The 72,089-nt window shown below is 41.1% G+C and overlaps 1 protein-coding gene across 2 annotated transcripts; it reads right to left on the reverse strand.

Moving 5' to 3' along the window:
- Positions 1-31,810: 31,810 nt before the first annotated feature.
- Positions 31,811-58,799, reverse strand: ZBTB20 (zinc finger and BTB domain containing 20). 2 transcript variants are annotated; one of them, XM_042866441.1, is made up of 4 exons: positions 46,624-46,628; positions 43,743-43,745; positions 36,091-37,701; positions 31,811-32,305 (listed from the first exon to the last, which is right to left on the reverse strand). In XM_042866441.1, the coding sequence occupies exons 3-4, from the start codon at positions 37,679-37,681 to the stop codon at positions 31,887-31,889; spliced, it is 2,010 nt and encodes a 669-aa protein (XP_042722375.1). In that variant the 5' UTR covers positions 37,682-37,701; positions 43,743-43,745; positions 46,624-46,628; the 3' UTR covers positions 31,811-31,886. The 2 variants fall into 2 exon arrangements, with proteins under 2 accessions (XP_042722375.1, XP_042722376.1); XM_042866442.1 differs by lacking the exons at positions 43,743-43,745; positions 46,624-46,628 and adding an exon at positions 58,616-58,799.
- Positions 58,800-72,089: the final 13,290 nt, after the last annotated feature.

Genomic DNA, 72,089 nt, shown 5'->3' on the forward strand with positions numbered 1-72,089 from the left:
TTCCCTTTCATTGCTTTGTTTTCAGTCTCTTCCAGGCAGCTGACTCTGTCTCATTCATCAGGCTAATTGATGATGGCTGATGTAGTTTTATGGAAAACAGTACTTGCCTGAATAACTAGATTCTTCTTCATTTGCTTATTTCAATGAGCTGAGATGGGATGATGGTCAGCAAAAGTGCTGGTGTCATGCATGCCCTCAGTCATGGCCCACACTCAGTGCCAGCATGGTGAGATATTGCCATGGTATGTATAGCAAAGGGCTCAGATGGGATCTTTGTGTGGGCTTGTCAGCATTGTACCACTGCATGTGAAAGAGCTCCTAACTCATTGCCACATCCAGATTGCTGAAAGCACAAGGAAGGGGCAACACTAAATAGATGTCCATGAGCAGGACAGCTCACTGACTCGGAGAGAAGGGACCTCTGGACATCACTGAGTCTAACACTGTACAGCTGTGTTTCCACAAACACTTGTAATTCCTTGGGTTAATGATATGTAGGAATTTATAGAATCAAAGAATTATAGAGTATCCTCAGTTGGAAGGGACCCACAAGGATTGTAGAGCCCAACTCTCATCTCTACATGGGACTAAACAAAAATTTTAAAACCCTGTGTCTGAGAGCAGGGTCCAAACACACCATCAGCTTGGGGCCATGCCCACTACCCTGGGCAGCCTGTTCCATGCCACCACTCTTAGGAAAATTGGAAGAACTTTTCCCTCACCCCCAGCTGCCCCTCCGCTGACAGCTCCATGCCGTTCCCTCAGGCCCTGCCACTGTCACACAGAGCAGAGCTCAGCACTGTCCCTCTGCTCCCTGTGAGGAGCTACAGCCACCACCAGGCCTCCCCTCTGCTTTGGGCTGAGCACACCACGGGACCTCAGCCACCCCTAATACATCTTGCCTTCCAGAACCTTCACTACCTTCATATCCTTCCTTTGGATGCTTTTTAATAGCTTAATGTCCTTCTCTCACCACCAGTATAATGACTTGGTCTTCACACCTGTATGAGCGTCATCAAGAAACATAAATGCACGTTGCCACGAACTGTGGCTAATCTTACTTAAAAGGATAACAGATTCCAAAAACTGGATTGAGATCTAAGGCCACACAAGGCAACAACAACTGAGCATATCCAGTATATTTCAGGGGTTTTCTATTGAATACCATCACAGGGACAGGATGGGTTGCAGAAGCAGGACAGCAGTTGATCTCCATACGTATAATCTCAACAGTGCACAGAGCTTGATGAAAGCTCTGCTTTTTTTTGATCCTCTTCAATTAGAGAGATGAGTAATTTTACTCTATATTTTTCTGCTGCTTTTCTGATTGCATCTGAAGATGACAGAAGCCTGCAACAGACTGGAAGCTTAAGGATTTACAACAATTTGCATGGAATGGCTAAGGGGGGGGGGGGGGGGGGAAAGAGGCTTCTAGAGGCAATCTTGTCTAAAATTTTCCTGCTGCCCTAATGGAAGCTCTGGGTTAGATCACCCATCTCACAGCTATTCCTCTTTCTCCTTTTAAAGGAGACATAGCCAAAGGGATGCTGACAATGGTTCTGGAGCTAGCAAAGGCTCATTGAATAATCAATGAATATAAAGACATTACAATTATGAAATAAGCAAGAGAGTTTGGAATAGAAAATTATAATAACAAAAAGAGAACAAATAGAATGCTTACCACATCCTGGGCTTACTGCAAAACTCCAGAGGAAGGATCTCCAGAAGAGATCCTTTCCCACTGGTAGCCAGCTCTTAAATAGGTCTAGGAGAGGTAAAGCCAGACTCCACCCCCTTCCAGCAGCACAGGAGAATTGCCTTCAGCTGTGCTCCCAGGGCTGACTCATTGCTCACCTCAGGTGATCAATCAGAGGTTCAGGCCGTGTTTCAGCAGTTCCCATACACTCATGCTTGGTTGGTGAGCTGGAACTGGTGCAGCTGAGCAAACCTGGCAAAAAAACTCTCTCTGGCAACAGAGTGGGATTATGATGGCAAAGTCCACACCTTCCCTTTTGGGTTGTTGGATGTAAAATGTTCCTTAAAAGGGGCCAGGTAAACCAAGGGAAATAGTAGAAAAAAATTCTTGGTAAGTGAGAAGTTTTGAGAACAGCTACGTCCTGCTTTTGAAAAGGACAGAGACTCAGTTCTGAGGAGATGTGTAGGTCCTTTGCCTCCTTTGAAACCAAGCCACATTCAAGAAATGGAATTGTTTCCTTGGACCCACTTGAAGGCATTTCAAGAATCTGACCGGACCTCTAAAATCACTGGGCTATGTCTGACAGCTGTCTTGCATCCCATGGTATCTATTAGAAACATTAAGAATGTAGTATTTCTGAAAAACAAAAAAATCCCCACAAAAAAAAAAACCAAAAAAACCAAAAAAACCAAAAAACCCAACAAAACAACAACAGGCTATATTTAATGATATTTGACTACAATTTAGTATTTTGTTACCACATCAAAACCCACAGTTTCAATAGAAATGATTTGAACTTAGTGTGTTTTCATAGGGAAAAGGGAATTATTCATTTCAGTTTTGGCACATGGAGGCATTTTTACTTGTCAGAAAGTAGCCTGAAAAAATGTTGAAGTTGCTGTTTTTGAAGAAAGTTATGTTCCTTTTCTCCATGTCCTAAAACATGCAGATGTGAATATTCAGACGTGTATTTGTTAATTTCCTGATCTGGGAGTTTTGCTATAGCCTAAAGCATGAGCTGTAAATCCCCAGCTGTGGATACTACATGGCTATGCTAATGTTATATACTATTGCATATGAATGATTCTTATCTTGTGGCCATTTTATCAATCCGTTGACCTTTGTAGGGTCACTTCTGAACAAATTAAAATTGGGACTGCCTCTATGTCAGTCAGCCGGCAGTGAAGCTTACCCATCCTGTTGGTGGGTCAGGCAGTGCTGTCAGCCATTGATGGAGGCTCTAGAGGAATGTCACACTGTTGTGTCCTAGCGTTGTCGTATGGTGTGAGGTGTATGCCTTGGGAATCAAGATGCTTGGTCATACAGTCATCTTGTTGCACATCTGGGCTGGGCGGCTGACCAATTTCTGAGCCCAGGCAGAGCGGTTAGAGGTGCTCAGCAGGGAAGACTCCAGCCAGTCTGGTGACAGTCTTCACACAACTGCCTGGCTTCTTGGAGGTAAGAAGCCTGAAGGCTGGGGAAAGACTTGTAACGAGCAGTGATGGACCTTTTTTAGCCCATGAACCCCCAGGAGTGCTCCCTTCACCAGTCTTTCCTTAAGATTTCCTTCCTCAGAAAATCAGGAAGAGTCTTCAACCCGCACCAAGTTTGTGATTTTGAGTTCTCCTACATCTCCTGTTCCCTTTGGGTGCCTGAGGTTTATGCCACCAGGAAGGCAAGGAAACCTCTCAGAGCTGTGTGAAGGTGTGAAGGTATAAATGAATGTTTGCATGTGTGTGTGTATGTGTAATATGCCCCCATTTCCTTCCAGCTATTTAGTTAGACCATGCCATGTCTTTCCAAAAGCCCATTTCTAAACAGTTTCCCATTCCTAGTGACTGTAGGTGCAATTCTGAGGAAAAGCTTGTTCTAGAATGCACATTTCATGCTTATCTTGTGTATCTAAATGTGCTTAAAGCCCCCACAGAAGCCCCAGGAGACTCTCATTTCCTTCATGGGCCAAAGGTGAGGGTACAATTCCTCCATATCTGGAGACAAGTTTCCTGCAGGGTCTTCCTTCTGCTTGTCACTTAGTGCGTAATTCCTTCCAGAAAGACTCCCACACCCTGTTGGTCTGGTATCAAGATGCATCTCTGATCACATCTATTCCCCATCTCCTCTTCACTCTTCCATTAAGATCCCCACATCAACTCAGGAGACAGCATGACCTGCGGTAGGGTCATACTGAAGCATTGCTCAAATGTGACTCAAGCTCTAGTACCAATCCTTCCTGCTGTTTGGGGAAACAGTCAATTCAGTGTTCCTAAGAGTGTGTCTCCTGGTTTGAGGAGAAATTTTAACAACTTGGTTTGCCTTCTAAAAACAAACAAACAAAAGCACAAAACACATAGTGAAAGGCCTTTCCCATGGATGCTAGGGGACAGCAGCAGAGGAGGACCAACCTGCAGAAGAGGGCCTAGTGAACCTGAGTACCTTGTGGTGTGAAAGCCATGTCAGCAGCATAAACATTGCAATAAAAGAAGGATGACTTGACAAAGTGGGAGGCAGTGAAGTCTGGAAGGTGAATGTGTGATCCTGAGATCAGTCCTGTCATTGCCAGCATCACTTGGGTCTCTTGGGCTCCTCTGTTTCTCCCAGATCTGTAAAAAGTGAGCCAGTCTAGGAGAGGAGTTGTGGCAGAGGCATGAGAATGAGCTGCTTGTGGAAATCAGTGAAACTATTGTGGGGCTGGCTGAAAGGTAAACAGACCTTTATCTGGCACGCAGAATTTTGCAAGTGTTGACATGTATAGCCCATGACAAAATTCTACTCAGCTGGGCCTAGAGATGGCCCTAGTGTTTGCTGTGGGTCGATGTGGTGTGAGTGGAGGCATTGAAGCACTGATAAGAAATCTGTGCTGCTGCTTTGCCCTATTTCTCATGAGGCTTTTCCTAATTAGTTTTGCACTTCTGAATAGGTTTCTGCAAATGTTTCTGCTAGAGTTCATTGGAAAAAGACCAGCAAAACTAGTAGTGAGTGCCACCTTGTGAGGGAGGATGAGAAGCTAAGTGACCGTCACTCATCATGAGGGATCATCACTCATAATGAGGGACAGCAAGGTCCCTTGGGCAAGACCCAGGTAGGATCAATTGCAGCATCTTGTCATTCCAACCCACTTCAGGGTTGTCACTGCCAGTGGCACACAGGGAATGTGCTCACAAAGTTGTGGCTTGGGCCACTGGCAACACAGTGAGCTGCAGTGCCTAGAAGTGATCCCTCACCCTCAGTCCCTGAGAATGCAGATCTGGCATGAGGTCTGTGAGAGGGACTGAGGATGCTGCACTTTGTTTGCAGGCAATGTGGAGAGGACTTTGCTGAATAATAAGATGGCTTTGTTGTGCCACAGAAACCTTCCAGGCTTCAGCCTCCTACCTGAGGCTGCACAAGAGTGAACTGCTGCATGCCCACAGCCTGCCCATTTATCATACTCTCTCAGAGGGAGGTGTCAGGCATTAGATGTGAGGCAGATTTGGATCTCTGCTGATGGTAGGTGAGAAAGAGGATGCTAGTTCCATGCCAAAATACTCCTCTGAGCCTTTGTGGAGAGGCTTATCCATGGTGGGAGAATCCCTTCTTTTCTACCACACAGGCATTGGAGGAGTGTGGAGACAGTGATCCTTCATTGCATCATGGAAAATGGAGAAGATAATTGTTTCATATGCAGTGCATGCAGTAGAAAATGAGTTGACAAAATGGACCTAAATTTCACGAGGATGAAGTTAGGACAGGAGACCTTAGTCTCTCCTTGGAGCTCTCAATCTGCTCCATGTGGAAAGCTGGTAAATAGAACCAAGCCGTTTGCAGCAAAATTAGAGATTTTTCCAGGTCCCATATGGTTTTGGTTAAGAGAGAGCAGACTTCAGTGAGAAACAGTGCTCAGGAAGCGAGTAGGAACTTAGCTTATGTCTGCATTTCTAATTCTGGTTTGTACAGTAATTCTAATTCTCAGCCTCAGTTGCACATTGGCAATGCCCACACCCTGTTTTTAGATCATTCTAGGTGTAATTTGCAGAAACCTATTCTGTAGTCTTTAGGCATTGGTTCAAGAGTGAGTTCACAGTGAGCCTGGTGGCCCTTGCCTACCGAATGTGTTTAATCAAAGTCATCTTAATCATAGAATGGCCTGGGTTGAAAAGGATCTTAAAGATCATCTAGTTTCAACCCCCCTGCCATGGGCAGAGTTGCCAACCACTAGACCAGGCTGCCCAGAGTCCTAGAATATTGCATCTCATGGGTGAATTTGTACTGCAGGGAATGCTGTAGGAGCAGTATGAAAAGAATGACATCCGCTATGAAAACAGCAGGGCTCAATCGGCAATGCTGAACAGTAGGGCTGAATGGCACTGTTGACATCTTTTGTCATTTTTAAAATGTAATATTTAACAAAATTTGCATCACTTAAAAGTTTGTTTTGAAAGCTGCTGTATTGCAACACTGTTCCGTTCTATTCAACCACTTCTCTGTTGCATGCAGTGTCTGTATGATTTAGACCATTGTAAGTTTATTTCTGTACCAAAAATCTTTGGTGAACAGCATGAACCCATACATGCTTCGGGAGAGTAAGGGATTTTTATTTACTACTTTATACAGTCAAACAAAAGGACAGGACTGGTCATTGTGAATAAAAGCAAATACCTGGGAAAACCACTAAAGGCCCTTCAGAGTGAGTGCAGATCCCGCCAGCCCTAGGGAGAACTTCACTCTTTCTATGTCAATGAACAGGTAGAATCTGTTTCAGGCATTTGGGGTGGGCTGGAAAGTGATGGGTCTTGCTCTCCCAGCTCTAGTGCAAATCCCTTACAGTTACTGGAGTGGGAAGTCCTCCACCACACCCCAGAATGGCTCAGGTTGGCAGGGTCCATCTGGTCCAACCCAATGTTGGTTGCTTCAACCCAACCCAAGCAGGGCCACCAAGAGCAGGGTGCTCAGGAACCCATCCAAAACTCATTTAATCTATAGCAAACTCAAACAGCACACCGCAGCCTTCCAAGCACACGGCCCCAGCAGCCATTCCTGGTGATGGTCAGACTTAACAGCAATCACAACGGGATCCCCCAGAGAAAAACAAATGCACAAAGACACCTGTCACGTTCTTTTGTCTTTTTTTTTTTTTTTTTAATTATTCCTTCATATTCAAACTTCACAAACAGTGTGAACTTGTACAATACCTCAGAAAGTGAAACTTACAAAAAAAGTGCTGGTAACATTAAAAAAAAAAAAAACAAAAAAAAACAAACATCATTCTTAGCAACATCAATTACTCTTCCACACAAAACAGAAACCTTGTAAAATTTATTTTCGTATTTTTTTAAGGCGTAATACTTCCGTATAAAGTATATGCAAGAGATAAAACTTCACAGTATTCCAAAATGTCACAATAATAATAATAATAATATAGTATAATGAAGCGCTACAGTTAATTTTCTTTTTTTATTTTTTTTTTCCTGTTTTAAATAACAAATACAAGTCACAGGTAAATATACGTGAGAAAAATACGAGGCTAATATTAAATGGCAGGTAAGGATACTCTCACTGTAAGAAAAAACTGGCAGGATGTGTGTATTTATTCTATATTTTAAAGCACTTGATAGAAAAGGCGTATGCAAGGTATTTTTTTTTTAACAATTTTCTATTTGCTTGTTTTTGATAACTGACATACCATTTACAGAGTATAATGAGAGAAAAAAAAGGAACTTAACCCCTCAAAACTGTTGACCTGCTCTTCACATCATCACAAACCATGTTTCTCCAGAGACGTCTGTATTGCGGTGCACGTGTGGAGCGTAGCGGGCAGGCGAGCAGCAATGTGAGCGAATGGGGCTCAGTGGGGCCACATCCATGGGTCTCCATGCAGGCAAGGCCGCTGCTGAATGCAGGGAGTTGCTGGTGTGGAGACCCCGGGATGCAGCCTGGGGTGCGGCTTCCCATTCATTCCACTCTGACTGTTGGGAATTTTCCTCAAAAACGAAAGCGCCCCATTTGTTCCCCTCCACTGCTCACCAGTTTCGCCTTCCCCTTTTCTCCCTCCGTGAAACAGAGCGAAGACCGACCCAGAAATTTCCACCCAGGTCCCCGCTGATGCCACGAGGAAGCGGAAGGTGATGGCCGCATGCTCGGTCCCGTGCCACGTTGTGCAGAGAGGCCCCACACGCCCGCACATCTCCGCTGGCAGCCACCGCTCAGCCCGTGGGTAACAAAAAGACAGCAGATAGCATTAACACATCAGTAAGGTGCTCAAAGAAAAAAAGGTGGCTCCCACCCTTGCACTCTCGGCATGGGAAAGCCACGTAAGGTGCTTCAAAAAGGTTTTTTTTTTCTTTTTTTTTTTTTTTCCTTTTTTTTTTTTGTTTTTTTCAGTTTCAGACATTTTTAAAAAAAGGACTGATCGAGCATGTGGTACGTGAGAGCAAGGCCGAGAGTTTTGAGACTTCTGACATCCTCCATAAACAAAAGCTTCCTCAGGGCAGGATGCGTTTCACTTTGTTTGCTTTTTCTTTTGCAGGTGGATCAATTTAGATGCAATTTATTTTTTTTTTTTCTTTCATATAGAACAAAACAAAAAACAACATAACCAAACAACCCAATGTAAGAATTAGTGTAAAAGTCAAACTGTGTTATTGGGCTGAGTTTTTGTTTTTGTTTCTGTTGGTTTTGCCCATTCACTCAGTTAGCACCGTTCCTTTTTATTCCGGTTACAACCCAATTCCTCCTGTAATTATTGTATATACAGAAAGGACCAAGTAGTTGCTTTTGTTTTTTGTGATCTGTTTCAAGAGCCCAACATAATTCCTCTGCTGCTGCTGTGTTTGTGTAGCATCTGGTTTCATGAGCTTAAGGAGAAAGGTTATAGTCTGCTGATAGTTAAGGTTGACGTGTGTGCTCGTACGTATACACATTGTTCTATACATACACACTGCATGGAGTACATTTCAACTGGAGATAAGGTGAACTGGGTTCAAACACATATGCACTAGCTTCCCCTATGCATTTGAAACAGTCTGGAGCTTTGATTTGATTTTTTTTTTTTTTTTTAAAGTGCATTTAAAGCAAAATAACTGGCATTCACATGCCCCATGGAAAACACGATAGTGGTGGAAAGCTCAACTATGCGGAACTCCTTGACTCGACAACACCAAAAGCAAATGGGGCAGTGACAGGCCTCAGTGTAGGCAGCTATTCTTGGGCAGCACCATTGGCAAGGAGGGAAGGCAGGAGGTGGCAGAAGGGAAATTGCTTGAGAGCTTGAGTATTTGAATGTCTGACATAGCTGTGTCATTCGGTGATCACTGACCTCTGTCTTACAGATGCATACGTCTGACTCTCCCTAGCTCTGGCTGTCATCGATACTTTTTGTGTGTGTGTCCCAAGTGCCAGCATCTATTAGGAGTAAGGCACTGCTGAATTTACAGTTTTACAAAAGATGCAAAATAATGCAACCCTAACAATCCTGACTGCCCGCAATGCTCTCCTCCCTCCCTCTCTCTTTTCCTTTTTTGTTTTTTTTTTTTTGGAAATATTGCATGTAATGTAGTTTATACTAAGTGTATAGTGTGTCAAAAGGCCTTGGACGAATGTCTTAAGTCCATCAGCACCAAAGGTTGGTAGGATTACACTCCTCCTCTGAAGAGAGGAGACATTGTGCAGACCATTAATGAGATGCACCCATTGCTACCCTGCTACTCCTCATTGTCCCTAGAGCCTGACCTACAGAATAATTCCCAGTCCTTCATCCACAGCATCTTCATTTACTGGCTCCTTGATGGAAACGATGTAGGGATGTTTCTTTGCCATCACTCAGCAGCATGGGTAGATGGCCCTCCTGCTGGGTGGGTACTATCTGGGGCTGCTTTGCACTGATTCTTAAAACTAGAAAAAGCCTCCACAGTGCAGCAGGCAAATCTGCAGAGAGGGCAGGGGCAGCTGGCTCCATGTCTTTCCAACCAGGCCTTATGTGCACAAGAGCAGCTGTGGGTGGCAAGTCACTTTTTTCAGTGCTAAAGTGCTATTTCCTATCCATTTGGACCTGGGAATAAGCCATGCTCCAATAACAGGGTGGGGATTCTTGTCCATGAAAATACTGTAGCCTGTCCATCATAACATGCATGTGCTGTGGCAGCTGGGGTATCCTTCTTCTGCTAAAACACTGAAAAATGATCTATCAACTCCTTTCCCTGAGCCAGGATCTCACTGGCTCCTCTCACCTTTCACCAAACAATAGGGCTGCTTGTAAAGCAGAGAATGCAGAGAAAGTAAGAAAAGCAAGCAGACAGTGGGGATTACAGCAAAGAAAGCATGAGACCAGACAGTCTAGTACTTCACCGCTTGGCTGGTCAGTTGAGCCACCATCATTAAAATGGACTGAGGTTAAAGGAGTCTAAACAACTGAGGGCTGGGTTTTTAGAAAGTGACACAAACCTTGGGCAGGAATTGAGTTGCCTTTTTGTCTTGTAGTGGTTTAAAAGTCATCTTGATAAGGCCACAAACTGCATTGGTTTCCTCGATATAACTGCTTGTGAATGACATGAACCCCAATAGAGTGAGCGTTTCACTCAGCCAGGACAGGAACCAGAGTGAAAAGCCATCCCACGCCTGCTAGGACTTATTTGTAGGAGAGGGGACCATCAGAGGAGGTGGTGGCAGAGGGTGTCTCCTCTGCCACCCTCTGCCAGGGAAGACGTGCTATTTGTTGAAAGGGAAAGGAGTTAATAGCTCTCTCTGCTCCCCTTCTCCTCACCACCACCTCGATGTTTTGCTGGATGCCTGCAGACAAGCAGCACTCCTTAACAGCCTCCTTCTGCATCTTGCGTGTGTAAGGTGGGGAAGGGGAGAAGGTTGGCATAAGTACAAAACTGGAAAAAGAAGGCACATGATTTTACTCAGTCCTGACTGAACCCACATTTTGAAAGCAAGGGCAGTTTAGGCGGAGGGCAAAAAAAGTGCTCAGTGGAGCAGACGCTCACTGAGAAGAAATCTCAGGGCAAAGGAAGAGGGACAATAAAAAGGAAAGGCAGGAGAAATGAAGGCCACATTCAGCTTTCTGTCTGCTTGACAGTCTCAAGATTTGGCTGCATTATTGTCCAGGAAGGAAGAGTCTGGTTGGTCTAGTATATAGCCCAGTTACATATCTCCAGTTTTTTGTTACGGCTGTTGGTGTCTTCCTCCTTCCCTTTTCTCTGGTCCCATGAGTGCCTGGAGCACTGCCCTTCAGTCTTATTAGGAATATCCTTCCAAACTGTGCGCACCACACACCTCCCCGGCTGCCTTCAGCCTCTACTTCTCCTCAGATCCAGGAGCACTGATCATACCGAGCAGCAATCCCCGCTGCTCATGCCCACTGATGGGGTGCCAAAAAAGCTTGTTGGCTACTGTAAGGGCAAACTATCCCCAAGGTTTTGGTTGGCTTGGGTTGGTGAAGCTGTCCCAAAAGCCGCTGTTTTGAGGACGGGCAAGCTAGGGGAGCTGCTCACTGAGGAACTGGGATGCCATTTACAGAGGTCATCATGAGCACCACAGTTCTCGGTTGCTTAGCCCCTTGCACACTGCCAAGTCTACTGTACCACAAGGTTTCCTTCCCCTGCAAGCCCCTCTCTTTCTTGTGGTACAAATGAGAAGAAGTAGAGCTGACGGTCCGTGTATGGGAATTCCAAAACACTGTTTGCATTTTTCTGTCTCAAAAATGCACCTAGTTTCTCTCCCTCCCACCATTCCCCCCAGATTTGCCCAGGAAATCATAAGGCAGAGCAATGAGAAGTAGGATCACCAACAGCTCTATGAAGACACAGGGTGGTAAAATGCTTCCACACAAACTCACAGTCCAGTGTTTGTGACATTTCATAAATAACTTTTTTTTTTTAAAAAAAAAAAGAATAACACAAGAACAATCCCTTTACTTACTCATCTGAAACAAAATAAACAGCAGTGGCTACAAACTTCTTCTCGTAACAATTACAAAAAAACTCCCAACAATACAATCCCCCAACTTTTAACACGCGCCTTCAATGTTTTATTTTTTTTTTTTTTTTAAACCTCAAAACTGCAGCATATCCTTAAGGGCAAACTTTTCAATTAGTTTTTTTTTTTTCTTTCTTTTCTTTTTTTCTTTTTTTTTCTTTTTTTAAATAATGTGTTCACCAAAAGGAAAAAAAAAAAAAAATTCCACAAAACAGTCTTGTACCAAGAAAATGCATTCAAAAATAGAAAATACTACACAACAAAAATATGTACCCTTCCTTTCCAAAAGAGTCTTCACAAAAATGTAGAAAAATGCCAACCATTTTTTTTCTTTTCCTGAACACTTAACTTTCAACCTAGGGCACAAGTATTTATTGACTTATAATGTCTGTTTTTGCATAAAATATGGAAGATACAAACCAACTATCAGGACTGTGAAGTTACAAAAAACAACACATTATTCTCCCCACCCCACATGCCCTCCTTAGAAAACAAAACAGAGAAAGCCAATGTTTCAACGACTGATTGAACGCCATCGGGCTAGGAAAATCATCAGCTGATATGGGGATTGAGAGATGCTGGCATAACAGGAAAATCATCTGCCTTTTAAAAGGCATGCTCTTTGCATTTATTCCAATGCGCATCTGTCCCGCTGGGCTCAAATGGCCAGGGCTGGGAGACAGGACACAGCCGAGTACGGGACCAGGAAAGAAGGTGGGGTGTGGAGCCCCTGGATTGTATGCACGTGTGTGTGTGTTTCACTCGCAAAAGAACCAGAGCCGTTTTGAAAGACAGAGAGGATCTTTCCATATGCCTCAAAAGTGCAAGGGCAATTTCTGGATTATAGTAGTTAAATACGCAATGTTTTACTACACTCACTAGTCAAGTCCGTTTTCTGGCAAAGGCAGGGCTCTTCGACCAGGGTCAATTAGATTGGCTCGCGACTGGGAGCGGGTAACAGTGGAAAGCCGGTAGGCAGTGTCACGCAAAGGTGCATCCAGAACTGACTTATTCATGGGAAAGTGTTTTGCCTACCTCAAACATGGTTTAATGTGTATTACGTGATTAACACAGCCAAAAGACTGACATCAGTGACATCTGGCAGTAGGTACAATAGGGAAGGCAGCTGTACCTTGCAGGCGTGGCTAAATCCATCTTCTGTGTACCTCCTTTGATTTCACTGCAATTACGTCTGCTTGCACCAGGGATAAATTTGCCCCATGTGGTTCTGGATTTTATGACCGTTGGCCAAGTAGAAGCCCAGCCCTGCAAAACATTGTGCTTAAATATTCCAGATTGCAGAGCTGGGATCAAAGAGGCTTCTCCCTTCCTTTGTTTGAGATTGATTGTTTTCTTTCTAGCATATGTTTTAGAGAATGCTTCCATTGTAAGGAAGAAGAGGGGAGCTTTTTCTTAGCTTTTTCCACTGCGTGGCTGTGTGTTTTCCTCTTTCTTTCTTTCTTTTTTTTTTTTTTTTTTTAGTTTTCAAATGGCAAAAATTGTGTTTACTTCCAGTGCATTTCTTTCTCATGAATTCAAAACAAAAAGGAAACATTATTTTTCCCGTCCTTCAAAACAAAAACAAAAACAAACCGGACCGTACAATACAATAAAATCAGGCATTATGAAAGGCAACATGATGTGCAACAGCAATACCAAAGAAACAAAAATTATATAGAATATATATTAGGATGCAGGTACGAATGAGCCAAGAAAGCTATCTAACCCCACTACTGGATGATTGGTAAGCATTGGTTAAGAAATAGGTAAGGCTATTCTGAGATTTTTAACTTAGCACAGTTAACCACTGCTTCTCTCACACCTTTGCTTCCTGTATTTTTCACCTTTCACTCACTGGTCTTCTATGTCTTGAAACTGATTTTTTTTCTTTTTCATATTTTTTGGTCTACAGTAGAATTACATGTTAATAACAACAGCAAAACAACACCCAAGTTCATTGTGAGAGCAAGGTGGTGCCACATCCATGATGCAGAATCGAGGAGACAGACAACACAACAACTGCATTCAGTTTTTCGCACACAAAGCATATTCGAGAGCAACAGCATAGCTGTCAGAACAAGTTTGGAGCAGATGCTGTAGGTTTGCAGCTACACCAGCAACCAGAGCCCAGCCTCTTGCCTTTACCGGTGTCCTAAAGGACAACAGTAGCTCAATTTGCTGCCCAGTTCTGCCATTCTTGTCACCTGGAGCAAAGGCTGACCTGACATCCACTCACTGCTAATTGCACTCCTAGTTTGATGGAAACCAAAAAGGAAAAGGTACAAGGCTCCTATCTGGAGCCAAGGTTGTGACATGGTCACCTCGGCTGATCTGACAAACCACCAGATAGCATAGAAGTGGGATCAGTCAGGGAGGGCACCTGGCTGGCTGGCCATTTGGGAGTAGTCTAGAGTCAAACTCAGGCTGCTGAAGTTGAAGTGACAGGTTGCTTAGCCTTCTCCATTGGGGAAAAAACTAATGAATTCTAACAGGATAGTCTGGGATCATTCTGTTAGCAAAAACTCTCTAAGTTCAACAGGGATGAGAAGGCATACATTCTCTATTGCTTTAGAATCATCTTTGTAAATGTCACCATTACCAGCCACCAGAAGCATGTTCCCTAAAAACTTAGCCATAGCACTGTGACTGAAGCTCCATCATAATTCCTGGCTTTTTTTTTTTCCACTGGAACTTCTGAAACATAATATTTTCTTAAAGGCTAAGCTATACACTTACGATAGCATTGAAAACATCACTAGAATCTTACTGAACTGTAACTAAGCCACGCAGTCTCAGCAAATTCTCAAGCTGATCCTCAGTAGTGTTTGTTAGTGTCTAGCACAGGAACATGCAGAAACTAATCATCACACAGAAAAGGGAAGTTCTGTTTTGGATCTAGCCCACTGGCCAAAGTGATTTTCATTCAAGAGAAAAGGTGCAACAATGAAGCAGGATGACAAATGGAGGAGAATGATGGAAGTTAGTTTTTCTCCATTGGGAGAAAAAAATAGGACATTAAGTTACGTGGCATCTCTGATCAGCAACATATGTTTTGGCTTCTTAAAATGAACCTCAAGTTATCCTTGGTTTCTCAGTCAAGCACTGTCTATGTGGGGCTTTAGTACCATGCTGAAAAAACTGAGTTTGTGCTGTATTTAAAGGTATTTTCTGTTAATCTAATTTCAAACTGACCAGGTAAAAAGGAACAACCTGTTTAAAAGCCATTTAAAGCTGTGCAATCACTGTACAACTATACATCCAAGAACTGATCTGGTTGAGCACTGTAACCAAGCAAGAACAGAGGCTGGAATGTGGCTTTTAAAAATGGTTTAGTTCTTTTTTACATGGATGGGATTGGTTTTATTGAAACTGAGTCAGAAGAAATCAGGTTTAAACAGGCTGAATTCAAACCCTGTTGGGGTGCATGGCTCAAAGCCCACTTCTTCAGGTCGCAGTACTTAAAAAAAAACAAAAAAACTAGTGCAAATGGCATCTTATCACAGCATTGCAAGCATGCAGTGTTCCTCTCCTTGTCCAAACACGGCTGACATCAGGTATCCCACAAGGGAGGAATATGCAGCAATCAGTCAGCCAGAACAGCTCAAACTACAGAAGTTCTTTATTTTACCACAGCAGGAAAGGCACTCTGGACACAGCAGGCTCAGTAAATCCTCAGCTTCATTTTTCTGGGGGAGTAGTCCACTATTCCTCTTTGACAACGCAAATCCACTCTGACAGTAGCAATAAATGCAGCTGTTTTATACAAGAAAACAAAACAAAAACTCACCTAAACTAAAAGGGGGAGTATTGGCTCATAACCTGAACTAACTTCAGTAGACAGACTCGATTCCCTCCCATATCATGAACCTGTAGCTATAACTATTCACATGGAAGCAAATGCCACTTTACAAATGAAATGTGCTCTCCAGCCACCGTATTATGCTGGCTCTCAAACGAACTGTGCTTTTGTTGGGTGACCTCTGCCTCATTACTGGAAGAAGGCCTTCCAGGATTCCCACAGATGGCTTGGAAAGAGACCATGTGTTCCACTGAACTGCCTGCTCTTGAGGGAAGAGCCATTCAGTAGTTCACCTGGCACCATATCAGGGGTTATCTCCAGTTCTCTTCCGGCACTCCCAAGCCAGGATAGATGAAGTCTAACAAAAAATGGAAATCTCAGAGTTTCTTCAACAGACACATTCCTAACCATTTTCTTCTTGTTCCAGACAGGCTTGCTCATCTCACCCAGGACCAGCCTCAGGTATTATTTCTCCTTAGTTCTTACTACTTTTCTTGAATGAGGCAGCCCAACAATGACCAGCAACAATTAGCTCTGCACTGTGCAGCTCTGTGTAAGGTCTGCACTACTTGATACTAATGATGCCAAAAGGTCTTAGCTTTGGGCCTACAGAGAAACTCAGGGCATTAGTAGACTTTTGAACACCCAATTACTGTAGGCTTTCCTTAGGAATTGGATGTTTACCTCCCCTTTTTTGTTCATGAAACCTCTGTGCACATTAGACAGGTGGCCCCTGCACTGCAGATGCCCTCATGTTTTACACTTCTCTCCTAGTTGTTATACAGAGCATTATTCATGATGCTACTTTATCTTCTGGCAAAAGTTGTAATTATAATTTTACTGAAGAGATCAACACAAACTTTTGAGAGTTTATAGATCACAAAGAGCTACAGCAAAGATGGTCCTTGCTGCACATTGCCATTGCTTTCTTTTTTCTTCTATTATCCTTGTTACAGGGCTGATGACAAAGATATAGGCCACCATGAATCATGATTGTAAAAAAACTATGCTATGAATTCCATTTGTTTCCAGCCAGAAGCCTTTCCCATGCTTTACTGTTTGTTTGAGTAGAGAAATCAGACTGAAGATCAATAAATGCCGAAGAGTATCTTTGTCCAAGCAGGAACATTCTTATTGTACTGAATTCCACATCACACCTCCTTGTCTACTAGTCCTGCCTGCTCCTTCTGCCCCTAAGGCTTGACTGGAACACTTCTGATTGAGTGTTCAGAATGACTTTATTGCACCATTCCCATAACAACCTTTGAAAAAAGAGCTTTTTTTTTCAGTGACCTTCCCCTTTGGTAAGCCTGTTTTGTGGCTTCACTTCTCGAGCTGGGAGATCACACTTATACCCAAGGGATACTAATCACAGCCAAATCTCTCTGAAGAGATCCCATCTGACAAGGCAGATCCTGAGCAGATTTTGAACTAGAAATTGGTATTTTCATACTGATGCCTTACTCTGGATTTATGCTTAGTTCCCTTAACTCTCTCACAGCCACAAAGAACACTCAAGGAAAATGGGGGGAAAAAGATCCCTAGCACTCTAAATCCTGTGATGCCTCTTCTGTTTCTGTTATAGTGCTTTTTGTTACTCTTATTTTTTTATTTTAGTTTATTGTTTTTACAGAAGCTATCCAGTACAGCTATCTCAGTGTCTGACTAGTTGTTTAAAGTAAAGGTAGCCCCAGTTCTCTTTCAACTTGGTCAAGTCTGTGATACATCTGATTTCTGTGCCCATCCCTTTCTCCTTTCCCTTCCTGCTTAATTGGCCCCTTCCAAACCCACCACATGTAAATACATTTCAGTAGTGCAATGCAGTGCAGTGCAGTCATACTTAGTGCAAAAATAAAAAGCCTTACCCAGACCAAAAAAGCACAAACTCCCTCCCCACCCCACCCAACCCCCAAGAAATCAGCTCTCAGTAAAAGTATACGAATGCCCCCAAACAGTGGGGGATTTGCAGTCTCCCAGCCACACTTTCACATGCCTCAATTTCTCTCCTCCTCCTGCTCAATACAGAGATCTCATTAGTAGATGGGATAATTATTGAAAACATAAGAAACCAAATGACTGAAAATGGAAAGGGGACAACATTTTCTAGGGGCTGCAGAAAGAAGAGAGAACTAAATGGATACAGCAAAAAGGTCAGTAGTGGTTTTATACAAACTTGTCAGATGCAAAATCTGCAAGGGTACATCTTGCAAAGGGCATGTGTAAGTGTGGATAAAAAACCAAAAAACTTCCCTGTTCCCAAAATACAGTCTTCATTTCAACAGTGCCCAAGCTAAGGTTCTGTAGTGCAATCAACTTCTCAAAGTGGCAGCTCTCTGGCCACCCTAAAACAAATGGACAGATCAACACTAACTTCAGTTTTCTCCCTCGCACGAAATCACACGTGCATGGAAAGTTCCCTCCCTCACCTTTCAAATACACAAGCAATATATATAAAGGACCTTTTTCATAGGTCTTCTAGAGCTATGGTGGGAGAAGCAGGAATTTTAATGACAGGCATATAAGCTTTTACGTACCTAAAACTGAAAATACATAGCAAAATATTATGAAGCTCACTAGTAACAAAGGCAAGTAGCTTACCAGATCCCAATCAGCCTATGCCTCCCCTAGTTTATTGATCTGTTTCAACAAAACAACATCTGCCAGGGCTTGCCACTCACTAAAGTATCACTTGGAAAAACATCATAAAGACCATGGGGGTTTCACCAGTACTTGGAGATTAATGTTGGTTTGGACCGCCACCAGAGCTTCCATCTAGCACTCATAACAATGAGAAAGGAGTGTTACAGAGTCTTACACTCTAAAATAGTGTAAGAGGCCACAGTGGGGGAGGAAGAGGAAGAAAAGGAAATGTATAGAAAGAGAAACATACTAGGGCAATCCTGCTGCTGCTATACAAGTCTGTCTACAATTGCTCAGTATATAGAGGAATATTGCATGATGCTTCATCTAGGCTCAGGCACAGGCTTTCTCTTGTCTTCTCCCTTTTCTCCCATTCCCAATCCCTTGTTGAAAATTGCAGCCTACCTAGAACGTGAACAAAAGCAAACCCCAGCAAATAAACCAAAGCATAAATGAGAAACAAGTTCCTCCTTTTTCTTTCTCTTGCAGAAACATAAGAACCATGCCCTCGAGTCAGATGCACAGATACACTCTGTTTCAGTCTAAAGATTAAGAGGTCTTCGAGTGCACAGAAAGAAGAAGGAATGAAAGAGGAGTCTAATTAAGGGTATGGGGATCCTGAATATTCATCTCCAAAGCAGAAAAATGCCAGGTCACGAGGAGATTTGCTGTCTAATTTTAGCAATGAGAATGTCAGAAAAAATAGAGACTGCAACTGAATTGTTAACTAAGGGAAGGGGCCAAGCACCTAAACCTTCTGTCTCTGGGTTTTTGTGAGAAACAGAGCCGCAGCAATGTGTCCCATGTCAAAGCATGCACAAGACACAAAACGGGTAACGCTCGCTAGCTCTTCTGTAAAGCCTGTAAACAACAATTTAGACAGTATAACCATCAGCAATGATTTTTTCTCTATTTGGCTGTACTTTGAGGGTGTCCTGTTCGCAAAAATGCCAAGCTTATGAAAAACTGTGAGGGCTCCCATCCATTCTCCTGCACACAAGATGCAATCGTATGTTTTTTAAAGGAAGTCTAAAGAAAAACATGATGTATTCTCTGAATTTTGGGTTATTTTAATCAGACCTTACAAATAAACTATTTTATTTCACCCTAATGATTGTAGAACAAGGTACTGCAAGAAAGCCTCCTGGTAAAATAGCCAGAAACGTAGAATCATTTAACTCCACATATCACTGCTGCAATGTCCCAGAGTCACAGCTCTCATTTACACCCCAAACGCTTGTACGTTGTTCTAGTAATAGAAAAGTGACACAGCAATGCTGTAGATTAGGGAAAAACAATTGCTGTGCATCATATATCTACACTAGCTGTTGTGGCCCCCTATTTAATTATTTAAGATTAACATGCTATTGCCAATCAAAAGAGGCTATGTACTTGTGCGTTTGTGGAATGAAAGACTCAAGACTATTGGGAAGTGGTTGTCCTGCCCTGTATTCTGTGTATTTCTTATGACTGTTTAAGCCTCCCAGCAAGAAACTGTCCCTTTAATCGTAGAGCCCTTAAAAATGGCAAAATCTGCCTGGCAGAATGAAATCAAATCTTAAGTCAGTTTTAGGAAGAGTGAAAACCTTGGGCAGGAACATTCTAAGTTATGGGGAACAGTCTTGTGACATCTTAGAGGATGTATATGAAATTAGTTCTTAGGACTATGACCTTCGGTAGGACTACATATGCTTTTGCAGTCTGAGAGGATGCACAAAGTCAACAAAAAAGTCTGTAAGTCACATCTGCAGGATTTGGCCCAGAAGGCATTGGTCTATTCTGTTTTTGGGACTAAGTACAGCGCTCTCTGATGCTGACAAGAAGGTTATGCAGGACATCCAGCCTGAGCTGAGCAGCCTGTCTATCTTACGTTTGTCAACAATTTGGAGTTAGGATCCAAGGGACTGAATGCTCAATACATATGGAACTGGGAATGAATCAAAGATTTAAAGGATCCTGAGTTTCATCGAAATCCAGTCTACATTCTGGTATTATGGCAAGGGAAAAAGGACACGCCCCAAAAGACAATGAAACCTGTTGAAGATACTTGTGAACTGATTTAGTTCTGACACCAAAAACTAAAACAGTGACATCTCTTCCATCAATAAATAGGAACTATACATTCTAAAAAGCTAAAGATAGTTATATATGAATAAAAAAAGAGTAACAGCAGATGCTGACGATTCAGTCTTTTTCTCTAAGTGGAGTGGGTGAAGAGAAAGTCCCTTGTATGGAGTTCAAACATTCCTTTCCCTTGGAAGATCCCCCAGTCTTCGTCACAAGCTCCCCCAAGGCAGAGGGACCCTCCTCTTATTCAGCCTTGCAGATCTGAGCTTTAGAATCCCTTTCTGTCCCCACACAGCAGTACAGGGTAATGCTCTCTTAGTACGAGGTTCTCCCTCTTGCGGTGACAGTGTTACCTACTTCCACTGTTGCATTCCTCAAAAGCTGTATTAAACAGAAAAGAAGTGCAGAAGGGAGCTGGATGGTAATGCTATCATCTGCAGAAATATGGCTTGCATTAGCCCAGGAGGTCTACTTGGTCAACGAGGAGATGAAAACAGAATGAAAAACACAATGAAAACCATATAATAGGATAAAGCTAATGCTTGGATAGAGTCTTCCCTTAATGTTTATGCCATTCAAGAAAAGTCTCCAAAGCAAGACTGGAAAACTGCAAAGCCAGTATCACCTTCTGTTTTCTCTCTCTTCAGAAAAACAGAAAACGTGCACATACAAGTTTCGTAGAACATAACAATTTTCAAGGTTAGCGTTTCTTCAGAGAACGAAAAAGAAAGGATACATGTTCAAAAAAGCAAGATTTCTGGATTCACAAATGACTGACTGTTCTTTATGTAAAATATATGTTAAAGTAGTGTTCACCAGCTGATTATTTTGTTAGTTTCACTTTCCCTTAGGCAATTGTATCTGTACACACTGCATTCTAAAAGTACAATCTCTAGTGTGGATAATCTACCTGTTTGGTACCATCCTGTTTGTAAAACCACTTCTTAGCCTAAAAATATAAACTGTAAACTGTATAAGATGCAAAATGAGCGGTGGTGCTTAAAAAAGCATTAGGAAAAATAAAAGGCAACAAGGAAGTTAAATCAAGAAGCGTATTAACTAGTCATTATCCTAAATGAATTACTGAACCTTACAAAGGATTAGCAGGGGAAGCATGGAATGGGTATGCAGCCATTTAAATGAGCAGACGTTCTCAGTGAAGGGAGAACACTCTCTACTAAAATATGTATGATTTAGCACTGAGTCAAAGGAAAAGGCAAAGACCATGGTCAGAAATTGTGGACCACTGAATCAGCACTCTGTTGCAGCAGCTAACTGGAATTAATTTGGGAAATGGCACCTTTTTGGTTTAAGGGGACCAAAATAATCTTCTATGTGTTAGGGCAAATTAGTAGTCTCTTCCTTCCCTCACAAATGGATATACACAGAATAAAGACAAGCCAGAGTTAGAAATCACTGCTGGAAGACCATGACTTTTATGTAGAAAGAAAAAGGATGTGGTAGTGGCCTCCACGTAAGTGCAAATGGCAGACGACAGGAGTCTGTAAAAACTGCCAGCTCCTGATGACTCCCGTGCTTGAAGTTCTCATGCTATCATCCCACGAGGTGGCATAGATAAATCTTTCCCTCTTCTCTCACTCCAAAATCACCTTTGAGTTTACTGATTTGCAGTGACACAGATTTTCTCATTCTCAGTGAAAGCACAGTTCATAATCAATGTGACCATTACTCATTTCTTCCAGTCTTTACAGTTAGAAGAAATAAGATACAATGAACACCTCCTCCACAACTCTCGTCCACTTGATTTTGCACATTTTCATCTCAAATTAATATGCTATTGACCAAAAGAATAAAGATCACCTGAGACGTAAGTGAACTGGAAAAGCAAACAAATTTCCAAGCTCTCATAAGATTGGACTTGTACAAAATCTGGATCTAGACTTGCTGCCTGGGTGATCTGCTGCAAGATGAGAGTGCAACCTCCAGGCAGTAGGTTTGGGTGTTGATCAGTTTCTTCTGGGCTATTCAGATGTTGCCATAAGCCTAGTGACATTTTTTCAGCAGCTCCATGGTGAAATCCTAACAGGTCTGACTCAAAACTCAGAACCAACTGGAAGATAACAAAGGCAACACTCAACACTGGAAAACTCTCAAACTGAAACTCCAACTTCAGGGAGGTGCTGACCTTTGAAAAAGAAATGATCAAGTGGATATGGAAAATCTAATTGGAATATATTAATAGCGGTGGATGGAGGTATTTTGTATCCAATTCCTGTCACAATCCACTGGCCACATTCAGAATGACTGTAAAAAAGAGTCGTAATTCTTCTTCTTGGTGCAGGGAAGAATTTTAGGAAATCTTAAAACTTCAAAGAAATGGAATTTGGAAAGAGTAAAGGATCACTTCTGGCATCTTTCTCCAAGGCTAGTGGTAGTGGAAGAGGAAAGTCTGACAGATGCTTTTGCAAATGAAACAACAGGACATCTTTGAAGAGAGCAAATAGATAATCTTAATTGTTTTGATTAATTGTTCTTCTGATATGAGATTGATAGCAGGGAACAACATCTAACTTTCTGTAGAACCTAATACTGTTTTACCTTTTCATAAAAAATTATTTTCCTACATTCTGCTACATAGAGATTCTTAAAAGCCTGAAAAAAATACTTGTAAAGACAATAAAGAAGCAAATAATATGAAAAAGCACAATAGAGCTGTAATAATGATTGTTAAATGCTTCAAGTAGCTGCAGCAGTTGATTGGGTTGTGAATGATAAATGTGAAAATATTTTTTTCTATGATCATAGGCAGATGCAAAAGTTAAATGATTATACTATGTATATATATTGATATAGAATTGCTATATATATTGTGTACTGTATGTTCTAGCTTTCAGAAATACTGTATTGTAGTGTACTGTACTTACTAAGCAGATCTAAATAGCAACTTGTCATTTTCCACAAAGTCACTAGTACTGTTAACAAAAACCAAAAAGTCTATTTTCTCCAGTAAAAGAAATACATACTGTTACAGTCACAGACATTTTGACTATAGAGAGACAATGTACATTTAACCAAAGGAAAACCCCAAACCAAAATAAAAACCTCGCCCCAAAATCATCCAGCCAAAATTGTTGCATTTATCATCTTACTCAAACGAGGAAGGGAAATGCCACCAATATAAGAAAAGGAATAACATTTACTCAACTTTGTATGAGTGAAAATGAAAGGGGAAAAAAAAAAAAACCAAAAACAACACACCCCAAATCATCAATTACCCTTTCTGTGACAATGAAAAAAGAATTCCAGAATAAAAAGAATAAAAAGCTACTTTAGGGCCACACAATACCAAAGTAGGCAGCTGTAGCTTAACATACTGATTCATCCTGCTAATGAAATGAGAGCAAAGTGCGTTCCAGAGCTCCTTCACTTCTCGTGGAATACATGCTGACTATGCTCACCAACCATTTCCTTCTCCTCCTGATAATTTACTAGCCTTCTTGACACATTAAAGATGTTCCTGAAAAAGCTTTGGCAAAGACCAGAGGAAAGTTAATTATTAGTGGCTGTACATTCTGATTACCTTATTCATCTTATTTCGAAAATATTCATAGCCAACATGTTGCAGAGTATATGAGGTGGGGAAAGAGCTGTTTGATACGGGCCTCTGGATACAAGAGGTTATTTTTGAGCCCATCAATACACTGCATTGCTAACTGTTTAATGACTTGATAATTTTTTACTATCCTTTTTAATGTGGGCAAGAGGAATGTCAGATTATGTTTTGTTTTGGGCCTCTTTTTTTTTTTTTTTTTTCATTTTATTCCCCTGTTAGGTGAACATGAAATTCAGCGGAAATGAGGGACTGAGCTCAACAAGATAGCCCTAGAGTTGCTAGTCCCCTGGCTGTTCACTTCAGCCAGCAAAACCTGCTGAGCAAAACAACCTTATTTATATTGTGGCTAAATGTCCGTCCGAGAGGCACACTTTAGCTTTCCCTTCAGAGAAGGTACTAACAAAAATACACCGGGCCAGTTCTGGGAACTCTGTTCAAGTTTTGAACAGAGGCAAACATTTTACTTGGGCAAATATGTACTTTAGTGCATTTGGCCAACCAAAAGTGCATTTGATGAATATATGTGTGCATGTATACTGTTTAAGTAGTGTACTACAGATTCATGTCAGTGTTCCACAGTTAATGTTGTAATTGCTGTTTCATTGGAACCCTTTCCCAATCCAGATCTAGCTAGCTACCTACCTACACATGCACACATACACATGCACACTCACACATCTATTTGCATGCACATGTGCACGGAGGACACATAATTTGGTTTCATTCAGAGATCCCATAGATACCGACAGACTATGCAACAAATGAAAACCAAGAAAAAGACTTTTGGGGAAGAATAAGAAAAAAGCTGCGTTGTGTTTCAGGGCAGTTGCATGACTGTAGTCCTTATTCCTCAATGCACTGTTCCTCTCTAGTCAAACAGTAGATCTTCCACATGGCATACTTTTAGGGAACTCTGCAGTTGTCAACAAAGAACATGGAAATATTCAGGTGGCAAAAAAAAAAGGAGCGAAGTTAAACAGAAAAGATGCCTAGTTAGATGTACAGACCTCAGAAATGTGCCTATCCATTTTGTATAAATGGGACACTGCAGAAACAGACAGCTGAGCACTACAGCACATATTTAACAAAGCTCTGCACTTTCCTCAGTTGTTCTGTTGCAGCAGAACATGATAAAAAATCACCACAAAGTCATATGAATGAAGTATGCAGCCTTTTGCTCATGTTGTTAATTTAGTACAGGAGCAAGATTTATCCTCCAGTGTTTTACAGGGAGTTGATGCCACCTCAATATAAGACAGGATCACTTTGGAAGAGGACCAAACGTGGAGATGTAAGAAAAGATAAGAAACAGCTGGAAACACCATCCAGTGTAAAGAGAACAACAGGAATCATTTCTTTACTTCTTTGCTTCCCCCTTATACAAGAAAACACAAAACAATACATTTCATATGAAGAGAATGTTTTGTATAGAACTCTGCTACGTATACAAAACTTAAGTACACTATACAGCTCAGATGCATTTCTGTTTTAAGCAATTGTGTTTGAGGCTGTAGTGTTTTCATTTCCCAAAGAAGTATTTCACTGCTCTTTGCTTTTTGAAAAATAGCTAAGGACAAATGTGCAAACTGGGAGGTTACAATCCAAACTGACGACATTTTTGGAAGACCTTTCCACCCTCAGTGTTAAGCTTCTTATTTTTTTCTTCTAATTTCAGCTTACTTGCTGCTTGTATTGCACTAGCAAGGGTTTTCTTTCCATCTACAAAGTCAAGACTACAGATGTAACATTTTGTGTGGTTTCTTTCCTAAGTCTTTCTTTAGCAGGGTTGTGATCACTTAGGGGCTAAATCCCACTGAGTGACAAGCCCCTTGGGAGCTGAGGAGGCTCAGAACCTCTCCAAGTCAAGTTCATCAAGTTGCACCTCCTTCACAAATTGTCACAGCTAGCGTAACAACAAATCAAAGAACGTGAAAGGTAGCTATTTTGCTTTAGGCTGATGAGATGCTGTTTCAGTTAGGTTGCATGCTGATTCATTTCTATCAGGTTTCTTTCAATAGATCAGAGGAGTTGGATGCAGAATTGAAAGGGTGAGATTATCAAGGTCTAGTTTGCCTTGAGAGAACAGCCACCAGGTACTAAATTGATATTATGCTTTTTTTGAGTAGCAAGTCATCTTGAGCAATGAGAGCTGCAGGATTACCTTACCATAAGACTGTTGAAAGGGTCATAGTCATAAGCATACTGGACGTCTGGTTGTGTTTGAAATGTTTTTGGATTGGGCTCAGTGCTTATGCAAAGAATATGTTTTGTGCCTTCCCCTCCCCTGCAAGGTTTGTTTTCTATACTAAGAGAGGCAGAACATGCTACAATAATACTAAAGGCAAGAGATCTGTTATTCCACCATATGAACAATCCAGCATTACCTGAGCAGCTTAAGGATGACTGAAATCAGCCAGTTTAGGGTCAGTAAGAAGTGAGGGGGCTGATGTGGGTTATTTTTCAACTTTTCTTTGGATGAAAAAGAAATCAGAAGAAGAAAAATGGGCATCACTTAACATAGAATCACAGAATGGCTTGGGTTGGAAGGGACCTCAAGGATTATCAAACTCCAAACCCCTGCTGCAGGCGGGGCTGCCAATCTCCATATTTAATACCAGGCTGCCCAAGGCCCCATCCAACCTGGCCTTGAACACCTCCAGGGACGGGGCATCCACAGTCTCTCTGGGCAGCCTGTTCCAGCACTCACTCTGTTGGTAAAGAACTTCCTCCTGACATCCAACCTAAATCTCCCCTCCCTCAACTGATAACCATTTCCCCTTGTCCTGCAGTAATCTACCCTTTCAAAGAGTTGATTCCCCTCCTGTTTGTAGGCTCCCTTTAGGCACTGAAATGCTGCAATGAGGTCACCCTCCAGTCTTCTCTTCTCTAGGCTGAACAAGCCCATCCCTCAGCCTCTTTGTAGGGGAGGATTCTTTGATTAAGAGCAAAGGGAAATCATATTGTCTTAGCGCATTAAATGATACTTTTCTCTGTTAGCTTATGGTGAATTTGGGCTGGTTTTGAAAATATCTAACTGCATGGGCCAGAAGTGGGTCTACTGGCAGCAAGACAGTTGTTCCAAGCAGCTCCTGCAACACATCTATGCCTGTTTTCCTTATGAGAGCCAATTACTGGGGGTTTTGTGAGAGAAGTGACAAGCTCAAAATAATCATATTACTATGTGTAATATCAATTTCTAAATACTGGTATACTTCCTTGTTATTTTCTGATTATGTAAGAGCTGTACTTTCCGTGCCTCTGCAAGAAATCTTGACGGAGAACCTCACTGATGCACATGCCCAACACGCACACACACACGCAGTTGCTAGCTGTCCTCTACTTTCTGACCAGTAGACACTGATCTCGTGATCCTGCATTCCTTGTGGATTCAGATTTCTCAAAGACAGGCTTCAGGGGAACGGGCAAGAAAAGGCAAATTTTGGTCATCTGATTTATGTTTTCATGGGATACAAGAACAATGGTGTTTCAATGAACAGCAATAAATTTAACCAGAAAATGATTTTTTTCTGTAAGGCAGTAATTCCACAGAGCAACTCACTTCCACAGGATAGCAGTGGGGCCAATTATCAATTAGTAAGCTAGATCTTTAAAGGATAATGAGAATTATTTGCCACAATATGCAATTTCTATAAGGAATAAAAGGTTAAGGCCATCAATTATTACATCTTCAGGTTATAAGGAGATGCATATCTGATAGGGACTATAATAAACTTTCCCCTTATTTTGTTTACAAAGCTTACTACTTTGTAATTATCCAACATGGGTCTTAGAGACAGAACACCAAGAGAAGTGGATCACAGGGTGAATCTGTGGCTGTCCCTATATTTTCAATTGACTTCATCAGCCTCAGCAGCAGTACGAGAAGGCACTTCCCCCTTGTTTACCCTAAGGCTTCCTTCCACTTTTGAAGTGTAGAGAAGCCTTCATTTCTACTTTTGAATTTGTGCTTCATTTGATGCTGTTTTCCATTGCTTGAAGCAAAATAAGAAGAGCTATAGAGAAAGTGAGAATCAGGTTCAAGGAATGCAGGATGCTGTGTGCTTCACCCATCATAGGGATGTGTGCTACTGTCCGCTCTTGCTCATCTATGTAATTTTATTAGGTGTTTTGAAGGAAACCTTTTGAGCATACTGAGACAGATGCACTCAAACAGCAGTTTGTAGATCGCTGGGCCTAGCAATACATGAAGCTGAATAATACTTGCAGAAGTCAGCTATTGTAGTTGTTTCCACATAGTATACAAATTTTCCTATGGTTAGGAGGAAGCATTACTAAAAATAATTTAACATTTTAAAAGACAAAGGGATCTATGTTTGAGCTCCTAAGTTCACAGAAGGGCGCTTAAATGCACAAGTGACCTGATGAGCATTTTCGGCAACATTTGCAGGAAAGCTGCAAGTTGCTCCATGTTTTACAAAATCTAGCCACTACTTTTAGAGCCTAGACATTTGACAAAATCTGTTTATATTTCTGTTTGTGAAGACCTTGGCCTAAGCTCTCTGTCAACTGATTTAGAATTCAATTTATATGCCTTAGCTTTACTTTAAGGAGTTTACTTTTAATTGGCAACATTCATTCATTAGTAACTGCTACTTAATTCACTTTAAATTGATTATGCCCTGTAATAAATTTGCATTTCAAAGATGATGCTTTTTTTTTTTTCATTTAAGAAAGGTTGAAAATTGAAGAATTAAGATTTGTATAGGATTTCTGACTCTAAACTATTATTAGGATTTTGGTGGATGTAAACCTTGATTCTTATTTCCTGTTTACGGGCATCTCTTCTGGTATGAGAACCAAATTTCAGAATATGCTACATTTTGACTATAGTTGACCAGATTGAACAGTGGCAAATTAAACAGCTTTTCCCCAGACCTCAGATGGCAAATGAACAGCTACAAATTTTTAAGCCGGGCAAAATTCATGAATTCTTCAAACTGGAGAACGTGAAACATTTCAATACTAAAGATCTCAGGAAAAAAAAAAAAAAAAGAAGAAGAAGAAGAAAGAAATCAAAAACAACCCATCTACTTTCCCCACGGAAACACCTTTAATTCATTTTGTATAGGCTCATTATTCTATTCTCTTACCCACCCTGGTCTCTACAACCTGAATTTTCAGACTTAGTGTGCCTTCACACAGCAGATACTAGTTCTTCCTGTCTTTGTCTTAGGCTTAGTCTTTTCACCTCTAGCTTTACAGGTCAGCATTGATCTTACCAGTGCAGTTACGAAAACAACGTATTTTTAACTTGCCAAACTAACGTAGATACTTTTTGAAAATCCTTCAACTATCCAAATAAACTGGTGACAAAAAAGACGTTACCACATAGAAAGTTCATTTGCTCTGGCACTCATCTCAAAGTCTCTTTACGTTGTCTAGTGCAAGTGAGAATCAGGCCTTGGACACTTAGGATCTGCTGAACAATACCTTGCAGGTTACTGAAAGATTCTGAGACTCAAGTATCTGTCATTTTTTTTCCCTATAAAAAATCAGAAATGGAAAAGGCCTAGAAGGCAGCAATGGGGTTACTTGTTCTGAGTACAGAAGCTGCGGGTGTAAAGAACACACATTTTATGTGTAGTCCTATTGATTCAGTATTTAGAAAGTTGTCCAGCATAACAGAATGTCTCGTGTGAAATGCTAAGTGTTCACAAGCTTCGTAAACTTAAGAAAGCTTAATTTAAGTATAGACACAAGTAAAAGCTAAACTAGCAGTTTTTCTTTTTTTTTTTTTTCCTTTTTGCATATTTTTGTTAGGTGCTTTTTCTCTGCCTAAAATATAAAGTCCAGAGTGCAGCTGGTGCAAATCCTAGCTATGGATTTCAAGCAAGACAAAGACAGTGTCAGACACTGATCCAACTGAACTAAGGACCCATGTACTTTGGGAGTTGGCTTTGGGGGAAAATTCTCACACGGATGCACAGAAGATGACTAGGGAGAACACTAGCTGATACAGTAAAACAAAATACAAAACACCAACACATATATGCAGATCAGGAATCAACCTTTCACAGTGATCCTACATTCCTTGCATAGCTTTGCATATGCAGAGAATGTGGGATGTGGCCCTTAAGTTAGATATTTTTGCAAATGAAGAAGGGAAGGTCATATGCAATGGTAACGTTTTAAGTCATTTTGGCATCAGCACAAACTACCAGGGGCAGGATCAGATTCCCATACAAATATGGAAGCTCTCTAGCAAGCTTCAGGCAGGGATGAGAGAACAATGCAGCGTATTAATTCTCGTCCAGTGACCAAAAAGAAGGGGAATCCTAGTTATTATACACCTCCAAAAGTTCCATGACATTTGCAAAAATGAAGAAAGACAAGAAAAAAAAAAAAGAATACAAATTCTATCATCCCCAAAACCAAGGGAACATTGAGAGAAAATCTCTTTCTCAAAAGGAATCTCCCTTCAGCGGAAATAAATTCTGAGATGGAACCAAAACCAGAAACAACAGAACCTTGGTAAGAGCCAAAAGAGAACCACATAACTCAAAAACAAAGTATAACCGATACCGCAAGACGCACAAACTCTAGTAGATAAACCCACAGATGACTTCACAGAGCCCCTCATCGACCCAGGTAATTCTTGATTCCATTAGAAAAGAGAGAGAGAGAGAAAGAGAGAAATAATACTCGGAAAAAGAAATCAGGAAACATCCTTCCTCTTTTTTAAAATAAAAATCAAGATCATCTCCCCTCCCCCCTCTATCTGGAAGCAGGTTAGCTAACCTTAACAGTCTCAATTTAAAATAAAATATATATTTATATATATATTCATATATATAATAAAAGAGAAGATATTAGTGGCAGTGTACGCAAAACAAAAAAGAAAACAAAGAAAAAATTACTTTTAACAATCTCACTTTTTGTTTTTTTTTTTTTACACAAATACTGTTGTAAATATATTAAAAAAATCAGCATTCTATCTGGTAAACGTCACTTTTGCCCCTCTATAAAATTTTGAATTAAAAAAAGCCCCAATAACTCTTTTTTTTTTTTTAATTATTCCCCTCCCCGCCCCCCCCTCTATTCCTCCTTCTTCCACAAGAATAAATCCTGATGCAACTTTTTTTTTTTTTTTTTTTTTTTTTTTGCAAATATTGTGGGAACTAACCCTTCTCTTGTACCTAGATCCATAGGTTGCAACCTCTGATATCTTTGATTTTCCTCTGTGTTTCTCTTTGCCTTCTGTGAAAGTCCCTCTTGATTGTGCTGAGGCCCTGGGCTCAGCGAAGACACTGAATAAATTACAAAAAGCCACCGTTGCTCGTTGTCTGAATCTTCTTGGTTTCTGCTGTAAGGTGGTGATGATATGGGAAAAGCAGCGGGGAGGGTGAGCCAGAGAGCGTGGGATGGAGCAGAATCCAGGTGAGGAACCTCTGATTCTTTTTCCTCATCCTGCAGGGACTCCACACTATCCAAGCCACACTGCCTTGCACTCCCCTCAGCCCTTTCGTGTGTTTGTGGGTGCATGTGAGTGAGAAAGCAGACACGTGGTGGAGACCAGCAGGGCCTTGGTTCCTCTGGTTGCTGCTCAACCAGAAGTAAAATATTCCACAGTTCTAACTGGATACTGTGAAGTCCAAAAGCGGTCAGCACTGTGAATTATGTCCATTGAAACACTGCGAGCGGTGTACTTATAACGACAGTAGGCCTTGTAGATTTTGTAATATATTTTGTTTTGTTTCTTTTTTTTTTTTGTAGTGCTCTTCACAAGTGAGAAAAAAATCTTTTTTTTTTTTTTATTTTTTCTGTCTGTTTTTTGATTTTTTATGATTTTTTTTGTTTGTTTGTTTGTTTTTTGTAGTAAAGAAGGGTTGTATTTAGAGGCCAGTAGTTAGAGATCCAACCAGTGGAGCTCATGAAGCACTACCTGGCCTTAAGGCCACCATCCAAGGGAGGCTGGGAAAATTATTATTCACCCAGCCTCCGGAAATGTAATGTACCAGCAGGCAAAAAACAGTTCTTCATGTAGTACAAAAACAACAAAACGAAACGAACCCAAAAAAAAGGAGGAAAATAAAGGTAAAAATGAAACAAAAATCATTTCTTAAATTCTAGTGCCATAGCTTTTTTTGTTGTTGTTGTTTCTATTTTTTGTTCACAACAAAGAGAGAGAGAGATTCTACTTATCCGTCTGACACATGCATCCTCATGTGGTCGTTGAAATGCTCAATTTGGTCAAACTTAGCTGGACAGACAGAGCAGACGTACGTGGTCCCCTCTGTGCAGGCCACCACCCCGGCGGGGACGGCCCTCGCGCCGGTGCCGGTGGCTCCAGGTGTGCCGTTGGTGGCACTGTGCAGAGCCACATGCCTCTCCAGCAGGGTCTTGTGGGAGAACTTCTTCTTGCAGATATAGCACTCGTAGGACTTCTCCCCGCGGTGCAGGCGCATGTGCACATTCAGGGAGCTCTTCTGGGTGAAGCGCTTGTTGCAGATGCTGCACTGGTAGGCCCTCACGCCGGTGTGCGTCACCATGTGTTTGATTAGGTAATCCTTTAGAGAGAAGGAGCGCCAACAGATGCTGCACTGGTGAGGCTTCTCACCTGCCCATTACCAAAAAGAGAGAAAACGAAAATTAGATGGGGAAAAAAATAAAAAAAAGGTTAACAGAATTACGATGCTTTGCAGTAAATGAAAGGTGAACCCCACAGCGGTCTCTGGAGAGATGCTCTAAGAAAGACTAATTCTGTTAATAACTGTGCTTTGATACACAAAACCTTGTTTGATCAGAGGATTCATGATGCTTTACAATGGAGGCTATAGGTACTCCCAAGTTACACACTGTAAAATGGAGCTCATGTGAGCTCCTAGAACAAACAATTGCAAAGACAGGAGTGGAGATAAAAAGATTCTGGCATCTATGCTCAGCTTCAATGGCACAGCCTCTGCTGCTCCGGGCAGGAGAGGGAACACCGTTTCTGTCCTGTTCTCTTTCACTTCCTAGGAAGGTCTTGGTCAGGTTATTTTACCTTTTAGTGCCTCCATTTCCCTACGTGTATGCAATAAAAACATGACTGACCAGACAGCTGACCTGTAATACACTCTTTTCTGTCAAATTGCTTTAGATTTATAGGAAGATAAGTGCTAAAGATTGCCAAGGGAATCCAGCTTTTTATGAGAGTTTATATTTGCTGCCCCTTTTTCTGGTCAAATTTAATATCTGAAATATGGATTACTGTGTATTCCATAATACAAATATATAGCTGTATATCCAAACGTCGCATCAAAAGGTGCTTTCAAATCTTTTTAAATGTCTTGTATATTTCAGATGGGCAAATTATCAGCCCTAAGCCTATCAGGGAGAGAGACATTCCCATAACTCCGAAACTGTCACAGTCATCCTTTGTTTTGCTGACTGAAAAATAATTTTCCTTTGACTATTCTGCAATTTCCTGTCTAGCAGAGATCCTCTTCTTTCACATCCTACTTCCTCCCTTTTACAGTCTGCCTAGGACTGCTTTAAATCTTGAAGAGTCAATTTTCAGGGACCATCGCATTCCCGTGGTAATATATTATTTACTCTTTGTGCAGTGAGGTACATTCAGTTTTCAGAGAGCATGATTCATATGGATTGGATGGGAAGGATCCACTTTTCTTGTCTCTTCTGAGTTTTTGTTTCTCTTTATTTCACAGCTTGCACGTACGATGGCAACATCTGCGGATAGAATCCACGAGCTCCACGTCTGCGTAGCAACGGTGATTTTGTCCTGACTTGGTCAAAGATACTTTGTATAAAAAAAATTAAATTTCTTGGCTTTGTTCAACACAGTAGTGTGGTGAGCATAGACAGGCCAATATACTTGACGTGTTATGTAGGAAACGATAGTGTGTCAGCTATAATCATGTCAGGCTAATTTACAAGAGACTGATTACATTTACAGTGCTCATTTTTGCCTTAGGCAACATATCTCCCAGAGTTTGTAATAAGTCAGTCTCCTCTGCTCTAGACCTTGTTAAGTTTATGCTATAAAAACACCCTCATTTTTGCCTGCACATATTTCTAAGATATGCTGGGTTCTGTTTTTTTTCTAATCTTAGCTTCAAAGCCTTCCTGGGAGTTCTTTCCTAAAAATCTTAAAACTTTTTAGATTTTCTTCTTTATATGCCAATTTACATGTTCCTTAAGTAATCACTTTGTTGCCTTTTCCCACTGTAGATTCTATGTTCCCATGATTCTTCCTCTTGAAATCAGGCGTTCCATCAATTAGATGCATATGCTCTTCCTTTTGGTTCTTTACTTTATATTCGACTGCCTTTAGCCAATAACATGAGAAAGTTACTCAATATTAATGTGTAGCATACAGGAGAAGGCAATGATGGTTTATAAGGTGCAGGTCACTGCAAATGTTCTACCACTGTGTTTCCAGAACACTAACTTCTGAGAACATAATGGGATACATTTACACCAGTTCACATGGAACACTACGTGAAAGAAGAAAAGGGAATAGGTTTGTGTCTACACTACAGGACTTTCATTGCATGAAAAGTTGCATCAGAATATTGGTCTTGGAACCTTAAAATTGGGATTGGGAGATCTTAGGGTTGTTGAATTCTGGTTTACGAGTAGATACCTCATGAATTCTCTTGAGAGCAAGACAAATTCAAACACCCGCATCTCCCAAATCTTTCTCATTTTCCTTGGATCCTCACAAGAGCCATATATCATGGGCAAGCAGCAGACAAGCCTTCTTCAAGACTGTGCATAAAAAGTTTATTTTCAGAATGTTTTTTTGGAAGCTCTGCCTTCTGTTGCTCAAGGTGCTACCGCTTCTTAGTCACCTTGGTTGACTGTGTGTAGTACTTAGAAATACTTTAAGACAGATCTTTCAATGTTACCCCTTATTTGACTCCAAACACTGCGTGCAGTGCATAGTTGAGACTGGGGAAGGTAAAGCACCTGATCTCAGTGAAATTATTTGTAAAAAAAAAAGAAAAAGAAAGAAAAAAAGCCTTTCTAGCTCTTAGAACTAGGATGCAGGCAGATATAAGTGACTGTCTTTTTAATGGAATATTTTCCTGAAAAACACAACATTATCTACATAGTATTTTAGCCACTTAGCCACAGCAGAAAGATAGAGAACATAAACAAACACAAAAGGATAGTTTTGGGACTCGGGATTCTTGATCTTTGCAACCATACATTTTTTATCAGTCATGAGAAGTGAACCTTCCTGTAAATTATATGTGTGTGTACATGTCTGCCTTAGATTTCTAAAGAATCTTTTAATTTAAGTGATGCTTATACATAAACAGTAGTTAAAAGTTTACTTACAATGGAAGTGAAATTAATCTGATACAGTAGGGAGGCATGATTTACATTCTTTCCATACCTTAGGCAATTTCCCCAAGTTCTACTCTATATATCACAACCCCAACATTTACTTTAAGATTTGATGTTAACAAAAAGACTGGTTGGTGAGAGAAATATTTACTCTTTCTCTAAACTGGAATTTCTTTCCAAAATCAAAATGAGATGAGGGCTAAAGAAAGCAAAATTTAGCCCTAAACCCCAGACAGCTTCTCCATGACCAACAGATAGGTAGACAGATACAATATCCTTGATTTAAAATCTTATAACTAAACAAAGCCAGAAAAGGTAGTTTTGGATTAGTAGTAAAAGCAGTCACCTAAGTTGCCTCAGAAGATCGTACACTAAAAACATTTTTTAAAGAAAAAGGGTGCTGTGGCTGTGTTCTACATTCATTATTTTTTTTTCTGAGTCCCATGTCTCTGTAGTCCTAGCTAGTAAAACATTTAAGAAGTAGTACAGAAGTACAGAAAAACTTCCTAAAAAACTCCAAATGTATGTGAGATTTAGAAAATATGTGGCATTCTGTGTAACACCCAGGCCTGGACCTAGTGCTGCAACTCCACCGGGAATGAACATGCCCTAAGGTCATTCCAGTCATCACCATTTGAACCTAAACCCCTACAGCTGTAGCACTGGGAAGCTTTTCCACAGTAGATGCATTCTTCTTTTGATGACTCTATTATAATTTTGTCATGCCACTTAAGTGTTGCCTGGCCAGCTAGCAGAGGAAAACAAGTGCTTACCATTTCCTTGTATGGATGCAGGACACCTTTTACTCCAAGCATAAAGAGCTTGTTTCTGCACCATGCACTGTTAGACCCCTGTGTGGGACCTACGTGTGTCCACAGGGGCTCAACTTCAATGCAGTCAGCTTAGTGTTCAGTGATACCAGCTCCCTGGGTAGCCTCTCCCTTCTGTTTGTGCTGAGGGCTGTCAGGTTGGGAAACAGAACTTAAGTCCTTGTTTGTAAAGGATTTTCCCTGGCTTCATGTGTAAGCCAATAGGACAAACTCTTACCTGTGTGTACAAACATGTGCTTGACGTAGTTCTGTTTGGCGGTGAAAGTCTTGTTACAGAGAGTGCACTCGTAAGGCTTTTTTTCGCCTTGCCCACCTGCTGTGCTGTGGCCTGCAGATGGGGCTAAGGGCTGAGGGGCTGGCAGTTGAGCAGTGAAAGTTGACAGGCCAGGCTGGGACACTGTCACAAACTGTGTCTGTTGGCCAGCTATGGGCTGGGGCAGGCTGAAGAGAAAAGGCTTAGGGCCACTGCCAGCAGACTGTGTGGTGAAAAGGGCAGGCAGGTACGTGTTGCCAGCTGTGCCAATGACCTGAGTGTTGCTGGTCAGAGTCAGTGGCATCCTCAGATTGCTGGTGAGGGATTCTGTCTGGCGTAAGTAGATCTGTGTGGTTGGCAACGGTTGGGCAACAGTTGTGTTGACAGAAGGCTGCAAAGCCCCCTTTTCGGTGCTGTTATTGACTGTGAGCACTTTGCTGTCCATTTCAACGTCATTGCTTCTCTCTGGCGAGGAAGAGTTGGCATCCACATGCTGCTGCTGCTGCTGCGGAGGCTGACTGCCATCAGCAGGGATATCATTTTGATCTGCTTGAGAAGGTTCTTGCTGCCCATCCCTGCCCAGACCAGTCATAAACTGCTGCTCCACAGAATCAGGCTCAGTACCAATGGAGGAACTGACTCCTGAGTCAAAACTCTCCCCTTTGGGTTCACTCTCAGTGCCTTCTGCTTGGTCAGTGTCCTCAGTGCATTCCTCAGACTCATTGCGCTCAAGGATCTGCACCCTCTGTTGGCCATAGTAGTCATAGTCATCCTCCATCTCCTGCTTAATATGGATGTTGCCCATCAAGGTTTGAATTCGGACAGGGCGTGGTTGCTTGCGGCAATGTGTGGTTTCTGGAGTAGTAGAGAGGTACCGCTCCATCTGCTGTGACCGTTCATGGATCCTGGTAATCCAGCTGGGGTCTTCCATGTGATGGTCCCTAGGGAGACCCAGGGCTGTTTCATGGTGGCTGACCACAGCCCCACTATAGAAGGAGCGCTCCCCACTGCCATTTTGCATGGAACAGGCGTAGAGGGCTGAGTAGATCCTGTCCACACTGTGCTGTGAGTGGCTCTGCAGGTAGCCAGACTCTGTGTCGGTGCTCTGCCCCGAGGTGCCTGATTCGGGTGTTCCTCTGGGTGTCTCCTGGCCAGAATCCTGAATCACCGGGTAGACCTCTCCAACATTTTGCGAGACAATCCTTGTGCACTCATCAATCACAGTCTTGATCTGCAGGATGCTGGCAGCTGTGAGGATTTGGAGGGCCTCTGATTGCGAGACCCGCAGCACCCCACTGTACATGAAGTCAATGAGCTTTTGCACAGACTGGACTGACACCACTGAGGGAATCTCGATGTCACTGTAGCCCAGCAGCAGCTTGTCTTGGAAGAAGGGGCTGCCAGCCGCCAGCACGCAGCGGTGGGCGCGTAGCATGCTCCCGTGGATGCGGACCGTCACGTCACAGAAGTGGCCACGGTTGCGCTGCTCGTTGAGGGTCTCGAGCACAGAATTGCTGAAGTTGTGAAGGTTGATGCTATGAATGCGCTCTGTCATCCCCTTGCAACTGATGTTACCTGTAGCAAAGCAGGTGACAAAAAAAAAAAGAGGAGATTGGGTCTTTTCCTCTGCAGACAGGACACTGACAAAGGTGACTGCCCACTGGGTAAACAGAAGAGATCATACCATAACAGTCACAAACAAAGGCACTGGTAAGAAGATACCTCCTTTTTAAGGATAGAAATAAAATTACACAACTCTTTTGCAGAGTTGAGAAAGTTCCGAATTTCTGAACAAAAGGAGGCAAAGAAAGTGTAGCTGGTCAATATTTCAACCACTTTTCTGGGCCTCAAGCTTCCTACCAGCTTACATGGCTTTAAAATCCTAGAGCCAGCCAACTGTAAGCACTGAGCTGGGTTTTAAGCTGTACGGATGTGGATCCACTCCAGAAATGATCAAATTATTACTTTAATTACCCTTTACATCAACTTGTTAATGCAAAGAGTCTACGTGAAAATGTGGTTTCTATCTAGAATGTCATTCCAAGGAATTTGCGTGCTGGCTTTTATACTACAGCTACTTGTACAAAAAGTTGGCGTTCACTTCCTAAGATATCAAGATTTATACTGTAAATGTTCCTAAAATCCCACGCACAGTTTTGTCTGGGGTTGTGGATGAGAACATTTGCTACCCGATAGTAACAAACAGTCCTCCTTAAGAACCCTAAGCAAAAAAGATAACATGAGCTGTCCCCTTTAGTTTAAAGCATATCCCAAGTTCTGCTTGGCACCAGAATGCCATCATATAAACAAATGTTCTCCTGCTGTTATTTACTTGACAGAAACTGGAAAATCACAGGCATTTTCTCTAAGACTTAGACTTAGTTTGGCTGAATGATCTAAATAGGGAATAGTTTAGAAAGGCATCTAACTGATATAGGTACAAAGCAAATGTATCCTTCAAAATTAACCTTCATGTCTAACTTCTTAAACTGTTGATTCACTTTTCCCTATGTCCAACCTGCATTCTTTGGATTAATGCTTTTTTATTTCTTTTCATGTTCTTTATTCATTTTTCATCTACTTAGATTTTGATGGCAGAAACTACTTTTTCGTCTTTTAAATCACTACCCCTATTATGGAACATTTCTTCTTAAATATTCCTACCAAAGTTACAGCACCTTTTGCACAGCTAGTGCTTAAGAATCTAAAAGAGGAATTTGACAGAGAAGTATGAGTAAATTAAACAAGCTTAGTGCCACCGTCTGCTTTAAGAGAAATACAAGAGAAAATAAATGGCATCAAAAGTGGTTTCATACACATGCTTTTTAACCCAACAGTGATCCTCTGGTCCGGCCTAATGGGTGTCTTACATCTCATATGCAAGCTATAGAACATTATGTATTACAATTTGCAGGAAAATGTGGAGTTTTCCCTCTTCCACTGTTTCCTTCTCATTTATCTACTCCTGCCATCTCAAGCTTCTTTTCTTTTGCTGCTTCATAGAGAAATCTCCCTGGACACAGGTTGTCATTTTAATTCTGTGAAGATGATGATGATAAAAGGAAGCATAAAGGTCAGGAATTGGAAATCCTGATGAGGCCAAGCTATCTGAGGAAGTCTGATGCTAACAGATGTGAACTAGCCAGCGTCAGAAGACGTGAAGTCAGAGCACTAGGGGGATGCCCAGATAACTGTAACAAGGAGAAAACTACTAACAATATCATGGGTGTTGTGAATTAGTTCTGTCTTGGTTAATAAGCTTTGCTGGGAAACATGAACTTCTTCCTCTGATGATCTGGATCATGAGGATTGGAAAAATGTCTTAGCAATTCAGAGCCTTTCCTTCATGGGCACCACAATTACTATTAAACAGAATAATGTATAAATTACTCCACCAGACAGTTATTCTCCAGAGGCCTCCAAGATCCAGATGCTTTCCTTCCCAGCATCTCAGACCACATAAGTATGGAAAACACACACTTTTTAAAAAAATTGATATCCTTGATTTGAAAGGAAAAGGACTTTGTAAAAGCTTTGTGTTGGTGGAGAAACAGATAGATGGATGATTAGTGGTGAACAGAGGACCTTCTCAACACTTACAGTAGGCCGTGGCAAGTTATTCTATAAGTATCCATTTATCTTTATCTCCCTTTGAGTGCCAGCCTATCAGTATGCTTCCCATCACAAAATATTGCTCACTACTTGGTTTGACCCTATTACTTCCCCTTTGTGAGAGTAGGTATTTGAGATGCTCTCCTGAAAAAGAGAATGACATCTAGTTTATCCTCTGTTTTATCAAACGGGGAATTTGATAATGAGATACAGAATCCTAGAATCACAAAGGTTGGAAAAGACCATGGACATCACCTTGTACAACCATCAAACCACACTTGTGTCTACTATACACAATGTTCCTCAGCGCCACATCTACCCTTTCCTTGAAAATCTCCAAGCACGGTGACTCCACCACCTCCTTGGGCAATTAATTCCATTACATCACCACTCTTTCCAAGAATAATTTTTTCCTGCTATCTAACCTTAACCTCCCTTGGCTTAACTTAAGGCCATTACTTCTTGTCACATTGCTAATTACCTGGGAGAAGAGGCTGACCCCCACCTCACCACAACCTCCTTTCAGGCAGTTGTAGCGATGCATGCAGTCGTTGTGACTGAAATGCAGGACTTGGAACTTGGCCTTGTTAAAGCTCATACAATTGGACTCAGCCCATCGATCCAGTTTATCCACATCCAGGGCCTTTCTACCTTCAGGAAGGTCATCACTTCCTCCCACCTTGATGTCATCTGAATATGTACTGAGGATGCACAGCCCAGATTATCTATAAAGATATTAAACAGGACAGGCCCAGTACTGACCTCTGAAGAACATCACTAGTGATCAGCTGTCAGTTGGATTCAACTCCATTCATCACCAGTCACTGGGCAAAGGACGCTCACTGGACAGTCAAAGGTTTTGCTAAAGTCTAGGTAGATTAATTACATCCACAACATTTCCTTCAATAAACAGTTGGGTCAAGAACAGGTAGATCAAACAGCACCTGCCTTTCATGAATTCATGCTGGCTAGGCCTGATCTGAAAAGAATTCTACCTTGTTCATATGAACCTTGGCAGAAAGCATTAATTTTGTGAGTTAAATTCCCCAAAAAATGCATCCTCAGCTCCTTTTCACTGTGATCAGTATCAAGAAATCAGGAAAGGGAATCTCACTACCTGTTTACAAGTACAGAAGGAAGGAAAGATGGGGATTATCTGCATGTTTCAGCAGCCTTCTCTGCTGCATTGTATTTGGTCATTAGCTACTAATGAAAATCACCAGTCAGGGTTAAACAAGGCTAAGAAAAAGAGGTGTGTGTGCTCACAAGAGACTGATGTGAATAGCTATCTAATAGGAACTGATCTAGGACACTAAATTCCTTGAGGTGTATGAACTGGACTCAAAGTCATTTTGTTACTGAACAGAAATGTCAGTCTGAAAGATAACTCCTGAAGACCAATGTGGTATTAAAGAGCAAGCCTTCTTTATTGTGGCACTGGATCCATAGCGGATCACCCCATTTAACATGCACGCCCAGCACAAAAAGTCTTCAAAAAGTCTTCTCAATACATTTAAAGCTGCATAAGCATTATTGAATGTGTGTGAATTGAATGCTGTTTCTGCATCAGAACAAAGTAAGAATTTTGTTAATTTCATGGCCTCTGCTACCATTTGGGTCCTTTATTAAACTAATAGTTCTTTTCAGGGGGCCTTTCTACTTTACTGGGGTTCTCTGGTAAGTCTTCATTGCTAATCCCCTAGATAAATCTTCCCCAACAGCACATACTTAGTATATAAGCTATACATATATACATATAAGCTAGTAACAACTTATGTATAGCCAGCATTGAAGATATATGTCACACACATTGCAAGAGCATCCTGCGCAAATTAAAAGGACAATTCGTTACGTGCAGCAGGGAGTGACTGAAGAAGGTACTAAGGAAGATCGGGCACCTCCCCTCCGTATTCTTTGTTTAACAAGGACTCTGAACAAAATCACCATATCAATATGAGCAAGAAGAATGTTGAGACGTCTTGGTCTTGGAAACGACAGGACCACAGGACCGACACCAGATAACAAATAAATTAACAAATGTAAACCTTCTGATAAGACTGTGAACCTGGAGTACCGGCCAACGGAGGGGGAGGGGGGGGGGAGGAAGGCAGGGGAAGGGGGAGGCAACGGGGGAAAACAGGATATAAAGGCTGTCATGTTGTGTTCACAGGTGTGCTCCTGCTTGCAGGATGCTCGCCATTGCAATCGCGAATAAATCTGCTTTTATCAGAGATATCGTCCTGACAAAAATTATTTGGATATTTCCAGCAAATGGATGCTACAAACTATTTGGTACAATCTGACTGGATTAAGGCTGCTTGGTGAGTTTCGTTTGGCTACAAATTTGATTGGCAAATCTAGTGGCTAGTGTTTAGTCATCAATCTTCTTTACTTGCCTATTTATCTGCTGCCTCGTTTCCTTATGGTTTACCACCATGATTACTCAAAATGTCATAAAACATAAGTAGCACAAGACACATTATAAAACATATAGCAAAACATAATGTAGACATTAAAATATACATCATGACATATTGATGTAATTGTGACAACGTGAGTCACTCCATGTAAGGCAAAGGTATTTTGGTTGTGCCTGGCATAAACAGAGCTCTCTCTTAAAAAAAGCCTCATCTAGTCTCTTTACTTCTTCAAGTGAAATTGAAACACCTTCCCTACTTCAACAGAGAAACAATTGAAATTCACTCCTTAAGGATGAGAGAGGAGTGGTACATGGAAGAGACACATAATGAATGGTAAAAAACAAAAACAACACAATCTCATGCAGATTTTGAGGATGATTTTTCCAAGCTATCTTCCTTGATTTTCAACACTGAAAACCATACCCATTTAAAGTGCAACCGAAGTACTTGCAATGATTGTGTTAGAGAAGCTAGTACACAAACCACAGTAGCATAAAAGAAGCAGTAGTTCACTCTAACAAGTTCTAGAGATTGCTCTGTTCAACGCAGCCTCTCCTTTTCTGCAGGGAACTATGTCCAGATCCAAGTTCAGGAGTTGTCCTTTACATTGTTCTAAGCAGTCCAAAGTTGGTGTTTCCCATAAGAGCTGGATTTGTTAGGTTTAACTCCAAAGCAAATGTGATATTCTGACAAAGAATACTAGAATCATACGCAAGCCCAAGCTGGTATCAGTTCTTTCAGCATGTCTCAGAGTGTATCAGTTCGTCACAAGATCCAGCAACACCCACATGCGGGTGCACATGTGCACACACATACACACACACACACTCAGTCACTCACCTACAGAATGCCTGGCTCGAGAAAAGGACTACTGTCTCAGGCTCTGCTCAGGCCTGCCACTCTTTTGAACATGAGACAGTGGGAAACTTTCTGTGAAATTCAAGTGGCCTTTGTTAAGTGCCTCCCCGCCTCTCCCCCTTTTTTTGTCCAGTAAATATGATGTAGAGATCCCAATGGACTCATTCTAAGAAACTCCTGTAAAATGGTTTTGTCCCCTTTCTATGAAGCAAGTTCTGATTGGAGGGGTATTCACAAACCATATAGGAAAGAATGGGTTTGAAAACGCAAAGGCCATTCTTACTCAGATGGGCAATGAATAGGAGTTTGGGCAGTTAAAAAAAAGAAAAAAGAGAGAGAAAGAAAAAAGAGGAAGAAAAAAGGGGAAAAAAAGCCCAGTCAACAGCGCAGATTATGCACATTTGCAATCCTCCTGAGCTGCAATTTGAAGCTGGCATGGCATAAAGGTGAAACATATTACTGCGCAACTTTGAAAAAAGCTCCAGTTCCCCATATGCAAATGTACCGATTAAACTGTCAGGCTATTCACAGAAACATGCATGGAATTCATCCTCAGCCAGTAAGAAGGAGCACAACATGGATGGGAAAGGGAAAAACTTTTGTTGTGCAATACATGACTGAATGCTTAGATTAGTGTTTTCTTGAATCTCTTCCACCCCTCCTGCTGACTTTTATGCTAAGGGTGTTCGAAGGAAGGCAGATTTTTACCATGACAATGACAGTGACAATCTCTCCAAGTACAGTGCCAGAGGGTACTGAGGGTACAAAGGCAGAAGGAAACAGCAGGCAGTGGACTCTCGGAAGATGTTTTAAAATACATGGAAGTAAAGCCGAGAGATACATCAAGCATAGCTTGAAGGAAGATTTCTATACATTAAAGCTACAGTACATAGATCTTCACAAAAGTGGAAAGGTACAGCTCACAAAAGCGACTTTTTTGTCAGAAATGTAGTGAATGATCCTAGCAAATGCATGATGTAGCACAGTTACAAAGTTGTACAGAATGCTGAAGAATGCTGGTCATACACAAATGGCTATGCTGTATGTTTTAAAATGTAAGGGTTTTTTTTGTACAGCCACTAGATGTCCCTTTCTGCAAAGCCAACGTTTGTTGCTTTAAAGCTCATACCTGTAAGGTATCACAGAATTTGATTTTCTCTATTGCCCTTCAAAATCACAGTCTCTCAAAGCATACTGCTCAATGATGACTGACCATTCCTAGAAATAGTGATGAGGAAACCACTGCAGCTGTTGTAAGCCAGCAGTAGCTCAGTGCATGGCCTTCCTCTGGAGCAAGCTGCCAGTGTTGCTGGAATCCAGGCTCTTTTTTGGAACTTACTGTGTGATCTTTCACAGGAATAACTCTGCAGGGGGAACTCCAAAGGCTCTACTCTTAACTTCATACTTCAAGGGTGAAATAGTCACCTCATATACTTCAGAGCTGGCAGGCCTATTGAAACATAAATGGATTGAGTTTTAGCCTCAATTTTCTGCAGAAGCATCCAGAAAATTGTTTGGCAATTCATCTCATTGATACTTAGACAAGATTAACTAGAACTATTTTGATATTGCTGCTTTAGCTTGTCTTCCTGACAAGCTCCTCAGGCCTTGCATTGAGAAGATCTCCCACTCTGAGTGACTGAAGAAAAGCTGGAGGCATTTTTATCTCCTATAGAGTATGTGCACCTGTAATCCAGTTCCTGGAAGCACCACAAACTAAATTAACCTGCTGCTGCTGGAGACCAGCATCTACTCTTTATTCTCTGTCCCAGCAGTGGTTTGTTTTGGTTATCTCTAACCTTTGCCCCCAAATCAAGTGCTGGAGGATCACAGCCTGCTGGCTGTAGCAAAAGGATGTGTTAAGTTCTTCATATAGTCATCACGTTTACTCCTCTTCCTCGTAGCGGGAACAATTTAGTTACACCATGCACTCAGAAATTTGCCTAAGACATTTGCAAAAACCACAAATGCGTGGGATTTCCACTCTCTCCTCAGACAGACTGTCTACCATCTTTATAATAAGAAAGTTTTCCTAGTATTCTACTTGGAAATCAATTAATCATCCTTTTCTCCAACAGACATAGAGAAGTGTTGACTATTTTCCTTTCTATAGCAGCCTCCCACATACTGGAAAATGCCTCACATTTCTTCTTTAAGCCTGTCTTTCCTAGAAAATCCAAACTCTGTTCTCCTCATCACACTCACTGGACATACATACATTCTTTTCTTCCGTCTTCTACTCCATTTGTCCTTCTTTCACTTAAAAATGCACTGCCCTAAAGCAGGTTAAATGTTCTAGCTAACCAATGTTGTAATGATTATACCAACTAAGTCACAGTGTATGTTTTTATGTCTGCATTGTGTCTCGTGGTATATTTTGCAGTGTGTCTTGGGCTACTTACATTTTGCAGCCTCTTGAAGGTAGCACATAGGTAGGGAAGTAAAGAACAGTAACAACTAAACATTAGCCACTAGATCTGCCAATCCAATGTATAGCCAAGCGAAACTCACCAAGTGGCCTTAATCCAATCAGATTGTACCAAATAGTTTGTAGCAATCAATCAGTAATGCTTATGCAGCTTTAAATGTGATGAGTAAAAGGTATATAATGTGGAGACTTTTTGTGCACATAACATGTACACCCAACCCTGTGCATCCAGCACCGCAATAGAGAATGCCTACTTTTTTTAAATCCACATTGGTCTTAAGAAGTCATCTTTCAGACTGGAGTTTTTGTTCAGTAACAGTGTGAATGAAACGCTTGCCTGAGACACCTCAGATACAATACTATTAAATACCTTATAGGATAAATACAATCAAGTAAAGCCCTGTTATCAAAATGAAACTCTACTGATTTTCCTTAAAAAAAAAAAAAAAAAAAAAAAAAGCATGTCTCAGTAAAGAATGCTTAATTTGGAATGAAAAATCTGAAGTCTTGCATAAACATGGCAGTTCATTAGAAATACAGCATTTCTATCACAACATATGAAAGCCCCACAATTACCATAGGAAGTTTTCTCATTTCCATACATCAGCATCTCCTGTTCCAACCTTAGTAATCAAAAACCACGGGTGCATTCTTCAGCTCCAATGACCTGATTTATCCCTAGTGATGAAGGTTTATGTTCTGTTGTTCTGAAATCAGTTATTCTAAAATAAAACTGCATGAATGGAGTAAAAATTCATATCTGGTGTTGCCGTTGACAAAATTAGTCCTACATCAGGTTTCAACTCTCTGAGACTGCATTTAACAGAAGGACACTTTTCCACTCAAAGAAGTGACCTGAATTTAAAATCCTGAAAACCCAGTAGTGGCTGACTTCTTAGTACATCCCAATGATGCCAGAGAGACCGATTTATCCAATTCTGTTTGGATTCATTCTTCTGAATATTTGGCCTCATTCTGAAAAGGGGCCTTCAAGGGATAAAACCTGTATGGAGTTTCGGGAGCACAGGAAGAACATTTGTATCCTCAGCAGGAGATCTGACCAGGAGCAGCTCTTGCTTTCTGTTGCTTTAAAGGTTTGCTGGAGTTCTCACCCAATCATCTGCTTGAACATCTTGAAAATCAGTATCTCCTTCTATAATATCTATCCAAAACAAACACCAGATGACACTACACGAATTGCCCTAACCCTACCAGATTGTTGTTAGAATCAAAATATGTAGCAGTCTACATTTAACAGGAAGTACTGTATTTTTACCAGCACAACATCTATTAATGTGTCAGTAATGAAATCTATGGAAAAAAGAATCACTGTGTTCTGAAAGCTGTCAAACTTCTCTAAATTTCATAGTCTAATAACTACGTTTATTTGAAAGACAGAAATGCGTGCACACACGAACACAACCTTATTCTCCAAGGAGCAAACATATAGAGTAGATGGCTAATCAGAGTTTGTTTAAACTTTTTTGAGAAGACAGGCTTTTTCTGCAGGCTAAGCAATGTTCAGCAAATGTCCTATGGATGATTTATTTAGCTAATTGCCCCATTCTTGTCAGCATCCATAGTGATGAGATATCCATTTTTCATCAAACAGAAAACTAAACCATAGGTGTTCTGCACATAAAATTGCTTCTGTATCCAGCAGTCCTAAATCCTCAACGCTGAGCACAAAAGCCTCTATTTCAGGCAAGATGCTTGGGGTGCAGGCACTGAATCACTTCCCTGTGCTTTGCCTGGAAGTCTGCAGGAAGAGTCCATTAGCCATAACCCCATTTGCTTCTCATCTGCAGGGCAGCAATGAGTCTGTGCCTCACTTTGCTTTGCATGTAAAAGAGGGATAGCATCATGTGCCCAGTTCTGCAGAAGGACTGGGTGCCTCAATTAATCTTTATCCAAGAAATGCAGAACAACTTGTGAAGAGCAGTAGAGAAAGACCAAGAATTAATTCCAGAAGACACACAAGATTTTGTTCTCCAGGCTTACAAAATCAAGATTTCCTCTGCCCTGCTCTAGTGCCTTGATTCCTTTATGCCTCTTGATGCTGAACATACTACTTACAACTGCACATACACAATGTCAACAGAAGAACCACGAGGGCTGTTGCTATAGCTGCACTGACAGGTATTGCGCCTGGATGGCAATCTCACAATATGGGTGCTAGTTCTTGTGCCCCGACCACCTGTAACCAATTTTCATTAGCAAAACGTGGGATCAGCAAACCACTGAAAACAGAAAGTGAGAAAACCACCCTTTTGCAAGAGGAATCAGAGAAAGTAATGTAGCCACATGATGGCACCATTTCCTAGGAAGAGAAACCAGGCTCGGCTCGGCTCGGCTCCTCTTCGTTAGGGAACATTTTAATATTCTAAATGAAAACTGTTTCAACTGCATTCGCTTGTTCCCAGAGAGCTCATACACGATTATGCCAAGGCCCAGCATGGCCCAACTGTTCTAATTGGCTGTAAGTTTAAGGCATTTGGGCTCTTTAAAAACCTAGGTGCATACATGTATTGCTGGTTTTCCTCTGCAGTGCCAGGTGCTGTCACTCAGAAGGCATTCTGTACCAGTGGGTATGTTGCAAAAGAGCCACTGATTAGGAAAGAAGTAAGATAGGCCAACAATGCCCATGGAATTAAGCTGAAATACTCTTAATTCAAACAAAGGATGAGGGACATTTCTTGGGAAAAACAATAAACTTTAGAAAAATACAGGCAACCATGGTGATGTATTTTGATACTCAATGGTCCATATTAAAAGCTTACTATATTAATTCAGAATGTTTTCACCTAATTTAAGGGCTTTTGCATAAATCCTAATAATGTATTTCAGATTGCAAGGACAGTGAATAGGAAGTCCCCTTTGGTCATCTCTCTGTGTTGGATTCTAGAAATTTATGTCCTCTCTCAGAAACATTGGGAGGAGAAAGGGCTGAGGGTGGGATCTGAGTGTGGAGGAGGAAGGAATTCAAGGGCTAATAGTTAAAATATATTAAAATGTGTCTCCAAAAGAGACAATTGCTATTCCACAAACCCTTTCAGATTTGCACTGTATTGTTAGGTTTTCCCCCAGGCAGAGAGACAAGGAGGAAAAGCTTATCAGTTTGAGCATGGTTAAATACAGTAAGCCTGAAAGCCTATGGGCTTTGGTTAAAAGGAAAATATAGATTAAAACCTCTTAAGATAATTAACTGTTTAGAAGGTTTCTATTGAAGCTAAAATCTTCTGTGGGGAGTTGTAGTAGCAGTCTGTTAGGAGAAGGGTGCAGTTGGACAGAAATGGTTGGCTTTGGTGGGAGAACTGCAGTCTGCTTATATCCTACATGTTTCCAGAGAAAGGCCTTAAAATGTAGGAGATTTTTTTCTGGTCACAGACGTAGTGGTTGATGGGACAAACAAGGAATGGAGGAGAAGCTGTAAATGCCAGTCCCCATGACTGGGAAAAAGACTCTTTTGTATCTTCCAGTGGCTGTGCCTCGCTCAGTTCTGGCTAGAGGAAAGCTATCACATGAAAAAAGCTATATTTTACTTGGTTATTTTTTTTCCATTTATCTTTTTTATTTGTCAGTGAAAGAGTAATTGTTAACTAGTACAACTGGGTGCTTTGGTGAATATCTCAACTTAGAAATATTGTGAGACAGATATTCATACTGCACTAGACTGTGGCTTCTTTATTTTGAGTTTAGGGGGTAAGCGTTCAGGCCTGCTTCTAATTCAGATTCAAAACCCAGTGGGAAACAGTACATGCTCATGTCAATGATGCTGAAGGCCACAGGGAAAATCTCTGTCCTCAGTGAGACCTCTGCAATCCTTGGTAACAGGCACATTCCAAAACCACCTGCTTTTTTCGATAGGAAGAACAGTGTAGGACAGAATGCTCTAAACTAATAGATGACAGTAATAAAAAAGAACACAGCTTTCATGGGTGACTTGACACCATCAGATAGGTCTGTACCGTTAAATGTACGTTGTCAGTTCTGGTATTTTTTTTTTCTCTATAGGGAAAAGGCTCGGGAACTACAGGTAAGCACATGCATACAGACACTAACAGGTGAGACTAACTATTGTGCTTAAGAGTTATTTCTCAGGTCTGCCTTCAGGCACATTTTACCCTCTACTCAGCCAAAAGACATTAGAGATAACATCTAGGGGTTTTACTTTTGAACGCAGGGAGGGCTATGCCTTCTTTTGAAACACTACATGGGATCAAAGCACAAGGTATTTTTGTTGAAGTTGACACGGCCACACATACAGGCATGAAGCTCTGGGGAGAAGTCCCTTGCTCTGTTTTTATTTCCTCTATCATACCCCTTTTCACACAAAAATTGCTACTTTGTGTGTATTTTTTTTTCTCTGTGTAACATCAATAAATTACACGTTATCACTCCTATCATCTAGTTATAAAGAGCCTTTCAAGATTTTTAATAGATGCACAATATTGCTACACTTACATTTTCACTGGTTAAGATCTCAAAAATAGCTGTAGTGAGATTACTCTTAATTTATACTACTTCTCTCTCCTGGGTTTTCAAGAAGAAGCATTTCACCACATGTCACAGATTGATACAGAGTATATATTGCTCATCCCAACTGGGCAGAGCTCCCTTCAGTGTTTAACACAACAAAGCTAATAGGAGTAGGGGTTCTAGGATTTGTTTATCCTGTTGTTTTTTTTTTTTTCTTCCCTTTTTTTTCTTTTTCTTTTTCATAGGCACAGTTAATTCATTGAGAAGCTATTTCTGCTGACAGATTAACTAGATATCTTGAATTCTCTTTATATTCCAGTTACTGAGTGGCAGATGGGCAAATCTAGATCTCGCGTTATTTTAGTCTTGTAAATGACTTTATGGACAATGAAAATACACATAGAAAACAAATAAAAAGATGGCATGATAGCATTCTCTTAAGAAACAATAATACTTAGTGCGCTCTGGAACCAAGTATAGTCCTTGGCCAACAAGAACACACTGTTGTGCTATACCATACATTCATGAGGCTGCCAGAACAAATGCTTTGATAGCAAGGAAGGAGTTTAACAGCACTCACATGGCTTACAACTGATTTTTACCTATGGAATAGATCAAACATCATGCTTCTTGAGGAAACAGGTGATTCCTACCCCCTGTGGCATCCCCTAGCACATTTTATAAACATCAGTAGGCAGTATTAAGCAGCAGCTTGCTTTTATTTCTCAGGTTCTCTCCCAGTACCATGTTAAGACTGCACTTCAAAACTATTTGGAATGAATGAGCTCCCTTTGGTCAGACATGAACAATAAAATAATCGTTCTGGTTTTGTTTTATTTTGTTATTTTATTTGAATACTGCTCTAGCCCTACCTTGTTCTAAAGTTATTGAGTGGGATCACAGCACAAGGATTATACGGCTGTTCTACCCTGGCTAAACAAGAGAAAAGAAGAGAAAATGACCACGGAAGCTGAGATGAAAAGAGCAAAAAGCTCTAGTGCTAAACAAGTCACAGCAATGAAAAGGAACAGAAGGTGACCAAGTCTATTTTTACATTTGTAGATTTGAAGTTGCATAGTTGTAACAAACCTGACAAGTAATGTGCCAGACAATGCTTCCCCAAGCACGGAAGGTGTCTCCTCACAGCATACAAAAGACAAACCAAGAGATACAGAAGCACTGAGTTACACAGGGTTTCAGTAACACACAGCAGAACAAAAGATGGTAGATGTGGCTGCTTCAGCTTTCTTTTAGGAAGAGTCACCTGTCAATCACAGGAAAATCATTTGTGTTTGACCGCTACATGAAGTGTCCCTCTGTGGACCATGCTAAGGAAACGGTACATTTAGTTCAGTCATCTCAACTGATTAGGACTGAGGAGATGACAGCAGAAGCATGCATGATTAAGATATGAAATAGCAACTATTGGCATGATCATTTCTACAGTATTCTCCTGCACTGTTTCCTTTTGTACTATTAGCTGTAAGACTGCTTACATTCTCTGAACAGGAGAAAAAACTTCGTAACTTTGATGGTGACAGAGCACTGGAGCAGGCTGCCCAGAGAGGTTATGGAGTCTCTTCTGGAGATATTCTAAACCTGCCTGAACGTGTTTCTCTGCAATCTACTCCAGGGAACCTGCTTTAGCAGAGGGGTTGGACTAGATGATCCCCACAGGTCCCTTCCAACCTCTATGGCTCTTTGACTGTGTGATTCTGTGATCTTCAGGAGGGACAACTAGTAAAAGAAAAAAAATAAATAAATAAAAAAGGAAGTTAGAAAGGGTCTTAAAGGAAAAGAGAAGGAATTTAAATCCATAAGATCATCAGGAAGGTGGCCTTAATAACATTGATATTAGACTCCATATGCAAGGACAACAACAATAACAAATATAAAGAAAAAAGAAAAACAATACAATGGTTAAATAATGAAGTATAAGAGCTCATCAAAGCTGAAAATGTATCTTTCCAAACAAGGAAATCATGCCCAAGTGACACTAATAGAACAGAGCATAAACTGTTGCAGGCTAGATGTAAAACAAAGATTAGGCAGGACAAAGGGGAAATTTAAAGAAAAACAGCTAGGCGTATAAAGACAAATACTGTAGTAAAATATTTTTTAAACACATCAGATAAAGGAAGCTTACAGGGCAATGACTGGTACCTAAGAAGTGCCTTAGATTATGTAGTTTGATAGGTTAAACAGGCAAGGAGCAGAGTCAGTGGGTTGGCTGGACTACAGATTTATGAAAGCAATAAAAGTAATCAAAGAGGTTACAGAAATTATGCAGTGGAATTTTGCTTTAATTTTCAGAATGGAAGATGATGGGAGAAGGTAAACTACCTCAAGGGGGATAGGAAGAAAGCACTGTCCTGGAGACAGTTATCGAAAAAAATACAAAACCAAATCACAACAAAAAAAAGCCAACAACAAAACCATAATTAAAAAACAAACAAACAAACAAACAAACAAACACAGACCAACCAATGAACAAGAAACCAAGACCAGCAATGGAGCATTACTACGTCTTTATAAACAGTGATAAACACTTGAGAGTTGCATATTTTTCACTGTTCACTCAGTGAGTGAAATAGCTGAAAGTCTCATTTAAGGGAGGGATTTGCAAAAAGGCTTGCAACTTAATGGTAACAAAAATCTGTGGGAGGTAGACTCTGAAGGCATGAACAGGTACAGACTACCAGTGTTTTACTGGACAGTTACAGTATATCTCAGTGCTTCAGCAAACTTACAAATACTGCTGTATTATCAAAATCTTAAAATCTTAAGAATAGAAAATATGGAATTTTAAAGAGTAATACATCTTTTATTCTTATTCCTTGTACTTAGAAGTAATACATATGCTGGGGACATATCTTCAAGCTCTCCCTTGAAAGCATGAAAGCTAGACACTCTCGTGGCTTTTTCCAATCAAAGCTGAAGTTATGCATGTGATCACTTACAGTTCTCCAAGGGGAGACCAGTAAGAAAAGCACTGAACGCCACAATGACTGACAAGCTAGCATCAAGTCAGTATTACAGGGTCATCTAATAAGAGAATCACCATTAAAGATAAACAAATTTTTAAAAATCCTTTAAGTAACTTTCCCTGTGATTTAAGCATCAGTAAAAGTTAAGTTCCAAAGTCACACAGTTGTTTCTGAAAACATACTCATTGACTTCATAACTGAAGCACCATATGTTTTTAGTCATTTCTCAAGAGAAGAAAAGCCCAAGAGATCAACCTGACAAAACTCACTTAGGTACGTAGGAATACAGAGACCAGTTCAGATTGGTAGTATAATATCACTAACACTTTGGTGTATAGCAACAGCTTTTTCAACAGAGGTAGAGTGAGCTCAGCTTATAGTTTTACATCTTTACTTGTATTTATTTCTGACTCTACACAATTCAAGCAACATATGTCTGCTTCCGTGAAAACACAAGTCGTTTTTGGCTGACATTTCTTTGATAATATTACGAACAAAAATATAAATTTACAGGATGAGAAACCACCCGTGACTGCTAAGAACCAAAGTATTTACTAAACAAATATTAGAATGTTCTGCAAGATAAACAAATAGCTAAGTCTTGTGAGATTCAGCATTTGAGAACTATGGGTATCTTTCAGCTTAGTTGCTGCAGAGAAGGCCTATCTCATTATAATATTGTCTAAAATAGATATCTAAACATACATCATTTCTTAGGTCACCAAAAACAACCTAAAAATATTCAGGATTAGCTAACACATACCATACTTAGATTAGCAAAAATACAGATGAAATGACTATTAACATACTGTCTGTCTCTGTAAAGAAGGAACCAGGATCCTCCTTCTCCCCTCAGAGGGGAAACCATTTCAAAGCTCCAGAGCAGTTATCAGGTAATCATAATCACACATTTCCAGAGGCAAAGCAGGAAGACCATAAGGGCATATAACCATTCTTTTCCTGCCACAGAACCTCAAAGAGAAACACAGGAAACCTAAAACATAAAGATGAGGCCAAACCACCTTCAGATCCATCTAGCCTCTACATTAGCAACGGGCAAATCAAACCTGTTGATTCATGGGAAGGAAATGGATGATCCCTCTAGCTGCTCAAGAAAATGAAAAACTAGAGTTTCAAGCCTTCTCTCAATGCTCTGTTCAGGAACCTTCTGAGGTTCCCTCTCTGCCTTTTCCCATTATGCTGGAAAGCTATCAAGATACCAAAACCAGAATTTAGAAAAAGGAAAATAGATGGCCTCAAAGTTCTCATCCTATAAAAGTTAACAACAACAAAAAAAAAGTGCTGGAATCAGACCAAGTTAGCCACATCACTTGAGCATGTATGGACAAGTGGTTTTCATCTGGTCCATCATCAGAAGTGTTTATTACAAACTGCATTCTATTTCTCAAGAACTCTCCAGCCTGTTGCTAAGATGTGACTTAAAGAAGTCCTCCCCCATCGCAATAACTTGTCAGTGATTGTTTCACATATTTTTTTAAAAAAGATATCCATGCCTCCCTTTTCTTTGCAACTTTCATTGCCTATCAGAGTCTCAGATCTCCAAGAATTTTGTGTTCTCCAAAATCATAAAAAATTCTTCAGCAGTTTTTCCAATGACTGTCCAAGCTGCTTCTCAGCCCATTGGAAACTCTTTGCTAAGATGCTGCTTTTCCCTTGTCTGGAACAAATTCCTAGGCAGATGGACCATCCAATATCTAAGAATAACTCCTTTAACTATCAATAGAGACAAAGAGATTCAGTTGCACTGTTCCCATGGGATTTCTTTGAGTTTGGACACATCTGTTAAGATGCATACATCAGAGTCTGAATGAAGTTTTTGTCTGATTGTATCTCTTAGCATTTGTGAAAGTTTCTGCCAAAATGATCTTATCTCTTGGCACTTGCAAAACATATATAATGATAGATGCTTTCTAAAGGGCTCCTGAAATAAGTGGCCTATACAGACCAAAACAGTTTAAACAGAGAGCCAAGTCCTGGTGGACTGATTTTCCTCTCAGGAAAATCTTCAAAAGCTTTACCTGAGGGAGCTCAGCCTTCAGATCTTGGACAGTACCAACTTTATGCATGCTCTGCCCACAAGCAAGAAAGAGCATGGAAAGTTGCAAACGACACCACTCTCGTATATGTGGCTTCTTTGTAACCTTTCCAGAACCCTTTCCTCCCTTCTTTACTTGTCTTTGTAGTTTTTTGCAAGAACACCTTTCTTCTGAGCAAGCAGCTACATCTGTTTGCGACAGCTGAGTAGCTAGAGGTATTTGGAGCTCTATCAGCTCAGTCTATGATTTGATTCCAGATTAATTCAAAGTGGTGATTTCTATCTGCCAAGTCCCGCATGGAAATAGTTACCTCAGGAAGTACCTCTTCCTGTGACCTCTTTCTACAACTGCATTGCCTGACCATTCATTTCCCAAGAATGAAAAAGCTGGGAATGGACACAACGTCTCCCGAGTTCTGGATTTTGCTTCAAGGGTTCAGCTGCACTGAAAATATATTATAATTAAATCCAAAGTCCTAAAATGGTCAGAAACAATCCTGTTTCATTGTGAAGAGGTAGTACAAGAGGCAGCATGCAGAATATACTGCCTTAAGCTCTATATTTTATTGTGTATCACAGTTGACTTTTACATATATATATATATTTTTCCCCACTAAGAATTCAATTCAGTAAGACTGGCCTTCAGTCTATTGCTCAGGCTTTCTTCACCTCTGCCTTTACGGCTGAGGAGCAGATGGCTATCACAGAGTTTTTATTTCCTATGCTTGGAAAAAGTATTTTGGTCTGAATCATTCCAAAAGCACCCTGATTTTTCAAAGTAGACTGGCTTATGAATATTTCTCATAATAAATGTGGTGATGTTTTCTGCCAAGCACTAGTGATTGTGCATGCAAAATGGTCAGTGAAGATTTCAAGCTGATTTGAATAGGTGGTCCATAAAATCAAAGACTTTTTTCCAGATACATAAATGAGGACTTACAGAGCCATCTGGACATCAGTACACTTTTCCAAGAATGGAAATACCCTACATGCTGACTTTTTCTGGATGTTTTTGATATTTTGAATGAAACAATTCCTGTCAAACATTTTGTCTAATTCCAGTTTATAAATAGAATATTAGCCTTCCTCCAGAAAACATCCCACCAGAGTAAAAAGTGTCCATTTGAGAATGAAATACAATCTGCTCAGTCACAAGGGTAGAGGCTGTATAGTGGTCTGGGCAAAAGGGACAAGAAACAGTGCTGTACTGTCAAGAAGGCATTGGGAAGAACAGGAAGTGCTGCTGGCCCAAAGAAGGAAGACATAATTGCAGGTCCAATAGCTGAGGAGAAAGAGAGAGGTGTGGCAACATAATTCTGAGGGCAAAAGGAGGGATCTAGTGTAAGAGGAAAGAACCAGTCCAAAAGTCAGGGAAGGGAAGAGGTAAAGGGAACTACAGACGCCAATCGCTTGGGTCAACCAATGTGTTCTAGCAGTAGGGACTGAAACAACATCTAAAAAAATACGCATACCATGTTAAACAGCTGTAGTAAATACGCAAGCATAAATCCGTCCTGCCTCATTTTATCTTCATGTCAGAAACTGACATTGATATTTTGCAAGAACATGCCAAACATTAATTACAGGCATAACCGCCCTAAACAAATACAGCCTGATGAAGGTTATAACCCATCATGAATAGCGAGAGAGCTTTTCCAACCGTTTCAAAGTACAAGGAATCAACTAACAGATCAACACCATAAGAGGTTTTTAGCATTTCTTGAATTTTTGTAGGACTCTAACTGTATTTTGGGAACCAGATTTCAACAGCTTCCGAGATAGAACAATTTTAATGCTGAAAATACTATTAAACATCCTTTTTCAAAAACTGACTTCAATGTGAAAGGAACATCTAGTCTAGGTTTGAAGGTTTTCTTTCCAATTGACACTGTGAATTTAGCAGGAGTGGGAGGTGATTTGTGAACATTAAAATCTTGGGTGTCTAAAGGTCTGCTTGTCCACGAAACAAGAGTACGAAGAGTTGCATGCTCCACCTCTTCATGGTGCCCTTCACCAATTTTCCTCACCCCTGCATTTGGCCACCTCAGTGAGCAAAAGCAGTTCATTCTCTGAGTTCTCTACAATTCCTGCTGGCCTCTGTCCTAAGGTTACTTTCATGGGTTTCTATTTGTACTGTCAAAAACCATCAGTGTGAGGTTTCAAATCCCATTTGCTAATGAACTCTTTCATCTTTGTGAATGGGATAAAGAGATTCTTTGTTTGAAAATAAGGATTATTTTTTCTTGTTGTTCTGCTCATTTTTGCATCTTCTTATAAGACTTTTGTTTTTAGAAAACATTACAAGACAAAACTGTATCCCAGCTTTGACAAAGTGTTTGACATCACCAATTTGAAGAGAATTCTTATATATACCAAATTGCATACTGCCTGCTGTTCAACTGCTTCACACTTCTTTCTTCTCCTCAGATCACTAGGTGAGATTTAGGAAATTCTCCCCAATGTTTTTATCAGTTCTACTAAAATCAAGATCTCCAGAAGAAGCTCATAATTAATACAGTCAGAAGCCAGCAGGAATGAACTGCAGCTAAAGTGATTTTGATAGTGATGATCCCTATAACCCAGCTGCTTCCAAGCTTGGCCTTGAGGCAAGATTTTTAAATTTAAAAAGAAAAAAGAATATACATACTTTTTAATCTGATTTTTTATTGTCATGCCCTGATTTTTTTATAGGTCTTTGAAAAGTCTGATTGGCTTCTGAGCTCTTGAAACCCAGCATCACCATTTTCCTATGATACTATGATTCCTTTTCCTTTCTTCCCCCTTGTAAGTTTTACAGTGTCCTAAAACCACCACAAAAGAGTTTAGCTGTGTTTTATATAACTAGTCAATGATAGGGTTAACAACACCCTCCATGTTCCTTCCCAAGAGACTTTCAGGTATGGACCACTGTGAAATTACACTGTTTGAACACCTGACAGGTTAAGTGCTGACATTCCAGAATCCAGTTTTAATCATTTCCTCTTTTCTGGGGGGAAGAGAGGGGCAGAGGGAAGAGGGCTGGAAGTGGGGAAGAGGAGGGAGGAAGAACAAAATGAACATTTTAAAAAAAGCTGATTAATGCGTGCTGAGTAATCTGAGAGTGAATGCACTGAAAACATGGGCCTTAGACTGGTACAATCACACAGGTCTATAAAGATCTCCCCGTCTATCACGTATTGAATCTGATTCCATCCAAAGAAACATTCCTCCCTTTCAAAGTAGAAATCCTTTACAAGGCAGCATGTTAGAGCCAGAAACTGCAATACAATAATAGGCTGAAAATTCCAGTCAGTAGATGAGCTTGGGTAATGAGAAGTATGAGACTATCTGGAGAGAATTAACCACAGTTCTAGTTAGAAGGAGTCATGCTCAAACGATCTTCCCTTTTTGCTTCGTAAGAAGTTGGAGCAGCCAGCAACTTGACCCATCATCATGTTCTCAGCTTCCTCTGTCTGACTGCATTACCATGACCTTATCACAAAACACTCTTTTTTCAAAGGTAATTCCCACAGGGAAAAAGTAAACTCTGAGGAAGTCTTGCTTGAGCCATTATGGAAAGAACATCCAATTGGCTTGAAAGCCTGGTCTACAGTAAGGAACGTGCTTTCAGGAACCCCAGTGCAACCCAGCAGTGCGTTGGTGTACTCACAATCAGATGACCCTGTGTGTGCGTGTAGGTTTGTTGGTGAATGTGGTGAGTGGATGAGGGCCAGGCTCAGAGACGGAACAGCTTCAAGGTTCAGGCAGGGAAGGCCTGGCTTGGCGCTGCATGCACCCGTCTGAGTAATCTCATTCTCCTCAGACGCCTTCTGGTTTTCAGCTGTCTTGGGTTTCTTCCTGAAAATAAACAAAGAGACCTTTGAAGGGACTGACTGCATATTTGGGAAAAGGCATTTTTAGAATCTGTTAAAGATAACTTTCTTTTTCCCCCTCTCGCCCCCCTCCCTTCTCTCCTTTCCCTTGCAGGGAGGGAGGCAGAGAAGACTTTCCTCCATGCTTCTTGTTTGGAAACAAGCTGCTCCTTGTTTTGACTCTGATGCAATGGCCCTGAGACTGTATTACAGCAAAGAGGCCAAGCACGAAGCTCCTCATTCTGCCCCTACTGATGACATATAAAGCGAAACTCGTCCCAGTGGTTTAGACAGTCGGAGCTCCGTTTGACAAATATTAACCAAGGCTGTAGCGTTCTGAATAGTTATACAGAAACGTAATAGATTTGTCTGAAAAGCAAACAAATATGCAAGTTTCCAGTTCAACACAAATCAGAGAAAAGACTTGATTTGTAGAAAAAAGCACTGAAGTAATTTTGAGATGCAGAGGTCATCTCAGTAAAGCGTTAAGTTTTGGAGCCTGAAACGACGTACTCTGAGCACAACGCCACAACGCATGCAAGCCCTCAAGGCCTCCTTCCTCGCAGCATTTTGTAAACACAGGGAATTAGAAGCTGTAAGCAGGTGGTGACTGCTGCATCCATTTCACAGTTGGGGAAATTGAGGCACAAAGAAGGGATGTGGCAGGCTTTGATTCACACAGCAGGTCTCCCGCATGGACATCCAGGGGCTCCTTCCCCACACACGCGCTGCTCTCCATATCCCACCTAGAACAGCCTGTGGCTGACACGCCAGAACCCGGAGTTTTTCAGCCCGCGGGCGCTTACATAAGGGCGTTATATAAGGGAGGCACGCCCGGCCGGGGGCAGGGCCAGGGGCAGGGCCGGGACCCGCCGCCATTTCCCTTCGGCCGCCGTTGGGGGGCAGCAGCTGCCGTGCCCGGCGGTGTCCCTTCGGCCGAAGCTCGGGGAAGAAAGGAAAGGAGAAAGCAAAAGTTAAACGAGCACAAAATAAACAAACAAACCACGTCCCACAGGCCGAGAAGAATCGAAAGGTGAAGGAAAGATGGGGAGTTAAAAAAAAGGGGGAAACTGAGGCACGGCAATGAGTTAAGGGCGATGTGCTCACAGCGGCGGGGTCCCTAAGCTGCCCAAACGACCCCAAGTGCTTCCTCTTGTCCAGAAGGTCTGCATTTAGGTCTTGCAGCAGAGATTTTAGGGAAAACAAAGCTGACCGACGAAGCCTCGATGTGTTTTGGAGTAATGGGGCTAAAATTCCTCGCAGCAGATGTACCACAGACAGCGGGCACAGGCTGCTGCATTCTCCACATATATAATCAATATGCTCAAAATAAGATGGGCCAACATCAAATCAGATTTAAACAGTAACAAATAGGAGATGACAAAGTGCACCTTACTTAAAATTGCAAAGGTACAGCTAAGGGTTGAACCGGATTAATTTATCTTGAACAGAAGGAAAATGAAAGCATTTAAAAGCATGTTTTTCATGAAGAGTAAACACAGCATTTTTTGTCAATCCAAGCTCTGGCATCCCTCCGTCTGTTTCCCATCCTGTCACCAAGATCCACCTCTTGCTACATAGCTGAGCCTGCATGAGATGCACAGCTTGCATGTGAGCATGTATATTTTAAAGCGTACAGACTGCCTGTGTTTTGTTCATAGCAGTTTGTGTAGCTCCTTGGCATACTAACTCTGGTGACTTCCACTGCATGCCCTCACACGTATCATGTCCTGACCCCATGACTTTCCCATGTGCACCCAGCACATGCTGGATACTGCAGTGTGTATAAATCAGTGGCTTTTTACAGCATTGCTACCCAAGAGGCTTTCAGATAGCATGGCTTTTGTCCAGGCAGCAAAGGACATACATAGAGTTAGACTCTGAGCACATTTGGAAGCTCAGCTCCTGTATTTAAGGTCTGTTTGCAGTCCAGTGTTAGCTCAAATTGTATACTTGGAGTATGGCCTCTGGCTCCAGCTCAATCCCCACGCAAAGCTGCTTCCTTTGAGAAGGACAGTGCTGTTATTTGTAGGATAGGGGCTCTGAGCAAGCACTGCTTGTAGGCTGCTAGCACAGCCAGAGTATGTTGTTAGACCTAGCACTGACCAAGGCTGACATTTAATCCATTCTGATCCTGCATCTGCCTCCCAGAACTCGCTTGTACTTGAAATAAAAATGACACCAGTGAGGCTGTGTACAGCATCTCCTGCTTTTTCCTTTCCAAACCTACATATTCCAAACCTACTTCAGATGGTCTTGCACCATCACTTTTCCACATTAGAGCCCTGTAGCATGGTGACTTGGATGGGAGGAGAAGCAGTGTTTCTAGAATGACACTAAATGCAATACCTTTCCACAGCAGCTCTCCATTTCTCTCCATTTAGACATGTGCTGTGCCTCAATACTACCTGAAGGGAATGCAGGCCTCCACATGAGGAAATTTCAGTAAAGGAAAGAGCTTATGAAGAAACTCAAATGTGGTTCTTCCTCTGCAGTCTGCAATGTCAGACTGCAATTGTCAGCTAAAGAAAATAGGTAAAACCAGAAAAAAGCTCCAATTGCTCTAAGTATATTGTTATCCTCTTGTTCTACCTTATCTCCCTTACAAAAAATTCCTATTGTTACGATCTTCACCTATATGTTATAATTAAACATTCATGCCTTCATTTACAAAGTCTATATTGCTATCTTATTGCTACATTCTTTACAGGGAGAGTTGTTAAGCACTGGATCAGGCTGACAAGACAGGTTGTGGCGTTTCCATCCTTGGAGATTTTCAAAACTTAATTGAACCAGGCCCTGAGTAACCTGATCCAACTTGGAAGTCAGCCCTGCTCTGAGTGGGGAATTGGGCTAGGGACCTCCAGAGGACCCTTCCAACCTAATTTCTTCTCTGATTGCACAGTTCTTCTATGAACACTTCCATCAGTGAGCTCTCTAATAAATCTCTGTGTTCCAGAGGTAAAATGGGACACTAACTGTGGAAGAGTATGACTTGTCTTAGCTATGTGAAAAAAAATATAAGAATGAAAGCACAGGGATAGGCATGAGAATGAAGCATGCAATAAAGATTAATCGTGGAACCTTCCCAAAGAGTAACTACTTGTCCTTGGACTTCACTGTCTGTCTTGTGTGATTATTTCTGTTGTGAAAGTCAGCCTACCTAATTACTTGAGTTTTAGCCTCCTCCACAGACTAATCCAAACAAGAAGTTTGCAATATACTTGTTGCTTAGGGCAATGAAAGTTGAAGATACTTGCAAAAAACTTGGGAATTTGCCTTTGGAGCACAGAAATCTGGTCTAACCTTCAGTTATCTCTGAGCTCCTTCTCCACACTTAGGTTCACTACAAGCCCTTCCAAATACTGCGTTACTCCCGAAAACCATCAGAAGGCCATATATCATCTTTGCTTCTTGTGAAGGACAGCAGAAAGCCAACATGGAAAAGAAAGGAAAGGCACGTCTGTATATGAAGCTGATGGAAAGACTCCCAGAAGTCATGGACAGAAATGACACTGACCCTTCCAAGATAATCTGAATCTGAAGAGTCACTACAGATTTATTTTTTACTGCTGATTTATAAGAAGTTTATCCAGCAGTTCTAAACATCCAACCTACTCATCTCTTTAAATTACATCCTATGTTCAGGTACTTTTCTTTTGTTGGTATTCATTTTCAGCATTCCTTTGTTTTTACTGCGTTACTTCTCATTGTGTTCACTTACACCATCTAAAATACATTTTCTTTCTTAACTGCATGCTCTTTAATACTTAATATGAACTTAACTGCAGCCACTTACATCCCCGAACTAAACTGTGTGCATTAGTGATTTCTACATCTTGTGTAAAACAGGAATCCTTCCCAGCTTTTTATTTCTGTTTCCCAAAGCTTCTTGGTCACTGTCTTCATTGCAGTGAGGTATTTCCTCCTTTCCATCTACCTCAATCCTACAGTATCACACACTGAGGTCTCAGATGGGTGACAGATAACAGTGTGACATTTACTGCAGTGATGGCATTGGCTGCAAAATAGGACAGGATCCTTTCTGCTTAATTTGAAGGCAGAACGTAATGTTTTGGATATCCTAGCCTCAGAGCTATGTGGAAACATTGCCACCACTGAGCTTTGGAATGCCTTTAAAATCCCTGCTAACTTTACCTCTTCTTGCTGCCACTCACTTATGCAGCTTTCTTGCCCACAGTTCTCCACATGCTCTGCACACGATTTCTTTGCATTGCCCTCGTAACCACTGCTTGAGCTCAGAATGGATTTCCCTGTGATGGGTTATCATGTTCTCACAGCTGAACCCCTAAATCAGGTCCAAACCCCCTAAAACAGGCAACCTACGTTGTAGAGCTGCAAGTGCTTTTCACAGGGTGGCTACCACTAATGATTGAACCTACCCTTGCAGAGAGGGCAGCTTTCCGTCCTAACCACTAGGTTAGCAGTGAACAAATTAGCTCAGGTCTTGGATCCTGTGTAGCTGTGCAGAACACACAGTAGCATCCTGGCTCTCAGGGGAAGCTATGATAATGTGACTGTATGAGAATAATGCTACATAATGAACAATAATGAGGCAGTTTTCAGCCTCTGAACACAGGGAGGGCTGGGTCACTAACCAGACCTTTGTTCATCGCATACTAAAGAGCATGGAGGGAACATGGCATAAGGTTGCTGATGTTACAAGTGTTGCTGCTGGTTGAGTTTGCCCATCCACATCCCTGGCATTATATCGTTTAACAGATATGACATCACCTTCCAGTAACTGCCCTCAGGTCAGAGATGCCTTTAGTGCCCAAGCCAGGTACTTAACTCACTGGTGTCTCTAATCTTAGTAATTCACACAATCTATAATTTTAAAACCCTAGCTTTTCAGATCCTAAAAATATAAAGGTGTGAAAACAGTTCACGTTTGGTTTTAAGCAGTATTTTTCACCGAGTGTTGTGCTGCACATTCTTCCTCTGTCTGTACACGACTAACACAGCTCTTGATATCAGTGCTTATCACTGCCAGTGTTGTGTCTCTTCCAGACGTGACATTGACAATACATATTTAGAAACTGACAGAGTGAAAGAGAGAGAGATAATTACTGAATATATCTATATATATATATATAAAGAAAAAGGAAAAGAAAAAGCAAAAACACCCAACAGAAGTGGTATGTCTGCCCAGAGCCCTCACCTCAAAATTCAGGGTGACTGAAGAGAAGAACCACGAGTGAAGTTTCTGCAGACAAGCTTGCTTTAAAACAACCTAAGCCATCCCAATTTTCCTGCCAGAAGTGTTGCTTCAGCAGTAAGAAGTCCTGCACAGACTGACTGCCTGAATATTCACACGGTTTCTCTGATGATTTTGCAGCCACATTGATCTTCATGCTGTTATAGCTACATGACTGGCAGTTTGTTTAAAATCTCTGACTGCAAGTTTGTGTCATACAGTGGAAAATACAAACTCCTGAAAACATCGCCATAAAATGTAATATGAAAGGGAAATCCCAGCAGAACACTGAAAAGCAAGAATAGGAGGCATGGAGAACTGACAAGAGAGGCCCAATGTTCTCATGCAATAAAAGCCTGGAAAATTTAATCAACACAGAAAAGTGAAATAAACTCCAAAATCCCTTACAGGAGACTGATTAACATAATTAAGTTAAACTCAGAGATTAAGTTAAACTTAGACTGAAATTTGCTGAGTCTTTTTCAGACCTGCAGTGAGGCTGACATGCCTCCCCAACTTGTCCATTTCTCCACCTAAACCACAAACCTCAAAAAAGTTACTCCTTGCCTACAAAACTTGCCTCACTTATACCCTCAGAGCACCTTGGCCACAGCAACACTGCCACAATATGAGAACTGATCACAACAAATCAGAACTATGAGATCTACAGGGAAAACCAACAATGTAGATAACATGAAGTCGATCATTTCGCAGTATAATAAAACCACAACACAAAGTCAAAACTGTTTACAATCTCAGGCAACTCTACTTACATAATCCAGCCAAATTTACCAAATTGCAATGGCCTAAAGAAACTCCAGCCCAAATTAGAGATGACTCAAGGCCTGGAAGAAATAGCTTAAACCTTTAAGGAGTTGTAGTAAATTCAATCTACAATGCATGAAACACCAGCAAGAGGAAAGGTGTCTCATTAAAAAGTAATAAGAATAAAAAGAAGATAAACACTCTGAAGACAAATATGGATGAACCGACTAGAACAACACAAACTAGATCAGTAAGCAAGTAGAACCTGCCAAAGTAAGAGACACAAGCACAACAGCCATTGCTGAACTATGCTCCGAGGCTATGACTTAAATATTTAAAAGTTTTTTATTGACATATTTTTCGCCCACATATTTCCTTGTAAATTTCAAAAGCAAAAACTCAGTTTACTCTCATCAGTAATGCTCGCAGGTGTTGCAGTTTGTTTTTGTTTTATTTTTTAGATCTGTCCTTTTTTTCTTTTGCTGAAACAAGCAGCCTTTTATAAGAGATAAAATATACTTACAGTGGTTTCCAAATGGTATCACTCCTCAGGTAAATTACTCCAAGCCTTGGACTTAGTGCACACGTTCATTGGGGCAGGGAACAGAGAGAGGCTGTGTCTGCAACAGAAGGAACCAAAAGGAAAGGTCAGGGGGGAAATAATAATTATTTATTGAGAGCAAGAAAACTCGTTGCAATGATAACTGGTGTTCTCCACTGTCAGTACAGCTGGCTGGAGCCTTGTTCAGTCTCTCCAGCCCCAGCTGTACATGACAACAGAATCGGCTCCCAGCTTCCAAATGTTGCCCATGCAACCTATTCTGGTGAAGCTGGGACAGGGAGGGCTAGCCAGCAAAATGCTATCAGTAGGATTCTTCGCTAAGAAGTTGCTCACTTTGATGGCATGAGCATGGAAAAGCAATGGAGAGCTAGCACAAACTTGGCACTAAAATGCATCTCATCAGAACAAGGCTAGTCCTGTTCAGTGCAGCGACGAACGCTTCCTCAGAACTAAAAGGTAGGAGAAGGAAGAAAAAAACTCCTTCACTTCTTTTGCTGTCTTCATATCACATATAAAAATGATGGCTCATATAAAAAAAAAAATCCCTATTCATCTCCCATCAGGACCACTGCAGTGAGAGCAGTCAAACATCTTATTGCCAGCCTTCCAGTGAAGGTTCAGCTCAGGAACAGCTTTATGGATGTAATCTTCTGAGCTATAGAGGGAGTTGGACTCAATGGACTAATACAGGAATGAATCTGAAGAGAAACCTCAGCTCCAATATTTATTAGAGGGTGATTTTACCACCCAGACCTAAGTTTTTGGGAATATTTACATCTTTGGGGGGACTTGAATCCTTTGCTAGACTAACAGAACTCCTCCTTTGCTAACTTCTTATAATCTTTGGGTGGCTCGTTGTGGATGTTGGAAGTATTTCTGAAGTTAACATCCAGAGACAGAATGAAATCCTGCTCACTTCACTTATGCAAGGAACTCCTGGGACATCAGCATATTCAGTCCTACCCACAGTGAAGCCAGTGGTGCTGTTTCCATGAATAAATAATTTTGCCTACTCCAATCAGACAAGAAAAGCAAATATTTGCTTTATCAAAGAAATCAGGGAGGTGAACAAAAAATGATAAGAGATGTAATTGTTATTTCACAGGTAGTTCATGTCATTGTGCAAGCTGGAATTTATGGCCATAAATGCAACACAGTAAAAAAAAAACCCCACTGTTAGTGCAGCAGGAACACTGGAATGAGTGCCAGCAGACACAATGAAGGATTTTAGATGACACTGTAATAACGTGCTTCACAAAATATACATTCAGTTTTATGTTCAATTTACATATTTTGTAATGATGATATTTAATGGGAACTGAGATATGTGCTACATACTCATTTCAACAGGCTACACAAAACCTGGCAACTACACTTCACAGGGGCTCAAAAAACATTTTCATTGATTCCAATTTTCTTGGACTCTCCCCTTTTGAAGCCTGCTTTGAATTGCAGATGTAGAAAATTCAAACAGAAAAAAAAAAAAAAATCCTCAGCTCAGCCTGGACCTCTGACTTTCACTGGAGCTTGGAGTGGAACCATATGCCAGCATCAGGTTAGCTCAAAAGAACTTCATGAAACAGTGACACCTTTGACCAGCACAAAGGTTTGAATTTCAAAGGTGAAGTAATGCTCAGCGATTCTGCAGACTGAAGCCCTTGCTAACACTCAGCATGGCTTACTTTCAGACTCTCCACTTCCATATGTGCTCCGCCTTTTTTGTTAACGCTGACCTCACTTCTTGTATCCACTCTGCACACATCAGTCTGTCTTTTATCTGAGTATTCCTCCTCTTTTTAAGGCATAAATCCTGCATGGCTTGAGGACTGCCCACTACTTCAGTCTGTGCATTTTTAACTTGCACTAGAAGCAGAATAATCAGACTCAGGTCTTTAGTCTTTACTTCAGCAGAACTCCTGCTCACTTCGCTCCTAATTTCACACAAGCCTAAGGAACTGAATGTACTAATCCTGCATATTTTGTCACATCTCTCTTTGTGTGTCATTTGTTTTTCTTCCAATCGCTGGGATTCCAATCCAAGCGGCTCTCTGTTGCAGTGCTGCCTAGCACTCAATCTGGCTTGACATCAAGGGTCAGAGAGACAAGTTGTTAGAGATGGGCTGTTCAAAGTCTTCTATAAAATCTGCACACCAAACTCCCTGTGGAAATAAGAACTAAGAATATCTCCATTTTTCTCCATCATTTTTTCTGTGGCTTGGGAAGATGCATCTCTTTTCCTTCGATGTGATGAACATAAAGCACTGAGATCATCCACGGTTCTTAGGTTCATTTTAAGCATATAAAATCAGCAATGCTGATGCTGCTTTGTAAGACATACGAAGCTTAACAGACAAGGAAACACTTCAACATGTTCTAAAAGCCATAATCTAGTTACAGAAAAATTAGAGGAAAATAATTTTTGACCATGAGAAGACTGGGTAAAAAGAGACACAAACAGGACAGCAGAGGAATGGGACGTGTGACACTGAGTTAAGTCACTTTTCCCCGATCTAACTGTGCATCTCTATTCAGAAAAGGAAAACATTAACTTCTCTGCTCCATTAGGTACTGTGTTCTTAATTAAGATCTTAGAGGATAATTTTTCTGGATGAATGCATTCCAGAAGTGCAGACTGTTATCTCTTTAATATTTTTGTGGATGATACTAACTTCAGCATTTTATGTATCTTCACATACATTCCACCTTATTCTTCCCAATTTTTAACTAATTTAGAGGGTGTAAGTAACATATTACTATTTTTATTAAGGAATATCTATTTTATGATGGCTTGGATGTACTACAGATTGTAATTTAAGATGCAAACTTTAGCTCAATTTCTATAGTAGCTTCAGTGGAGACACAGTGGGCACAATGTCAGCAGAAAATATGGTACTTTACATAATAACGCTAACGATTAATGGGATCCCAAACCATAACTCTATATTCTGATGCATTGACCCTCCTCCTCCTCCCTCCTCAAACTTGTGTCTTGACTCTTTCATCTCATTTTCTACCTTTCCATTGTTGTTCATTAATCAGCAGCATTGATCTGATGTGGTCTGTCATATTCTATTACTTAAAACACACATAAGCAAGCAGTGGCCTGACTCTGATCTTTAGACAACACACCACCACAATATTTCCTTTACAGTTGACTGGAATACTATAAACATCAACTTCCTGCTGGTGCTCAGTCCTGAAATCTGCTTTTTCCAGGTTTATTCCTTGTAGGGCATTTCTGTCTCTGTCCCTAACTCCACTCCTTTCACTCAGATATATCACCAAACTCTCATTATTCCACATTTGTTAGGAGCAGCCATATGTCTGACATGCACAATACGATCAATGAAATAGCTTTCTCTTTGTGCATTGGGCTTGAGACCAAGTACCAGACTTCTGTTACCTTCTCTTGGCGACTCGTGATCAAGAAGGCTCAATATTTTAGTTAATTGCTATTTATTTTATCCCTTTAATACTTTTTTCTCTGATATCTTCAGGGAAAGTCTGCTCCTTTCTGCTTTCTGTGTGATTCCCAGTGATAAAAAATTAAAAGATGAGCTTCCTGTGAGCTTATTTCTCATAATTATTTGTTGCACTGGCACAGCACAGTCTATCACGAGGCAAAGAAAAATAAGAACTTGCTATTGCCACAGAAGTAAGCACGTTTGATCTTAATCCACATATTGTACAGGTCTCTTGAGTAGGGTGGGTCAATTTTAAATGACGCTTTCACAATCATGGATATATCTTCAGACTAAGCTGCCTAGGAGAAATGCAATTCTTTTGTGGCCACTTTTTCTCTCCAGGAGTAGCATTTTAGGTGATACTTTTAAAGCAGCAACAAGAAGGAAAAGATGTGAGCAGCAGTGCTAGCCATCAACAAGCGTGATTCAGAAGTCAACTTGTTGCATGAGGCAGGTGAGTCCTGGTTCTTTTTCAAAAGAAAACACATCCTCTGCCTAGGGCAGACCGCAGCATTTATGTTAAGTGAACAAGATAGGATGTCAGCTACCTGTAGATATTCAACTTCAATGTCTTAAACAGAGATCAAGATGCATGATTGTTCACAAAACACCTTCCCAATGGAGGCCAGAATGCGTGCCACAGAAAGCAGAAACATTTACCAGCACAGGTCACGCTGTCAGAATAGCACAATTTTTTCTCAACACTCAGACCTTCATCTTTGAGAGGAAACTGCTCATTGCTGTACCCTGCTGGAAACACTGCACATCCACTATCTGTAATTAGGTCTGAAATCCAGAAATGATATTGTTAATGGATTAGACGTTCACAGAAAGTCTGTTTAAAGAGGCTGGACTGCTCTAGCCTAGTGAAGGCCAATTTCCCATAAAGGCATATTTTCAAAAGTACTATAGAAAAAACCTCTCCCTGAAGTCCCAGGGGTTTTTACCGAATTCTGCAACAGCAATGCAGTTTGTAGCAACGCCTACATCATGTTTACAATGTTTGTCTCACACACTGTGTATGACTTTTCTGTATCTGTTTCTTTTTCCCTTCTCTCACTCCTTTTTATCTGAGAGTATAAAATTCCTCTTCCCTTAACAGGCAACTCTTTTCTTCAGTTTGAATTTGGCACTTTGGAAAAGGCATTTTCTAGGTATCACTTTCATCTGCTGATTCTTGCTGAGATTTCTTGCTATTTTGCAAGTGGTATTGTTAATGCAACAGCTAGCTACTCTTAAGAGCTAAGGTCCAAAAGGACAAACAACTCTTCCATGAACCTTCCCCTCTGCTCCCTGTGCTGAATGGCCCCTCCTGCCCTAGGCTGTCATACAAAGCCTCAACTGTGAACTCTGGGAAATGCTCTCTCCCATTTAACAAATATATTGAAGTGCTGCATATTTTCTCACTAGTGAAGATCTCATCGTGCTTGCTGTGTCAGGTGTATAAACCTAACTCTTGCAGAGAAGGGAGTTAGATGGTACCTATGTGGAGCCAAACCTCAGAAACCAGAGAGCAGAGTCAATGGATGCTTCTTCTGCCTCACCACAAAGAACCAAGAGAGGAAGAGGAGGCCTTCTGAACTCTTCCTTGTTGCTAATTAGAAAAGTAGTGTTAGGTACCTACTGGGACTTTGCATGCCTGATTTGAAACAGTGAAGAAAAATGGCACCTGGAAAAGGCAATGTTTTGTCAGTAGGTGGGAGACACAATAAGAGTGGAAGCAGATCACTGCAAGGCCAAAGTAACACTACGGCAGACATCCACATGAACAAAAAAAGCTGCAGTGACAGAACCATGACAGTGTGTCAGACCATGAGCTGTCTTCTCACTAGTGTTAAAGAGAATGATGCTGTACACATAGTTTGGTATCTGTATACAGGGCAACCATATATATGTGGATGTCTGCACAGTTACCTACATGGTTATTATTTTTAAATTATTCTGACAAAATATTGTTGTGTATAAAAACACAGCATTCTCTATATTCCTACCAACAGAGCCATCACAAATGTATCTTAATGCTCAAAGAAACTGCATACTTTCCAAAACTATTCACTAAAACAGGGCATGACTGAGGCAAATATGTAAAAAACGAATGTACTGGTACTAGTTTTAAATTCAGAGTAAACCTGTGCTCAGTGGCACTGCACCTACATAAATGTTCCAGGAAACAGACTGATTTCTGGGTGGTCCTTGTACGCTGCTAGTGTTGAGTTTTAAGCACTCGTTTTCTAGATACCTACTATTAATAGAAGCAGTTTGAGCAACTCTCAATGATATCTGAAATGTCGTGGCAATTAGGTGAAGTGCCTGGTGACTAGAAAAAAGGCAACATCACACCCATTTTTAACAAGGGTAAAGAGGATGACCCCGGGGAACTACTGACCTATTAGTCTCACCTGTGCCAGGAGAGAACGAGGAGCAGATCCTCCTATAAGTTATGCTAAGACACATGGAATACAGGAAGGTGATACAGGAGAACTAGCATGGCTTCACCAAGGGCAAATCCTGCTTGACCAACCTAGTGGCCTTTTATGATGGTGTCAGTGCATCAACATACAAGGAAAGAGCCACTGATGTCATCTATCTGGACTTCAGTGAGGCCTTTGACACAGCCTTTGACATCTTTCTCTTCAAATTAGAAAGATAAAGATTTAATGGTTGGACTGTTCAATGGACAAAAAACTAGCTGCAGTATCAAGTCCAGAGAATGATGGTCAGCGGCTCAATGTCTGGATGGAGATCAGGGATAAGTGGTGTACTGCAGGGGTCAGTGCTGGCACCAATACTCTTCAATATCTTCATCAGTGACATTGACAGGGGGTTGAGTGCATCCTCAGAAAGTTTGCTGCTGACACCAAGCTGTGGGGGTGCAGTCAACACACCTGGAGAACTGTGTCCAGATGTGGAGTCCTCAGTACAGGACAGACAAAGACCTGTTGGAGTGCGTCCAGAGGAGGACCACAAAAATGATCCGAGGGATGGAAGACCTCCCATATGAGGACAGACTGAGAGAGCTGGGGCTGTTCATCCTGGAGAAGAGAAGGCGCCAAGGTGACCCAATAATGGCCTTTCAGTATCTAAATGGGGGCCACAGGAAAGAAGGGGACAGACTCTTTAGCAGGGTCTGTGTGACAGAACAAGGGGAAATGGTTTCAAGCTTAAAGAGGGTTGGTTTAGGTTAGATACAGGGAAAAGGTCTTTTACAGTGAGGGTGGTGAGGCACTGGAACAGTTGCCCACAGATGTGGTGGATGTCCTGCC

The sequence above is a fragment of the Lagopus leucura genome, unplaced genomic scaffold (assembly GCF_019238085.1).
Source record: "Lagopus leucura isolate 7727_CA_CO unplaced genomic scaffold, USGS_WTPT01 Super-Scaffold_100001, whole genome shotgun sequence".
Lineage (NCBI taxonomy): Eukaryota > Metazoa > Chordata > Aves > Galliformes > Phasianidae > Lagopus > Lagopus leucura.

Excerpts from the sequence above, each read along its gene's own strand:
- ZBTB20 (XM_042866442.1), bottom strand. The coding sequence starts at position 37,681 with ATGACAGAGCGCATTCATAGCATCAACCTTCACAACTTCAGCAATTCT. Across the intron at positions 32,306-36,090 it reads GCACATGTTTGTACACACAG|GTGAGAAGCCTCACCAGTGC; the intron begins GTAAGAGTTTGT and ends GGTAATGGGCAG.